The sequence below is a fragment of the Calonectris borealis genome, unplaced genomic scaffold, assembly GCF_964195595.1.
Source record: "Calonectris borealis unplaced genomic scaffold, bCalBor7.hap1.2 HAP1_SCAFFOLD_106, whole genome shotgun sequence".
NCBI classification, from domain to species: Eukaryota; Metazoa; Chordata; class Aves; order Procellariiformes; family Procellariidae; genus Calonectris; species Calonectris borealis.
In genome coordinates this window covers 8953-80547 of record NW_027441494.1, presented here as the reverse complement: position 1 = coordinate 80547, position 71595 = coordinate 8953, and positions in this window count along the sequence as shown.

The window sequence follows — 71595 nt, the reverse complement described above, 5'->3', positions numbered from 1 at the left end:
TTTGCAGCCCCTTCTCAGCCCCACCAATACCGGGGCTCTGTATCTGTTCTCCCACTTAGCCTCAACAGATCCCTTACCCTCATCAGGGCAAAGAGCCGCAGCGGCCACACTCCACATGGGGCTTGGCACTGAGATAGCCAGGAATCAAGGGTGGTGCTGGCCCTCACCTTCCATTTGCAGTCCCTAGGCAAGCCCACCAACACCGGGGCTCTGTGCCTATTCTCCCTCCTAACCTCAACCAAGCCGAGACCCTCATCAGGGCCAAGCTCCGAAGTGGCCACCGGCCACATGGAGCTAGGCACTGAAGTAGCCAGGAACCAAGGCTGATGCTGGCCCTCACGGTCCCTTGGCAGCCCCTTCTCAGCCCCACCAACACCGGGGCTCTGTGCCTGTTCTCCCACCTAACCTCAACCGAGCCCTGACCCTCATCAGGGCCAAGCTCCGAAGCGGCCACCCTCCACGTGGAGCTTGGCACTAAGGTAAGCAGGAATCCAGCTTGATGCTGGCCCCCACCTTCCCTTGGTAGCCCCACCAACACCGGGGCTCTGTCTCTGTTCTCCACCTTATCCTCGACATATCCCTTACCCTCATCGGAGCCAAGCTCCGAAGAGGCCACCCTCCACATGGGGCTCAGGCACTGAGATAGCCAGGAACCAAGGCTGATGGTGGCCCTCACCTTCCATTTGTAATCCCTAGGCAGCCCCACCAACACCGTGGCTCTGTGCCTGTTCTCCCACCTAACCTCAACCTAGCCCTGACCCTCATCAGGGCCAAGCTCCGAAGTGGCCACCGACCACATGGGGCTTGGCACTGAAGTAGGCAGGAAGCAAGGCTGAGGCTGGCCCTCACGGGCTCTTGGCAGCTCCTTCTCAGGCCCACCAACACCGGGGCTCTGTGTCTCTGCTCGCACCTAACATCGACCTATCCCTGACCCTCATCGGAGCCAAGCTCCGAAGCGACCACTCTCCACGTGGATCCTGGCAATGAGGTAGCCAAGAATCAAGATTGATGCTGGCCCTCACCTTCCTTGGCACCCCACCAATACCGTGGCTCTCTGTCTGTTCTCCTGCCTAACATCAACCTAGCCCTGACCCTCATCAGGGCCACCTCCGAAGCGGCCACCCTCCCCATGGGTCTTGGCACTGAAGTAGCCAGGAACAAAGGTTTATGCTGGACCTCACGGTCTCTTGTCGGCCCCACCAATACCGGGACTCTGTGTCTGTGCTCGCACCTACGAGCGACCTATCCCTTACCCTCATCGGAGCCAAGCTCCGAAGCGACCACTCTTCATGTGGGGCTTAGGCACTGAGGCAGCCAAGAACCAAGGTAGCTGCTTGTCCTCACGATCACTGCGAAGCCCCTTCTCAGCCCCACCAACACCGGGGCTCTGTGCCTGTTCTCCCACCTTACCTCAACCTAGCCCAGACCCTCATCGGAGCCAAGCTCCGAAGAGGCCACCCTCAACATGGGGCTCAGGCACTGAAGGGCAGCCCCGTCTCATCCCCACTAATACCGGGGCTCTGTGTCTCTGCTCGCACCTAACAGCGACCTATCCCTTACCCTCATCGGAGCCAAGCTCCGAAGCGACCACTCCCCACGTGGGGCTTAGGTACTGAAGTAGCCTGGAATCAAGGTTGATGCTGGCCCTCACGATCTCTTTGCAGCCCCTTCTCAGCCCCACCAATACCGGGGCTCTGTAGCTGTTCTCCCACTTAGCCTCGACAGATCCCTTACCCTCATCAGGGCAAAGCGCCGCAGCGGCCACACTCCACATGGGGCTTGGCACTGAGATAGCCAGGAATCAAGGGTGGTGCTGGCGCTCACCTTCCATTTGCAGTCCCTAGGCAAGCCCGCCAACACCGGGGCTCTGTGCCTGTTCTCCCTCCTAACCTCAACCTAGCCGAGACCCTCATCAGGGCCAAGCTCCGAAGTGGCCACCGGCCACATGGAGCTAGGCACTGAAGTAGCCAGGAACCAAGGCTGATGCTGGCCCTCACGGGCTCTTGGCAGCCCCTTCTCAGCCCCACCAACACCGGGGCTCTGTGCCTGTTCTCCCTCCTAACCTCAACCGAGCCCTGACCCTCATCAGGGCCAAGCTCCAAAGCGGCCACCCTCCACGTGGAGCTTGGCACTAAGGTAACCAGAAATCCAGCTTGATGCTAGCCCTCACCTTCCCTTGGTAGCCCCACCAAAACCGGGGCTCTGTCTCTGTTCTCCACCTTATCCTCGACATATCCCTTACCCTCATCGGAGCCAAGCCCGAAGAGACCACTCCCCACGTGGGGCTTAGGTACTGAAGTAGCCTGGAATCAAGGTTGATGCTGGCCCTCACGGTCCCTTGGCAGCCCCTTCTCAGCCCCACCAACACCGGGGCTCTGTGCCTGTTCTCCCTCCTAACCTCAACCTAGCCGAGACCCTCATCAGGGCCAAGCTCCGAAGTGGCCACCGGCCACATGGAGCTAGGCACTGAAGTAGCCAGGAACCAAGGCTGATGCTGGCCCTCACGGTCCCTTGGCAGCCCCTTCTCAGCCCCACCAACACCGGGGCTCTGTGCCTGTTCTCCCACCTAACCTCAACCGAGCCCTGACCCTCATCAGGGCCAAGCTCCGAAGCGGCCACCCTCCACGTGGAGCTTGGAACTAAGGTAACCAGAAATCCAGCTTGATGCTAGCCCTCACCTTCCCTTGGTAGCCCCTTCTCAGCCCCAGCAACACCGGGGCTCTGTGCCTGTTCTCCCTCCTAACCTCAACCTAGCCGAGACCCTCATCAGGGCCAAGCTCCGAAGTGGCCACCGGCCACATGGAGCTAGGCACTGAAGTAGCCAGGAACCAAGGCTGATGCTGGCCCTCACGGTCCCTTGGCAGCCCCTTCTCAGCCCCACCAACACCGGGGCTCTGTGCCTGTTTTCGCTCCTAACCTCAACCGAGCCCTGACCCTCATCAGGGCCAAGCTCCGAAGCGGCCACCCTCCATGTGGAGCTTGGCACTAAGGTAACCAGAAATCCAGCAAGATGCTCGCCCTCACCTTCCCTTGCTAGCCCCACCAACACCGGGGCTCTGTGCCTGTCCTCCCTCCTAACCTCAACCTAGCCGAGACCCTCATCAGGGCCAAGCTCCGAAGTGGCCACCGGCCACATGGAGCTAGGCACTGAAGTAGCCAGGAACCAAGGCTGATGCTGGCCCTCACGGTCCCTTGGCAGCCCCTTCTCAGCCCCACCAACACCGGGGCTCTGTGCCTGTCCTCCCACCTAACCTCAACCTAGCCCTGACCCTCATCAGGGCCAAGCTCCGAAGCGGCCACCCTCCACGTGGAGCTTGGCACTAAGGTAACCAGAAATCCAGCTTGATTTTAGCCCTCACCTTCCCTTGGTAGCCCCTTCTCAGCCCCACCAACACCGGGGCTCTGTGCCTGTTCTCCCTCCTAACCTCAACCTAGCCGAGACCCTCATCAGGGCCAAGCTCCGAAGTGGCCACCGGCCACATGGAGCTAGGCACTGAAGTAGCCAGGAACCAAGGCTGATGCTGGCCCTCACGGTCCCTTGGCAGCCCCTTCTCAGCCCCACCAACACCGGGGCTCTGTGCCTGTTTTCGCTCCTAACCTCAACCGAGCCCTGACCCTCATCAGGGCCAAGCTCCGAAGCGGCCACCCTCCACGTGGAGCTTGGCACTAAGGTAAGCAGAAATCCAGCTTGATGCTGGCCCCCACCTTCCCTTGGTAGCCCCACCAACACCGGGGCTCTGTCTCTGTTCTCCACCTTATCCTCGACATACCCCTTCCCCTCATCGGAGCCAAGCTCCGAAGAGGCCACCCTCAACATGGGGCTCAGGCACTGAAGGGCAGCCCCGTCTCATCCCCACTAATACCGGGGCTCTGTGTCTCTGCTCGCACCTAACAGCGACCTATCCCTTACCCTCATCGGAGCCAAGCTCCGAAGATGCCACCCTCAACATGGGGTTCAGGCACTGAAGGGCAGCCCCGTCTCAGCCCCACCAATACCGGGGCTCTGTGTCTCTGCTCGCACCTAACAGCGACCTATCCCTTACCCTCATCGGAGCCAAGCTCCGAAGAGACCACTCCCCACGTGGGGCTTAGGTACTGAAGTAGCCTGGAATCAAGGTTGATGCTGGCCCTCACGATGTCTTTGCAGCCCCTTCTCAGCCCCACCAATACCGGGGCTCTGTAGCTGTTCTCCCACTTAGCCTCGACAGATCCCTTACCCTCATCAGGGCAAAGCGCCGCAGCGGCCACACTCCACATGGGGCTTGGCACTGAGATAGCCAGGAATCAAGGGTGGTGCTGGCCCTCACCTTCCATTTGCAGTCCCTAGGCAAGCCCACCAACACCGGGGCTCTGTGCCTGTTCTCCCTCCTAACCTCAACCTAGCCGAGACCCTCATCAGGGCCAAGCTCCGAAGTGGCCACCGGCCACATGGAGCTAGGCACTGAAGTAGCCAGGAACCAAGGCTGATGCTGGCCCTCACGATCCCTTGGCAGCCCCTTCTCAGCCCCACCAACACCGGGGCTCTGTGCCTGTTCTCCCACCTAACCTCAACCTGGCCCTGACCCTCATCAGGGCCAAGCTCCGAAGCGGCCACCCTCCACGTGGAGCTTGGCACTACGGTAAGCAGGAATCCAGCTTGATGCTAGCCCTCACCTTCCCTTGGTAGCCCCACGAAAACCGGGGCTCTGTCTCTGTTCTCCACCTTATCCTCGACATATCCCTTACCCTCATCGGGGCCAAGCTCCGAAGTGGCCACCGGCCACATGGAGCTAGGCACTGAAATAGCCAGGAACCAGGGCTGATGCTGGCCCTCACGGCCACGCTCCGAAGAGGCCACCCTCGACATGGGGCTCAGGCACTGAAGTAGCCAGGAACCAAGGTTGATGGTGGCCCTCACCTTCCATTTGCAGTCCCTAGGCAGCCCCACCAACACCGTGGCTCTGTGCCTGTTCTCCCACCTAACCTCAACCTAGCCCTGACCCTCATCAGGGCCAAGCTCCGAAGTGGCCACCGACCACATGGGGCTTGGCACTGAAGTAGGCAGGAAGCAAGGCTGAGGCTGGCCCTCACGGGCTCTTGGCAGCTCCTTCTCAGGCCCACCAACACCGGGGCTCTGTGTCTCTGCTCGCACCTAACATCGACCTATCCCTGACCCTCATCGGAGCCAAGCTCCGAAGCGACCACTCTCCACGTGGATCCTGGCAATGAGGTAGCCAAGAATCAAGATTGATGCTGGCCCTCACCTTCCTTGGCACCCCACCAATACCGTGGCTCTCTGTCTGTTCTCCTGCCTAACATCAACCTAGCCCTGACCCTCATCAGGGCCACCTCCGAAGCGGCCACCCTCCCCATGGGTCTTGGCACTGAAGTAGCCAGGAACAAAGGTTTATGCTGGACCTCACGGTCTCTTGTCGGCCCCACCAATACCGGGACTCTGTGTCTGTGCTCGCACCTACGAGCGACCTATCCCTTACCCTCATCGGAGCCAAGCTCCGAAGCGACCACTCTTCATGTGGGGCTTAGGCACTGAGGCAGCCAAGAACCAAGGTAGCTGCTTGTCCTCACGATCACTGCGAAGCCCCTTCTCAGCCCCACCAACACCGGGGCTCTGTGCCTGTTCTCCCACCTTACCTCAACCTAGCCCAGACCCTCATCGGAGCCAAGCTCCGAAGAGGCCACCCTCAACATGGGGCTCAGGCACTGAAGGGCAGCCCCGTCTCATCCCCACTAATACCGGGGCTCTGTGTCTCTGCTCGCACCTAACAGCGACCTATCCCTTACCCTCATCGGAGCCAAGCTCCGAAGCGACCACTCCCCACGTGGGGCTTAGGTACTGAAGTAGCCTGGAATCAAGGTTGATGCTGGCCCTCACGATCTCTTTGCAGCCCCTTCTCAGCCCCACCAATACCGGGGCTCTGTAGCTGTTCTCCCACTTAGCCTCGACAGATCCCTTACCCTCATCAGGGCAAAGCGCCGCAGCGGCCACACTCCACATGGGGCTTGGCACTGAGATAGCCAGGAATCAAGGGTGGTGCTGGCGCTCACCTTCCATTTGCAGTCCCTAGGCAAGCCCGCCAACACCGGGGCTCTGTGCCTGTTCTCCCTCCTAACCTCAACCTAGCCGAGACCCTCATCAGGGCCAAGCTCCGAAGTGGCCACCGGCCACATGGAGCTAGGCACTGAAGTAGCCAGGAACCAAGGCTGATGCTGGCCCTCACGGGCTCTTGGCAGCCCCTTCTCAGCCCCACCAACACCGGGGCTCTGTGCCTGTTCTCCCTCCTAACCTCAACCGAGCCCTGACCCTCATCAGGGCCAAGCTCCAAAGCGGCCACCCTCCACGTGGAGCTTGGCACTAAGGTAACCAGAAATCCAGCTTGATGCTAGCCCTCACCTTCCCTTGGTAGCCCCACCAAAACCGGGGCTCTGTCTCTGTTCTCCACCTTATCCTCGACATATCCCTTACCCTCATCGGAGCCAAGCCCGAAGAGACCACTCCCCACGTGGGGCTTAGGTACTGAAGTAGCCTGGAATCAAGGTTGATGCTGGCCCTCACGGTCCCTTGGCAGCCCCTTCTCAGCCCCACCAACACCGGGGCTCTGTGCCTGTTCTCCCTCCTAACCTCAACCTAGCCGAGACCCTCATCAGGGCCAAGCTCCGAAGTGGCCACCGGCCACATGGAGCTAGGCACTGAAGTAGCCAGGAACCAAGGCTGATGCTGGCCCTCACGGTCCCTTGGCAGCCCCTTCTCAGCCCCACCAACACCGGGGCTCTGTGCCTGTTCTCCCACCTAACCTCAACCGAGCCCTGACCCTCATCAGGGCCAAGCTCCGAAGCGGCCACCCTCCACGTGGAGCTTGGAACTAAGGTAACCAGAAATCCAGCTTGATGCTAGCCCTCACCTTCCCTTGGTAGCCCCTTCTCAGCCCCAGCAACACCGGGGCTCTGTGCCTGTTCTCCCTCCTAACCTCAACCTAGCCGAGACCCTCATCAGGGCCAAGCTCCGAAGTGGCCACCGGCCACATGGAGCTAGGCACTGAAGTAGCCAGGAACCAAGGCTGATGCTGGCCCTCACGGTCCCTTGGCAGCCCCTTCTCAGCCCCACCAACACCGGGGCTCTGTGCCTGTTTTCGCTCCTAACCTCAACCGAGCCCTGACCCTCATCAGGGCCAAGCTCCGAAGCGGCCACCCTCCATGTGGAGCTTGGCACTAAGGTAACCAGAAATCCAGCAAGATGCTCGCCCTCACCTTCCCTTGCTAGCCCCACCAACACCGGGGCTCTGTGCCTGTCCTCCCTCCTAACCTCAACCTAGCCGAGACCCTCATCAGGGCCAAGCTCCGAAGTGGCCACCGGCCACATGGAGCTAGGCACTGAAGTAGCCAGGAACCAAGGCTGATGCTGGCCCTCACGGTCCCTTGGCAGCCCCTTCTCAGCCCCACCAACACCGGGGCTCTGTGCCTGTCCTCCCACCTAACCTCAACCTAGCCCTGACCCTCATCAGGGCCAAGCTCCGAAGCGGCCACCCTCCACGTGGAGCTTGGCACTAAGGTAACCAGAAATCCAGCTTGATTTTAGCCCTCACCTTCCCTTGGTAGCCCCTTCTCAGCCCCACCAACACCGGGGCTCTGTGCCTGTTCTCCCTCCTAACCTCAACCTAGCCGAGACCCTCATCAGGGCCAAGCTCCGAAGTGGCCACCGGCCACATGGAGCTAGGCACTGAAGTAGCCAGGAACCAAGGCTGATGCTGGCCCTCACGGTCCCTTGGCAGCCCCTTCTCAGCCCCACCAACACCGGGGCTCTGTGCCTGTTTTCGCTCCTAACCTCAACCGAGCCCTGACCCTCATCAGGGCCAAGCTCCGAAGCGGCCACCCTCCACGTGGAGCTTGGCACTAAGGTAAGCAGAAATCCAGCTTGATGCTGGCCCCCACCTTCCCTTGGTAGCCCCACCAACACCGGGGCTCTGTCTCTGTTCTCCACCTTATCCTCGACATACCCCTTCCCCTCATCGGAGCCAAGCTCCGAAGAGGCCACCCTCAACATGGGGCTCAGGCACTGAAGGGCAGCCCCGTCTCATCCCCACTAATACCGGGGCTCTGTGTCTCTGCTCGCACCTAACAGCGACCTATCCCTTACCCTCATCGGAGCCAAGCTCCGAAGATGCCACCCTCAACATGGGGTTCAGGCACTGAAGGGCAGCCCCGTCTCAGCCCCACCAATACCGGGGCTCTGTGTCTCTGCTCGCACCTAACAGCGACCTATCCCTTACCCTCATCGGAGCCAAGCTCCGAAGAGACCACTCCCCACGTGGGGCTTAGGTACTGAAGTAGCCTGGAATCAAGGTTGATGCTGGCCCTCACGATGTCTTTGCAGCCCCTTCTCAGCCCCACCAATACCGGGGCTCTGTAGCTGTTCTCCCACTTAGCCTCGACAGATCCCTTACCCTCATCAGGGCAAAGCGCCGCAGCGGCCACACTCCACATGGGGCTTGGCACTGAGATAGCCAGGAATCAAGGGTGGTGCTGGCCCTCACCTTCCATTTGCAGTCCCTAGGCAAGCCCACCAACACCGGGGCTCTGTGCCTGTTCTCCCTCCTAACCTCAACCTAGCCGAGACCCTCATCAGGGCCAAGCTCCGAAGTGGCCACCGGCCACATGGAGCTAGGCACTGAAGTAGCCAGGAACCAAGGCTGATGCTGGCCCTCACGATCCCTTGGCAGCCCCTTCTCAGCCCCACCAACACCGGGGCTCTGTGCCTGTTCTCCCACCTAACCTCAACCTGGCCCTGACCCTCATCAGGGCCAAGCTCCGAAGCGGCCACCCTCCACGTGGAGCTTGGCACTACGGTAAGCAGGAATCCAGCTTGATGCTAGCCCTCACCTTCCCTTGGTAGCCCCACGAAAACCGGGGCTCTGTCTCTGTTCTCCACCTTATCCTCGACATATCCCTTACCCTCATCGGGGCCAAGCTCCGAAGTGGCCACCGGCCACATGGAGCTAGGCACTGAAATAGCCAGGAACCAGGGCTGATGCTGGCCCTCACGGCCACGCTCCGAAGAGGCCACCCTCGACATGGGGCTCAGGCACTGAAGTAGCCAGGAACCAAGGTTGATGGTGGCCCTCACCTTCCATTTGCAGTCCCTAGGCAGCCCCACCAACACCGGGGCTCTGTGCCTGTTCTCCCACTTAACGTCAACCTAGCCCTGACCCTCATCAGGGCCAAGCTCCGAAGTGACCACCGTCCACATGGGGCTTGGCACTGAAGTAGCCAGGAACCAAGGCTGATGCTGGCCCTCACGGGCTCTTGGCAGCTCCTTCTCAGGCCCACCAACACCGGGGCTCTGTGTCTCTGCTTCACGTAACATCGACCTATCCCTGACCCTCATCGGAGCCAAGCTCCGAAGCGACCACTCCCCATGTGGGGCTTAGGTACTGAAGTAGCCTAGAACCAAGGTTGATGCTGGCCCTCACGATCTCTTGGCAGCTCCTTCTCACCCCCACCAACACCGTGTTTCTGTGCCTGTTCTCCCACCTAACCTCAACCTAGCCCTGACCCTCATCAGGGCAAAGCTTCGAAGCGGCCACACTCCACATGGGGCTTGGCATTGAGATAGCCAGGAATCAAGGCTGATGCCGGACCTCGCCTTCCGTTTGCAGTCCCTAGGCAGCCCCACCAATACCGGCGCTCTGTGTCTGTTCCCCCAGTTATCCTCGACATATCCCTTCTCCTCATCAGGGCCAAGCTCCGAAGCGGCCACCCACCACGTGGGGCTCTGGGGCAGACGTGGCCAGGAATGAAGGCTGATGCTGGCCCTCACGATCTCTTGTCAGCCCCTCCTCAGCCCCACCAACCCCTGCCCCCTTCTCTTTGGTCTCCCACCTAAACATCAACCTACATCTTACCTTCAGCAGAGCCAGGCTCTGAAACGTCTACCCACCAGATGGCGCTCCAACACAGAGGGAACCAAGATGACTGGCGTTCGTTGCACTCGCCTGCCCCGGCAGCCCTTTGAGGTCCCCACCACCACCGGGGCTAGGCGCTTGCCGTAGCACTCAACCGTCAACCTTGCCGCAGCCCAACTGCAAAGCAGACAAGCGCCCCGTCGAGCTCCCACACACGTTTTGCCAGGACTGAAATATGTTCGCAGCGCTCACCTTCCCTTTACAGCCCCTTCTCAGCTGCCCAGCACCCAGCCATCTCCAGCACCGCAAATGCGCAACATCCAGCACACCTAGCACCCCTTGGGATCTTTGGCAGTGCTTGGTGCTGGGCATGTGTCGGTGCTGGGTCGTGGGGGTACTGTGTGCTAGGCCCTGAGTGGAGTGGGTTCTGGACAGGTCTGGGTGCTGCAGTTGCTGGGTGTTGGGCATATCTGGGTGCTCGCCATGTCCCTGTGCTGGGCACTGGGAGGATTTGGTGCTGGGAATGGGCAGGCGATGATCGTGCCTGGGTGGTGGATGCGGGCTACAGGCAGTGCTGGGCGCTGGGTGCTGGTCATTGGGGGTACTGGGTTCTAGGCACTGGGCATGCGGGGTGCTGGACATCTCTGGGTGCTGAGCATGTCCAAGTGATGGGTCCGGGGCACTGGGACTGCTGGGCAGTGGGGGTGCTGGGGACTATGCATATCAGGGTGCTGGGCATGCCTGTGTACTGAGTGCTTGGCGCTGGGTTCTGGATGCTGGCTGGTGGGCATTGTCTGTGTGCTGGTTATTGGGCACTGGCGGTGGTAGGCATGGGAGTGCTTGTTGCTGGGCATTTTCTGATCCTGGCTGTTGGGGGCGCTGAGCACTGGGCATGTCTGGGTGATGGATGGAGGGAGTTTTGGGTGCTGGGCACTAGGGGTGCTGGCTAGTGGGTATGTCCGTGTGCTGGGTATGTCCATATGCCGGATGCTGTGCGCTGGGGATGCTGGGCACTGGGGTTAGTGGGTGCTGTGCACTGGGGTTGCTGGGTGCTGGGCAGCGCGACTGCTGGGGGCTGGGAGTGCTGGGTACTATGCATAAGCGGGTGCAGGGTATGTCTTGCTGCTGGATGGTGGGTTCTGGGGCTACTGGGAGCTGGGGGTATTGGGTGCTGGGCACTGGGGTTGCTGGGTGCTAAGTCCTGTGGGTGCTGGTTGCTGGGCCCTGGGAGTGCTGGGTACTATGCATAAGCGGGTGCAGGGTATGTCTTGCTGCTGGGTGCTGGGGGTATTGGGTGTTGGCCACTGGGGTGTTGGGTGCTGGGCATGTCGTCGTCCTTGGCATGACTGATGCTGGGCACTGGGGGTACTGGCTGCTGGGAGCTAGGGGTGCTGGCTTTGGGCATTTCAGTTGCTGGACATGACCAGGTGCTGGGCGTCTCCAGGTGCTGGGCATGTGCGGATGCTGTGTGCTCGGCACTTGGGGTTCTGGGTGGTCGGCGGTGAGGGTGCTGGACGCTGGGGATGCTGGCTGTTGCGGTGCTGGGTGCTGGGCACTGGGGCTGCTGAGTGGTGGGCATGTCCAGGTGCTGTTTGTTGGCGGTTGGGGTGCTGGGTTGTGCGCCTGTCCAGGAGTTAGTGCTGGGCCCTGGGGGTGCTGTATATGTCCGAGTGCTGGGCATGTCCGGATGCTGGGTAAACGGGTTTTTGGGCTGTGGGGGTGTTGGGTATGCTGGTTTCTGGGCACTGGGGAGGTGCTGGCTGCGAGACCTGTATGGTGGTGGGTGTTTGGTGTACTGGGTGCAGGGCGCTGGGCGTGCTGGGTGCTGGGCATGTCTGGGTGCTACGTGCTGATCACTGGGGATGTTGGGGGCTGGTTTGCTGTGTTCTGGTGTGTAGCGTGCTGGGCATGTTTGGGTGCTGGGCATGTCCAGGTGCTGGGTACTGGGCGCTGGGGGTGGTGGTCCCTGGGGGTGCTGTGTGCTGGGCATGTCCGGGGGGTGGGTTGGGCAGTGGGGTTGCTGGGTGCTGGGAATGTGCGGGTGCTGGGGGCTGGGCCCTGAGGTTGATGGGGGCTGGGCACTCGGGTTGCTGGGTGCTGGCTGGTGCGGTTGCGGGGCCCTGGTGTTGCTGGGTACTATGCATAACTGAGTGCAGGGTATCTCTTGGTGCTGGAGGTACTGGGTGCTGGGCATATCCGGTGCTGGGCCTGTGCTCTGGAGTTGCTGGGTTCTGTGCTCTGGGGGTGCTTGTTTCTTGGCACGTGCGTGTGCTGTGTGCTCTTCCCTGGTTGTGCTGGGTATGTGTGGGTGTTGGGCAGTGTGGGTGCTGTGTGGTGGGCGCTGGGCATGTCTGGGTGCTGGGTGATGGGCACTGGAGGTTCTGGGCGATGGGGAGCAGGGAAGCTGCCTGCTAGGCATGTCTGAGTGCTGGGCATGTCCGGGTGCTGGGTACTGTGCGCTGGCAGTGGTGGGCGGTGGTGGTGCTGGGTGCTGGGCATGTCCGGGTGCTAGGCAATGGCGGTGCTGGGTGCTTGGCGCTGGGGGTGATGGTCTTTGGGTGTGCTGGGTGCTGGGCATGTCCCTGTGCTGGGTGGTGGGGGTGCTGGGCATGTGCGGGTGTTGGTTGCCGGGCCCTGGGTGTACTGGGTGCTGGACGCTGGGGTGGTTGGTTTCTGGGCGCTGGGGCTGCTGGGTTCTGTGCCCCTGTGTTGCTGGGTGCTGAGCATGTCCGGGTGCTGGCCATGTCTAAGTGCAGCGTGCTGGGCACTGGGTGCTGGGGGGTGGGGGTGCTGGATGCTGAGTGTTGGGTATGCTGGTTTCCGGGCACTGGGCGGAAGTGTGTGAGACCTGTGGGGGTGTTGTATGGTGGGTGTTTGGGGTGCTGAGTGCTGCAGGTGCTGGGCATGTCCAGGTGCTATGTGCTGATCACTGGGGTTCTTGGGGGCTGGTTTGCTGTGTTCTGGTGTGTTGGGCGCTGGGCATGTTTGTCTGGGTGCTGGGCATGTCTGGGTGCTGGGTACTGGGAACTGGCAGTGCGGGGCGGTGCGGGTGCTGTGTGCTGGGCATGTCGGGGTGCTGGGTGCTGGGCAGTGGGAGTGCTGGGTGCTAGGTACTGGGGGTGCTGGGCCTTGGCATTGCTGGCTACTATACATAACTGAGTGCAGGGTATGTCTTGGTGCTGGATGCTTGGTGCTGGAGGTCCCGGGTGCTGGGCATATGCAGTGCTGGGTGTTGGGCATATGCGGTGCTGGGTGGCTGTGCTGGGGTTGCTGGGTGCTGTGCTGTGAGGGTGCTGGATTCCTGGCATGTGCGTGTACTGTGTGCTGGGCCCTGGTTGTGCTGGGTATGTGTGGGTGCTGGGTGTTGGGCACTGGGGGAGGGTGGTGCTAGGTGCTGGGCATGTCCAGGTGCTGAGCAATGGTGGTGCTGGGTGCTTGGCGCTGGGGGTGGTGGTACCTGGGGCTGCTGTGTGCTGGGCACGTCGGGGTGCTGGGTTTTGGGCGGTGGGGGTGCTGGGTGCTGGGCGTGTGCGTGTGTTGGTTGCTGGACCCTGGCGTGCTGGGCGCTGGGGCTATCGGTTACCGGGTGCTGGGGGTGCTGGGTTCAATGCAGCGTATGCAGGTCCTGGGCAGTGGGTGTGCTGGAAGCTGGGTGTTGGGTATGCTGGTTCCTGCCACTGCGGGTGCTGGGTGTGAGACTTGTGGGCGTGCTGGATGGTGGGTGTTTGGTGTGCACCCTCACTGCCCACCACCCAGAACCCCAAGTGCCGAGCACACAGCATCCGGACGTGCCCAGCACCTGCACACGCCCAGCACCCACAAGACCCAACAACCAGCACTGGTCATGACCAGTACCTGGAAATGCCCACAGCCAGCACCCCTAGCTCCCCACACCCAGCACTCCCAGGGCCCAGCATGAATTCCCGGACATGTGCACAACCCAGCACACCCACCGCCAACACACAGCATCGAGACATGCCCAGCAGCCCCAGTGCCCAGCATCCACCAGCAAGACATACCCTGCACCCAATTATGCATGGTATCCAGCACTCCCAGGGCCCAGCAACCAGTAGCCCCAGTACCTCGGCTCGCTTCTGTAATTCTACACAATGAAGACTTGTGGCTTAGAAGTTAGGGAACTAGCAGGTGTGGTGTTTGCAGGTGTGTAGAATTGTAGTCTAAATCGTGTCTCCTGGAAGCAGTGTTAGACTCTAGTGAAGAGTAACCTTGGAAACGAGAACCGTAAACAAAGGTAGTCCAGACGTGGCTCGGAGACAAACCTCGACCTTATAAGGAAAGAAAGGAACAGGTTCACAAAGAGTTCACGACCCCGCCGACCACCACAGACCACCCGAGACCCTCAAGGAGACCCTAAAGGTTTTAGTGCGCATGTGTCTAGGATGATGTAATATTATAATCGGTTCTCGGAAATTTAAGGAATATGTAAAAGAGAAACTGAAAATATGTATGAGAAGCATGGATACAAACAGAAAGGTGATTAGACCTGGTGTGCTTCATTTGTGGCAAGTCCACCGAGCACCCAGGCCTGAATAAAACAATCTCTCTCCTGAGCGTGTGGAATTGGTTCCTTCCACGCCGGGCACGAATCCGCTTTTCGGACAACACCTAGCCCCCAGCACCCGCACCAGCAGCACCAGCAAGCCCAGTGCCCAGCACGCAGCAACCTCAGGGCCCAGCACCCAGCCGTGCCCGCCACCCGGACATGCCCAGCACCCAGCAACCCCAGTGCACAACACCCAGCACCCCCAGCGCCCAGAAACCAACACACGCACACACCCAGCACGCCCACCGCCCAAAACCCAGCAGCCCAACATGCCCAGCACACAGCACCACCACCGCCACCACCCCCACTGCCCAGTACCCAGCACCCACACATGCCCAGCACTCAGACATGCCCAGCAGGCAGCTTCTCTGCTGCCCACCGCCCAGCATCCCGACCGCCCAGCGCCCAGACATGCCCAGGCCCCGCCACACAGCACCCACACTGCCCAACACCCAGCACCCACACATACCCGGCACAACCAGGGCCCAGCACACAGCATACGCACATGTCAGGAATCCAGCACCCTCACAGCACAGCACCCAGCAACCCCAGCACAGCCACCCAGCACCGCATATGCCCAGCACCTAGCACCGCATATGCCCAACACCCAGCACCCGGTACCTCCAGTACCCAGCATCCAGCACCAAGACATACCCTGCACTCAGTTATGCAGAGTACCTAGCAATACCGGGCCCAGCACCCCAGTACCTAGCACCCAACACTCCCACTGCCCAACACCCACCTCCCGGACGTGCCCAGCACACAGCACCCCCACTGCCCCACACAGCCAGCGCCCAGTACCCAGCACCCAGACATGGCCAGCACCCAAACATGCCCAGCACTCAACACACCACTGCCCAGATCCCAGCAAACCAGCCCCCAACATCTCCAGTGATCAGCACATAGCACCCGGACATGCCCAGCACCCAGCACCCGCAGCGCTCAGCATCCACCACCCCCAGTGCTCTGTACTCAGCACACCAAACACCTACCATCCAGCACGCCCACACGTCTCACACCCAGCATCCCCAGTGCCCAGCAACCAGCATACCCAACACCCACCATCCATCACCCCCACACGTCTCACACCCATGACCCCCAGTGCTCTGTACTCAGCACACCAAACACCCACCATCCAGCACCCCCACACGTCTCACACCCAGCACCCCCAGTGCGCAGTACCCCACACCCAGACATGCCCAGCACCCGGACATACACAGCACTCAGCACTGTCCTGCTTCCGGCTGGGACAGAGTTAACTTTCTTCCCAGTAGCTTGGGGGGTGTGCTGGCTTTTGGGTTTGGTGTGAGAGGAGCGTTGATGGCCCCTTAATGCTTTGGCTGTTGCTGGGCGGTGCTTGCACCGGGAGACTTTTGTTCTCTCTTTTCGGCCTCCCACAGGAAGCTCGGGGGGGGGTGGGGGGTGGCGGGGGGGTGGGGAGTACAGCCGGGGTAGTTGACCTAGCTGGCCAATGGGGTATTCTATAGCATGTGACATCCTGCTCAGTATAAAACATGGGAGGGGGCGGGGGAGGGAAACGACTCTCCCCCCCCCCCCCCCGCCCCAGTCCATGACACGCGGTCGGCAGCGGTGAGCAGTTGCATTGTGCATTGCCTGCTTTGTATCGTCTGTTGTTGTTGTTGTTCTCATTGTTATTATTACTGTTCTACTTCATTTTATTTCAACCATTAAACTGTTTTTATCTCAACCCGGGAGTTTTCCTACTTGTGCCCTCCCGATTCTCTCCCCCATCCCACGGGGTGGGGGGGGGGGAGAGCCAGCGGCTGCGTGGGGTTTTTTTGCAGGCTGGGGTTAAACCACGACATGCACCCATCGTACCCTCCACCCAGCACCCCCAGGGCCCAGCACTCATTCTCGGACATGCGCACAACCTAGCACACCCACCGCCAACACACAGCCCCTGGACATGCCCAGCACCCAGCAGCCCCACTGCCCAGCACCGCATTGCCCAGCATCCCCAGCGCCCAGCACCCTCACTGCCCACCACCCAGAACAACAAGTGCCGAGCACACAGCATCCGGACATGCCCAGCACCGGGCACACCCAGCACCCACAAGACCCAGCACCCGGTCATGACCAGCAACTGGAAATGCCCACAGCCAGCACCTCTAGCTCCCAGCAGCCATCAACCCCAGTGCCTAGCACTCAGCACCCAGTCCTGCCAAGCACCCAACACCCCGGTGCTCAGCACCCTGCACCCGGTCGTGTCCAGGGCCCACCACACAGCACCCACACTGCCCAACACCCAGCACCCACACATACCCGGCACAACCAGGGCCCAGCACACAGCCCACGCACATGCCAGGAATCCAGCATCCCCAGAGCACAGCAGCCAGCAACCCCAGCACAGCCACCCAGCACCGCATATGCCCAGCATGAAGCACCGCATATGCCCACAACCCAGCACCCAGTACCTCCAGCACCAGGCATCCAGCACCAAGACATACCCTGCACTCAGTTATGCAGAGTACCTAGCAATACCGGGCCCAGCACCCCAGTACCTAGCACCCAACACTCCCACTGCCCAACACCCACCTCCCGGACATGCCCAGCACACAGCACCCCCACCACCCCACACCGCCAGCGCCCACTATGCAGCACCCAGAAATGCCCAGCACCCAAACATGCCCAGCACTCAACACACCGCTGCCCAGATCCCAGCAAACCAGCCCCCAACATCGCCAGTGATCAGCACATAGCACCCGGAATGCCCAGCACCCGCAGCGCTCAGCACCCAGCACCCCCAGTGCCCAGCAGCCAGCACCGCAGCAACCAGCATCCCCAGCGCCCAGCACCCGGTCATGCCAAGCACCTGGACATGCCCAGCACCAAGCACGCCTGTGCCCAGCACACAATATCCCCAGCACCCAGTAGCCCCAGCACCCAGCAGCAAGAGATACCCTGCACCCGCTTACCCATAGTACCCACAGCGCTCAGCAGCCACCATCCCCAGTGCTCTGTACTCAGCACACCAAACACCCACCATCCAGCACCCCCACACGTCTCACACCCAGCACCCCCAGTGCGCAGTACCCCGCACCCAGACATGCCCAGGCACCCGGACATACACAGCACTCAGCACTGTCCTGCTTCCGGCTGGGACAGAGTTAACTTTCTTCCCAGTAGCTTGGGGGGTGTGCTGGCTTTTGGGTTTGGTGTGAGAGGAGCGTTGATGGCCCCTTAATGCTTTGGCTGTTGCTGGGCGGTGCTTGCACCGGGAGACTTTTGTTCTCTCTTTTCGGCCTCCCACAGGAAGCTCGGGGGGGGGTGGGGGGTGGCGGGGGGGTGGGGAGCACAGCCGGGGTAGTTGACCTAGCTGGCCAATGGGGTATTCTATAGCATGTGACATCCTGCTCAGTATAAAAAATGGGAGGGGGCGGGGGAGGGAAACGACTCTCCCCCCCCCCCCCCGCCCCAGTTCATGACACGCGGTCGGCAGCGGTGAACAGTTGCATTGTGCATTGCCTGCTTTGTATCGTCTGTTGTTGTTGTTGTTCTCATTGTTATTATTACTGTTCTACTTCATTTTATTTCAACCATTAAACTGTTTTTATCTCAACCCGGGAGTTTTCCTACTTGTGCCCTCCCGATTCTCTCCCCCATCCCACGGGGTGGGGGGGAGGAGGAGAGCCAGCGGCTGCGTGGGGTTTTTTTGCAGGCTGGGGTTAAACCACGACATGCACCCATCATACCCTCCACCCAGCACCCCCAGGGCCCAGCACTCATTCTCGGACATGCGCACAACCTAGCACACCCACCACCAACACACAGCCCCTGGACATGCCCAGCACCCAGCAGCCCCACTGCCCAGCACCCCCAGCACCCAGCATCCCCAGCACCCAGCAGCAAGAGATACCCTGCACCCGCTTATGCATGGTACCCAGCACTCCCAGGGCCCAGCAACCAGCACCCCGAGTACTTAGCCTCCAGCACCCACACCAGCCAGCACCCAGCAAGGCCGGTACCCAGCAACCTCAGGGCCCAGAACCCAGCAGCCAGCCATTGCCCAGCACACAGACATGCCCAGCACCCAGCAACCCCAGTGCACACAACCCAGAAGCCCCAGCGCCCAGAAACCAACAGCCCCAGTGCCCAGCACTCCCAGGGCTCAGAAACCAACATTCGCATGCACCCAACACTCCAACCACCCAGCACCCGGACATGCCCAGCATGCAGCACCACCAGGGACCACCACCCCCAGCACCACGCACCCAGCACTACCACTGCCCAGCACCTGGACATGCCCAGCACCCAGATGTGCCCAGCAGGCAGCTTCCCTGCTGCCCACCGCCCAGCATCGCGACCGCCCAGCACCCCGACCGCCCAGCACCTGGACATGCCCAGGCCCCGCCACACAGCACCCACACTGCCCAATACCCAGCACCCACACATACCCAGCACAACCAGGGCCCAGCACACACACATGCCAGGTTAAACCATGACATGCACCCATCATACCCTCCACCCAGCACCCCCAGGGCCCAGCGCTCATTCCCAGACATGCGCACAACCTAGCACACCCACCGCCAACACACAGCCCCTGGACATGCCCAGCACCCAGCAGTCCCAGTGCCCAGCACCCAGCAGCCCCAGCATCCAGCAGCAAGAGATACCCTGCACCTGCTTATGCATAATACCCAGCAGTCCCAGGGCCCAGCAACCAGCACTTAGCCCCCAGCACCCACACCAGCCAGCACCCAGCAAGGCCGGTGCCCAGCACCCAGCAACCTCAGGGCCCAGAACCCAGCAGCCAGCCATTGCCCAGCACCCAGACATGCCCAGCACCCAGCAACCCCAGTCCACAGAACCCAGAAGCCCCAGTGCCCAGAAACCAACCACCTCAGTGTCCAGCACCCAGTACACCCAGGGCCCGGCAACCAACACCCGCACATGCCCAGCACCCCCACCACCCAGCACACCCAAAGACTATCACGCCCAGCGCCAAGCACCCAGCACCGCCATTGCCTAGCACCGGGACATGCCCAGCACCCAGTACCACCACCACCAGTGCACAGTACCAAGCACCCGGATATGCCCAGCACGGAGACATTCCTACCAGGCAGCTTCCCTGCTCCCCATCGCCCAGGACCTCCAGTGCCCATCACCCAGCACCGGGACATGCCCAGCGCCCACCACACAGCACCCATACTGCCCAACACCCAGCACCCACACATACCCAGCACAACCAGGGCACAGCACACGCACATGCCAGGAATCCAGCACCCTCACAGCACAGCACCCAGCAAACCCAGAGCACACACCTAGCACCGGATATGGCCAGCACCGGATATGGCCAGCACCAAGACATACCCTGCACTCAGTTATGCATAGTACCAAGCAATGCCAGGGCCCAGCATCCCCAGTACTTAGCACCCAGCACTCCCACCGCCCAATACCCACCACCCGGACGTACCCAGCACCCCCACTGCCCGTGCCCAGCACCCAGACATGCCCAGCACCCAAACATGCCCAGCGCCCAACACACCAGAAAGCAGCAAACCAGCCCCCAGCATCCCCAGTGATCTGCACATAGCACCCAGCACACGCTGCGCTCAGCACCCACCACCCACAGTGCCCAGAAACCAGCATACCCAATGCCCAGCATCCAGTACCACCACCACCCCAACTGCCCAGTACCCGCACGCGGATATGCCCAGCACCCGAACATACACAGTACCCCTAGGACCCAGCACTCAGAACTCCAGTGCACTGCACTGTCCTGCTTCTGGCTGGGACAGAGTTAACTTTCTTCCCAGTAGCTTGGGAGGGTGTGCTGGCTTTTGGGTTTGGTGTGAGAGGAGCGTTGATGGCCCCTTAATGCTTTGGCTGTTGCTGGGCGGTGCTTGCACCGGGAGACTTTTGTTCTCTCTTTTCGGCCTCCCACAGGAAGCTCGGGGGGGGGGGTGGGGGGGCGGGGGGATGGGGAGCACAGCCGGCGTAGTTGATCCAGCTGGCCAATGGGGTATTCTATAGCATGTGACATCCTGCTCAGTATAAAACATGGGAGGGGGCGGGGGAGGGGGCTCTCCCCCCCCCCCCGTTCACGACACACGGTCGGCAGCGGTGAGCAGTTGCATTGTGCATTGCCTGCTTTGTATCGTCTGTTGTTGTTGTTCTCATTGTTATTATTACTGTTCTACTTCATTTTATTTCAATCATTAAACTGTTTTTATCTCAACCCGGGAGCTTTCCTACTTGTGCCCTCCCGATTCTCTCCCCAATCCCACGGGGTGGGGGGGGGGAGGTGAGCCAGTGGCTGCGTGGGGTTTATTTGCTGGCTGGGGTTAAACCAACACATGCACCCATCATACCCTCCACCCAGCACTGCCAGGGCCCAGCACTCCCATGGCCCAGCACTGATTCCCACACATGCACACAACCCAGCACACGCACCACCAATGCACAGCACCTCGACATGCCCAGCAGCCCTGGAGCCCAGCACACAGCACCCAGCAGCCCCAGCACCAGGACATGACAAGAAGCCAGTCCCCGCAGTGCCCAACAACCCACGACTCAGCAACGGAACATGCCTAGCACCAGGCACCACCAATGTGTAGCAAGGAGTGCTAGGTGTGGTGGATATGGCACATTTGGGGTGCTGGAGCTGGCTGGGTGTTGGGCAGCTGAGAAGGGTCTCTCAAGGGAAGGTGAGAGCCACCAACATCTTTCAGTCCTGCCTGTTAGTTTATGGGAGCCCGAAGAGGGGATCGACTGCTTTGCAGTTGGGCTGTGGTAAGGTTGCTGGTTGGGTGGTAGAGCGAGAGCAGCTCCCTCGGAAAGGGCTGCCACGAAAGGCAAGAGCCAGAAACAGCTTTCAATCCTGGTTCTTTCTGTGTTGGAGCGCCCTCTGGTGGGAAGGCGTTTACGAAATGGGCTCGAGAGATGGTAAGGCAAAGGTTGATATTTAGGTTTGAGAATAAGGGAGAGGGGTGGTGGGACCGGGAAGGGTCCCGTGGTGGGTCCATGTGGTGGGTGGCGTTAACTAATGCAGAAGGATCTCGTTATCTACGCAGAACCTCAAACTATCCCTTATCCTCCTCAGAGGCAAGCTCCGAAACGGCCACCCACCTCCTCCGGCTCAGGCACAGAAATAGCCAGGAATCAAGGACGATGCTGGCCCTCACGATCTCTTGGCAGCCACTTCTCAGCCCCATCAACACCGTGGCGCTGTACCTCTGCTCGCACCTAACAGCGACATATCCCTTACCCTCATCAGGGCCAAGCTCCGAAGTGGCCAACCACCACATGGAGCTAGGCACTGAAGTAGCCAGGAACCAAGGCGGATGCTGGCCCTCACGGTCCCTTGGCAGCCCCTTCTCAGCCCCACCAACACCGGGGCTCTGTCGCTGTTCTCCCACTTATCCTCGACATATCTCTGACCCTCACCAGGGCCACCTCCGAAGCGGCCACCCTCCACATGGAGCTTGGCACTAAAGTAGCCAGGAAACAAGGTTGATGCTGGCTCTCACGATCACTTCGCAGCCCCTTCTCAGCCGCACCAATGCCGGGGCTCTGTCTCTGTTCTTCCACCTTACCTCAGCCTAGCCCAGACCCTCATCAGGGCCAAGCTCCGAAGCGGCCACCCTCCACGTGGAGCTTGGCACTAAGGTAACCAGAAATGCATCTTGATGCTGGCCCCCACCTTCCCTTGGTAGCCCCACCAAAACCGGAGCTCTGTCTCTGTTCTCCACCTTATCCTCGACATATCCCTTACCCTCATTGGAGCCAAGCTCCGAAGAGGCCACCCTCCACATGGGGCTCAGGCACTGAGATAGCCAGGAACCAAGGCTGATGGTGGCCCTCACCTTCCATTTGTAATCCCTAGGCAGCCCCACCAACACCGTGGCTCTGTGCCTGTTCTCCCACCTAACCTCAACCTAGCCCTGACCCTCATCAGGGCCAAGCTCCGAAGTGGCCACCGACCACATGGGGCTTGGCACTGAAGTAGGCAGGAAGCAAGGCTGAGGCTGGCCCTCACGGGCTCTTGGCAGCTCCTTCTCAGGCCCACCAACACCGGGGCTCTGTGTCTCTGCTCGCACCTAACATCGACCTATCCCTGACCCTCATCGGAGCCAAGCTCCGAAGCGACCACTCTCCACGTGGATCCTGGCAATGAGGTAGCCAAGAATCAAGATTGATGCTGGCCCTCACCTTCCTTGGCACCCCACCAATACCGTGGCTCTCTGTCTGTTCTCCTGCCTAACATCAACCTAGCCCTGACCCTCATCAGGTCCACCTCCGAAGCGGCCACCCTCCCCATGGGTCTTGGCACTGAAGTAGCCAGGAACAAAGGTTTATGCTGGACCTCACGGTCTCTTGTCGGCCCCACCAATACCAGGACTCTGTGTCTGTGCTCGCACCTACGAGCGACCTATCCCTTACCCTCATCGGAGCCAAGCTCCGAAGCGACCACTCTTCATGTGGGGCTTAGGCACTGAGACAGCCAAGAACCAAGGTAGCTGCTTGTCCTCACGATCACTGCGAAGCCCCTTCTCAGCCCCACCAACACCGGGGCTCTGTGCCTGTTCTCCCACCTTACCTCAACCTAGCCGAGACCCTCATCAGGGCCAAGCTCCGAAGTGGCCACCGGCCACATGGAGCTAGGCACTGAAGTAGCCAGGAACCAAGGCTGATGCTGGCCCTCACGGTCCCTTGGCAGCCCCTTCTCAGCCCCACCAACACCGGGGCTCTGTGCCTGTCCTCCCACCTAACCTCAACCTAGCCCTGACCCTCATCAGGGCCAAGCTCCGAAGCGGCCACCCTCCACGTGGAGCTTGGCACTAAGGTAACCAGAAATCCAGCTTGATTTTAGCCCTCACCTTCCCTTGGTAGCCCCACGAAAACCGGGGCTCTGTCTCTGTTCTCCACCTTATCCTCGACATATCCCTTACCCTCATCGGGGCCAAGCTCCGAAGTGGCCACCGGCCACATGGAGCTAGGCACTGAAATAGCCAGGAACCAGGGCTGATGCTGGCCCTCACGGCCACGCTCCGAAGAGGCCACCCTCGACATGGGGCTCAGGCACTGAAGTAGCCAGGAACCAAGGTTGATGGTGGCCCTCACCTTCCATTTGCAGTCCCTAGGCAGCCCCACCAACACCGGGGCTCTGTGCCTGTTCTCCCACTTAACGTCAACCTAGCCCTGACCCTCATCAGGGCCAAGCTCCGAAGTGACCACCGTCCACATGGGGCTTGGCACTGAAGTAGCCAGGAACCAAGGCTGATGCTGGCCCTCACGGGCTCTTGGCAGCTCCTTCTCAGGCCCACCAACACCGGGGCTCTGTGTCTCTGCTTCACGTAACATCGACCTATCCCTGACCCTCATCGGAGCCAAGCTCCGAAGCGACCACTCCCCATGTGGGGCTTAGGTACTGAAGTAGCCTAGAACCAAGGTTGATGCTGGCCCTCACGATCTCTTGGCAGCTCCTTCTCACCCCCACCAACACCGTGTTTCTGTGCCTGTTCTCCCACCTAACCTCAACCTAGCCCTGACCCTCATCAGGGCAAAGCTTCGAAGCGGCCACACTCCACATGGGGCTTGGCATTGAGATAGCCAGGAATCAAGGCTGATGCCGGACCTCGCCTTCCGTTTGCAGTCCCTAGGCAGCCCCACCAATACCGGCGCTCTGTGTCTGTTCCCCCAGTTATCCTCGACATATCCCTTCTCCTCATCAGGGCCAAGCTCCGAAGCGGCCACCCACCACGTGGGGCTCTGGGGCAGACGTGGCCAGGAATGAAGGCTGATGCTGGCCCTCACGATCTCTTGTCAGCCCCTCCTCAGCCCCACCAACCCCTGCCCCCTTCTCTTTGGTCTCCCACCTAAACATCGACCTACATCTTACCTTCAGCAGAGCCAGGCTCTGAAACGTCTACCCACCAGATGGCGCTCCAACACAGAGGGAACCAAGATGACTGGCGTTCGTTGCACTCGCCTGCCCCGGCAGCCCTTTGAGGTCCCCACCACCACCGGGGCTAGGCGCTTGCCGTAGCACTCAACCGTCAACCTTGCCGCAGCCCAACTGCAAAGCAGACAAGCGCCCCGTCGAGCTCCCACACACGTTTTGCCAGGACTGAAATATGTCCGCAGCGCTCACCTTCCCTTTACAGCCCCTTCTCAGCTGCCCAGCACCCAGCCATCTCCAGCACCGCAAATGCGCAACATCCAGCACACCTAGCACCCCTTGGGATCTTTGGCAGTGCTTGGTGCTGGGCATGTGTTGGTGCTGGGTCGTGGGGGTACTGTGTGCTAGGCCCTGAGTGGAGTGGGTTCTGGACAGGTCTGGGTGCTGCGGTTGCTGGGTGTTGGGCATATCTGGGTGCTCGCCATGTCCCTGTGCTGGGCACTGGGAGGATTTGGTGCTGGGAATGGGCAGGCGATGATCATGCCTGGGTGGTGGATGCGGGCTACAGGCAGTGCTGGGCGCTGGCTGCGCTGGGTGCTGGTCATTGGGGGTACTGGGTTCTAGGCACTGGGCATGCGGGGTGCTGGACATCTCTGGGTGCTGAGCATGTCCAAGTGATGGGTCCGGGGCACTGGGACTGCTGGGCAGTGGGGGTGCTGGGGACTATGCATATCAGGGTGCTGGGCATGCCTGTGTACTGAGTGCTTGGCGCTGGGTTCTGGATGCTGGCTGGTGGGCATTGTCTGTGTGCTGGTTATTGGGCACTGGCGGTGGTAGGCATGGGAGTGCTTGTTGCTGGGCATTTTCTGATCCTGGCTGTTGGGGGCGCTGAGCACTGGGCATGTCTGGGTGATGGATGGAGGGAGTTTTGGGTGCTGGGCACTAGGGGTGCTGGCTAGTGGGTATGTCCGTGTGCTGGGTATGTCCATATGCCGGATGCTGTGCGCTGGGGATGCTGGGCACTGGGGTTAGTGGGTGCTGTGCACTGGGGTTGCTGGGTGCTGGGCGGCGCGACTGCTGGGGGCTGGGAGTGCTGGGTACTATGCATAAGCGGGTGCAGGGTATGTGGGTTGGTGGATGGTGGGTTCTGGGGCTACTGGGAGCTGGGGGTATTGGGTGCTGGGCACTGGGGTTGCTGGGTGCTAAGTCCTGTGGGTGCTGGTTGCTGGGCCCTGGGAGTGCTGGGTACTATGCATAAGCGGGTGCAGGGTATGTCTTGCTGCTGGGTGCTGGGGGTATTGGGTGTTGGCCACTGGGGTGTTGGGTGCTGGGCACGTCGTCGTCCTTGGCATGACTGATGCTGGGCACTGGGGGTACTGGCTGCTGGGAGCTAGGGGTGCTGGCTTTGGGCATTTCAGTTGCTGGACATGACCAGGTGCTGGGCGTCTCCAGGTGCTGGGCATGTGCGGATGCTGTGTGCTCGGCACTTGGGGTTCTGGGTGGTCGGCGGTGAGGGTGCTGGACGCTGGGGATGCTGGCTGTTGCGGTGCTGGGTGCTGGGCACTGGGGCTGCTGAGTGGTGGGCATGTCCAGGTGCTGTTTGTTGGCGGTTGGGGTGCTGGGTTGTGCGCCTGTCCAGGAGTTAGTGCTGGGCCCTGGGGGTGCTGTGTATGTCCGAGTGCTGGGCATGTCCGGATGCTGGGTAAACGGGTTCTTGGGCTGTGGGGGTGTTGGGTATGCTGGTTTCTGGGCACTGGGGAGGTGCTGGCTGCGAGACCTGTATGGTGGTGGGTGTTTGGTGTACTGGGTGCAGGGCGCTGGGCGTGCTGGGTGCTGGGCATGTCCGGGTGCTACGTGCTGATCACTGGGGATGTTGGGGGCTGGTTTGCTGTGTTCTGGTGTGTAGCGTGCTGGGCATGTTTGGGTGCTGGGCATGTCCAGGTGCTGGGTACTGGGCGCTGGGGGTGGTGGTCCCTGGGGGTGCTGTGTGCTGGGCATGTCCGGGGGGTGGGTTGGGCAGTGGGGTTGCTGGGTGCTGGGAATGTGCGGGTGCTGGGGGCTGGGCCCTGAGGTTGATGGGGGCTGGGCACTCGGGTTGCTGGGTGCTGGCTGGTGCGGTTGCGGGGCCCTGGTGTTGCTGGGTACTATGCATAACTGAGTGCAGGGTATCTCTTGGTGCTGGAGGTACTGGGTGCTGGGCATATCCGGTGCTGGGCCTGTGCTCTGGAGTTGCTGGGTTCTGTGCTCTGGGGGTGCTTGTTTCTTGGCACGTGCGTGTGCTGTGTGCTCTTCCCTGGTTGTGCTGGGTATGTGTGGGTGTTGGGCAGTGTGGGTGCTGTGTGGTGGGCGCTGGGCATGTCTGGGTGCTGGGTGATGGGCACTGGAGGTTCTGGGCGATGGGGAGCAGGGAAGCTGCCTGCTAGGCATGTCTGAGTGCTGGGCATGTCCGGGTGCTGGGTACTGTGCGCTGGCAGTGGTGGGCGGTGGTGGTGCTGGGTGCTGGGCATGTCCGGGTGCTAGGCAATGGCGGTGCTGGGTGCTTGGCGCTGGGGGTGATGGTCTTTGGGTGTGCTGGGTGCTGGGCATGTCCCTGTGCTGGGTGGTGGGGGTGCTGGGCATGTGCGGGTGTTGGTTGCCGGGCCCTGGGTGTACTGGGTGCTGGACGCTGGGGTGGTTGGTTTCTGGGCGCTGGGGCTGCTGGGTTCTGTGCCCCTGTGTTGCTGGGTGCTGAGCATGTCCGGGTGCTGGCCATGTCTAAGTGCAGCGTGCTGGGCACTGGGTGCTGGGGGGTGGGGGTGCTGGATGCTGAGTGTTGGGTATGCTGGTTTCCGGGCACTGGGCGGAAGTGTGTGAGACCTGTGGGGGTGTTGTATGGTGGGTGTTTGGGGTGCTGAGTGCTGCAGGTGCTGGGCATGTCCAGGTGCTATGTGCTGATCACTGGGGTTCTTGGGGGCTGGTTTGCTGTGTTCTGGTGTGTTGGGCGCTGGGCATGTTTGTCTGGGTGCTGGGCATGTCTGGGTGCTGGGTACTGGGAACTGGCAGTGCGGGGCGGTGCGGGTGCTGTGTGCTGGGCATGTCGGGGTGCTGGGTGCTGGGCAGTGGGAGTGCTGGGTGCTAGGTACTGGGGGTGCTGGGCCTTGGCATTGCTGGCTACTATACATAACTGAGTGCAGGGTATGTCTTGGTGCTGGATGCTTGGTGCTGGAGGTCCCGGGTGCTGGGCATATGCAGTGCTGGGTGTTGGGCATATGCGGTGCTGGGTGGCTGTGCTGGGGTTGCTGGGTGCTGTGCTGTGAGGGTGCTGGATTCCTGGCATGTGCGTGTACTGTGTGCTGGGCCCTGGTTGTGCTGGGTATGTGTGGGTGCTGGGTGTTGGGCACTGGGGGAGGGTGGTGCTAGGTGCTGGGCATGTCCAGGTGCTGAGCAATGGTGGTGCTGGGTGCTTGGCGCTGGGGGTGGTGGTACCTGGGGCTGCTGTGTGCTGGGCACGTCGGGGTGCTGGGTTTTGGGCGGTGGGGGTGCTGGGTGCTGGGCGTGTGCGTGTGTTGGTTGCTGGACCCTGGCGTGCTGGGCGCTGGGGCTATCGGTTACTGGGTGCTGGGGGTGCTGGGTTCAATGCAGCGTATGCAGGTCCTGGGCAGTCGGTGTGCTGGAAGCTGGGTGTTGGGTATGCTGGTTCCTGCCACTGCGGGTGCTGGGTGTGAGACTTGTGGGCATGCTGGATGGTGGGTGTTTGGTGTGCACCCTCACTGCCCACCACCCAGAACCCCAAGTGCCGAGCACACAGCATCCGGACGTGCCCAGCACCTGCACACGCCCAGCACCCACAACACCCAACAACCAGCACTGGTCATGACCAGTACCTGGAAATGCCCACAGCCAGCACCCCTAGCTCCCCACACCCAGCACTCCCAGGGCCCAGCACGAATTCCCGGACATGCGCACAACCCAGCACACCCACCGCCAACACACAGCATCGAGACATGCCCAGCAGCCCCAGTGCCCAGCATCCACCAGCAAGACATACCCTGCACCCAATTATGCATGGTATCCAGCACTCCCAGGGCCCAGCAACCAGTAGCCCCAGTACCTCGGCTCGCTTCTGTAATTCTACACAATGAAGACTTGTGGCTTAGAAGTTAGGGAACTAGCAGGTGTGGTGTTTGCAAGTGTGTAGAATTGTAGTCTAAATCGTGTCTCCTGGAAGCAGTGTTAGACTCTAGTGAAGAGTAACCTTGGAAACGAGAACCGTAAACAAAGGTAGTCCAGACGTGGCTCGGAGACAAACCTCGACCTTATAAGGAAAGAAAGGAACAGGTTCACAAAGAGTTCACGACCCCGCCGACCACCACAGACCACCCGAGACCCTCAAGGAGACCCTAAAGGTTTTAGTGCGCATGTGTCTAGGATGATGTAATATTATAATCGGTTCTCGGAAATTTAAGGAATATGTAAAAGAGAAACTGAAAATATGTATGAGAAGCATGGATACAAACAGAAAGGTGATTAGACCTGGTGTGCTTCATTTGTGGCGAGTCCACCGAGCACCCAGGCCTGAATAAAACAATCTCTCTCCTGAGCATGTGGAATTGGTTCCTTGTGGAGGGATTTTTATTAAATAACGGTCATCCTATGAACATTCCAAGCACTGAGGATTTGTTAGTAATAGTAGAAGGCTGCTAAAGAGCAATTGTAGTTTTAGAGTCTCTGAAGTGATAGTAGAGCAGGAAAAACAGGCTGAGGAATGTAAATATCAGTAGATTATGTAACGGAATGCAGGCGCAGGAAGCGTTCGCGTGGACACCTGCTTTTGACCAATCTGTGTATGTTAAGATTCGTGTGCTTGCTGACTGTAAACCAATAGAGGATTCGGAGGTGCGCGTGTTACTGTGGCTAGCTTATAAAAGTAGCACAATATCTTGAAATAAAGGAGAATGACCATACCCACATTGGGACTCCTCATTACTCCGGGAACGCGCTCCTATTCCGACCCATGGTCACTCCAACAGTTCCTTCCACGCCGGGCACGAATCCGCTTTTCGGACAACACCTAGCCCCCAGCACCCGCACCAGCAGCACCAGCAAGCCCAGTGCCCAGCACGCAGCAACCTCAGGGCCCAGCACCCAGCCGTGCCCACCACCCAGACATGCCCAGCACCCAGCAACCCCAGTGCACAACACCCAGCACCCCCAGCGCCCAGAAACCAACACACGCACACACCCAGCACGCCCACCGCCCAAAACCCAGCAGCCCAACATGCCCAGCACACAGCACCACCACCGCCACCACCCCCACTGCCCAGTACCCAGCACCCACACATGCCCAGCACTCAGACATGCCCAGCAGGCAGCTTCTCTGCTGCCCACCGCCCAGCATCCCGACCGCCCAGCGCCCAGACATGCCCAGGCCCCGCCACACAGCACCCACACTGCCCAACACCCAGCACTCACACATACCCGGCACAACCAGGGCCCAGCACACAGCATACGCACATGTCAGGAATCCAGCACCCTCACAGCACAGCACCCAGCAACCCCAGCACAGCCACCCAGCACCGCATATGCCCAGCACCTAGCACCGCATATGCCCAACACCCAGCACCCAGTACCTCCAGTACCCAGCATCCAGCACCAAGACATACCCTGCACTCAGTTATGTATAGTAGCCAGCAATACCAGGGCCCAGCACCCCAGTACCTAGAACCCAACACTGCCACTGCCCAACACCCACCACCCGGACGTGCCCAGCACACAGCACCCCCACTGCCCCACACAGCCAGCGCCCAGTACCCAGCACCCAGACATGGCCAGCACCCAAACATGCCCAGCACTCAACACACCACTGCCCAGATCCCAGCAAACCAGCCCCCAACATCTCCAGTGATCAGCACATAGCACCTGGACATGCCCAGCACCCAGCACCCGCAGCGCTCAGCATCCACCACCCCCAGTGCTTTGTACTCAGCACACCAAACACCTACCATCCAGCACGCCCACACGTCTCACACCCAGCATCCCCAGTGCCCAGCAACCAGCATACCCAACACCCACCATCCATCACCCCCACACGTCTCACACCCATGACCCCCAGTGCTCTGTACTCAGCACACCAAACACCCACCATCCAGCACCCCCACACATCTCACACCCAGCACCCCCAGTGCGCAGTACCCCGCACCCAGACATGCCCAGCACCCGGACATACACAGCACTCAGCACTGTCCTGCTTCCGGCTGGGACAGAGTTAACTTTCTTCCCAGTAGCTTGGGGGGTGTGCTGGCTTTTGGGTTTGGTGTGAGAGGAGCGTTGATGGCCCCTTAATGCTTTGGCTGTTGCTGGGCAGTGCTTGCACCGGGAGACTTTTGTTCTCTCTTTTCGGCCTCCCACAGGAAGCTCGGGGGGGGTGGGGGTGGCGGGGGGGGGGGGGAGCACAGCCAGGGTAGTTGACCTAGCTGGCCAATGGGGTATTCTATAGCATGTGACATCCTGCTCAGTATAAAAAATGGGAGGGGGCGGGGGAGGGAAACGACTCTCCCCCCCCCCCCCCGCCCCAGTTCATGACACGCGGTCGGCAGCGGTGAACAGTTGCATTGTGCATTGCCTGCTTTGTATCGTCTGTTGTTGTTGTTGTTCTCGTTATTATTACTGTTCTACTTCGTTTTATTTCAACCATTAAACTGTTTTTATCTCAACCCGGGAGTTTTCCTACTTGTGCCCTCCCGATTCTCTCCCCCATCCCACGGGGTGGGGGGGGGAGGAGAGCCAGCGGCTGCGTGGGGTTTTTTTGCAGGCTGGGGTTAAACCACGACATGCACCCATCATACCCTCCACCCAGCACCCCCAGGGCCCAGCACTCATTCTCGGACATGCGCACAACCTAGCACACCCACCACCAACACACAGCCCCTGGATATGCCCAGCACCCAGCAGCCCCACTGCCCAGCACCCCCAGCACCCAGCATCCCCAGCACCCAGCAGCAAGAGATACCCTGCACCCGCTTATGCATGGTACCCAGCACTCCCAGGGCCCAGCAACCAGCACCCCGAGTACTTAGCCTCCAGCACCCACACCAGTCAGCACCCAGCAAGGCCGGTACCCAGCAACCTCAGGGCCCAGAACCCAGCAGCCAGCCATTGCCCAGCACACAGACATGCCCAGCACCCAGCAACCCCAGTGCACACAACCCAGAAGCCCCAGCGCCCAGAAACCAACAGCCCCAGTGCCCAGCACTCCCAGGGCTCAGAAACCAACATTCGCATGCAACCAACACTCCAACCACCCAGCACCCGGACATGCCCAGCATGCAGCACCACCAGGGACCACCACCCCCAGCACCACGCACCCAGCACTACCACTGCCCAGCACCTGGACATGCCCAGCACCCAGATGTGCCCAGCAGGCAGCTTCCCTGCTGCCCACCGCCCAGCATCGCGACCGCCCAGCACCCCGACCGCCCAGCACCTGGACATGCCCAGGCCCCGCCACACAGCACCCACACTGCCCAATACCCAGCACCCACACATACCCAGCACAACCAGGGCCCAGCACACACACATGCCAGGTTAAACCATGACATGCACCCATCATACCCTCCACCCAGCACCCCCATGGCCCAGCGCTCATTCCCAGACATGCGCACAACCTAGCACACCCACCGCCAACACACAGCCCCTGGACATGCCCAGCACCCAGCAGTCCCAGTGCCCAGCACCCAGCAGCCCCAGCATCCAGCAGCAAGAGATACCCTGCACCTGCTTATGCATAATACCCAGCAGTCCCAGGGCCCAGCAACCAGCACTTAGCCCCCAGCACCCACACCAGCCAGCACCCAGCAAGGCCGGTGCCCAGCACCCAGCAACCTCAGGGCCCAGAACCCAGCAGCCAGCCATTGCCCAGCACCCAGACATGCCCAGCACCCAGCAACCCCAGTCCACAGAACCCAGAAGCCCCAGTGCCCAGAAACCAACAGCCCCAGTGTCCAGCACCCAGTACACCCAGGGCCCAACAACCAACACCCGCACATGCCCAGCACCCCCACCACCCAGCACACCCAAAGACTATCACGCCCAGCGCCAAGCACCCAGCACCGCCATTGCCTAGCACCGGGACATGCCCAGCACCCAGTACCACCACCACCAGTGCACAGTACCAAGCACCCGGATATGCCCAGCACGGAGACATTCCTACCAGGCAGCTTCCCTGCTCCCCATCGCCCAGGACCTCCAGTGCCCATCACCCAGCACCGGGACATGCCCAGCGCCCACCACACAGCACCCATACTGCCCAACACCCAGCACCCACACATACCCAGCACAACCAGGGCACAGCACACGCACATGCCAGGAATCCAGCACCCTCGCAGCACAGCACCCAGCAAACCCAGAGCACACACCTAGCACCGGATATGGCCAGCACCGGATATGGCCAGCACCAAGACATACCCTGCACTCAGTTATGCATAGTACCAAGCAATGCCAGGGCCCAGCATCCCCAGTACTTAGCACCCAGCACTCCCACCGCCCAATACCCACCACTCGGATGTACCCAGCACCCCCACTGCCCGTGCCCAGCACCCAGACATGCCCAGCACCCAAACATGCCCAGCGCCCAACACACCAGAAAGCAGCAAACCAGCCCCCACCATCCCCAGTGATCTGCACATAGCACCCAGCACACGCTGCGCTCAGCACCCACCACCCACAGTGCCCAGAAACCAGCATACCCAATGCCCAGCATCCAGTACCACCACCACCCCAACTGCCCAGTACCCGCACGCGGATATGCCCAGCACCCGAACATACACAGTACTCCTAGGACCCAGCACTCAGAACTCCAGTGCACTGCACTGTCCTGCTTCTGGCTGGGACAGAGTTAACTTTCTTCCCAGTAGCTTGGGAGGGTGTGCTGGCTTTTGGGTTTGGTGTGAGAGGAGCGTTGATGGCCCCTTAATGCTTTGACTGTTGCTGGGCGGTGCTTGCACCGGGAGACTTTTGTTCTCTCTTTTCGGCCTCCCACAGGAAGCTCGGGGGGGGGTGGGGGGGCGGGGGGATGGGGAGCACAGCCGGCGTAGTTGACCCAGCTGGCCAATGGGGTATTCTATAGCATGTGACATCCTGCTCAGTATAAAAAATGGGAGGGGGCGGGGGAGGGGGCTCTCCCCCCCCCCCGTTCACGACACACGGTCGGCAGCGGTGAGCAGTTGCATTGTGCATTGCCTGCTTTGTATCGTCTGTTGTTGTTCTCATTGTTATTATTACTGTTCTACTTCATTTTATTTCAATCATTAAACTGTTTTTATCTCAACCCGGGAGCTTTCCTACTTGTGCCCTCCCGATTCTCTCCCCAATCCCACGGGGTGGGGGGGGGGAGGTGAGCTAGTGGCTGCGTGGGGTTTATTTGCTGGCTGGGGTTAAACCAACACATGCACCCATCATACCCTCCACCCAGCACTGCCAGGGCCCAGCACTCCTATGGCCCAGCACTGATTCCCACACATGCACACAACCCAGCACACGCACCACCAATGCACAGCACCTCGACATGCCCAGCAGCCCAGCACACAGCACCCAGCAGCCCCAGCACCAGGACATGACAAGAAGCCAGTCCCCGCAGTGCCCAACAACCCACGACTCAGCAACGGAACATGCCTAGCACCAGGCACCACCAATGTGTAGCAAGGAGTGCTAGGTGTGGTGGATATGGCACATTTGGGGTGCTGGAGCTGGCTGGGTGTTGGGCAGCTGAGAAGGGTCTCTCAAGGGAAGGTGAGAGCCACCAACATCTTTCAGTCCTGCCTGTTAGTTTATGGGAGCCCGAAGAGGGGATCGACTGCTTTGCAGTTGGGCTGTGGTAAGGTTGCTGGTTGGGTGGTAGAGCGAGAGCAGCTCCCTCGGAAAGGGCTGCCACGAAAGGCAAGAGCCAGAAACAGCTTTCAATCCTGGTTCTTTCTGTGTTGGAGCGCCCTCTGGTGGGAAGCCGTTTACGAAATGGGCTCGAGAGATGGTAAGGCAAAGGTTGATATTTAGGTTTGAGAATAAGGGAGAGGGGTGGTGGGACCGGGAAGGGTCCCGTGGTGGGTCCATGTGGTGGGTGGCGTTAACTAATGCAGAAGGATCTCGTTATCTACGCAGAACCTCAAACTATCCCTTATCCTCCTCAGAGGCAAGCTCCGAAACGGCCACCCACCTCCTCCGGCTCAGGCACAGAAATAGCCAGGAATCAAGGACGATGCTGGCCCTCACGATCTCTTGGCAGCCACTTCTCAGCCCCATCAACACCGTGGCGCTGTACCTCTGCTCGCACCTAACAGCGACATATCCCTTACCCTCATCAGGGCCAAGCTCCGAAGTGGCCAACCACCACATGGAGCTAGGCACTGAAGTAGCCAGGAACCAAGGCGGATGCTGGCCCTCACGGTCCCTTGGCAGCCCCTTCTCAGCCCCACCAACACCGGGGCTCTGTCGCTGTTCTCCCACTTATCCTCGACATATCTCTGACCCTCACCAGGGCCACCTCCGAAGCGGCCACCCTCCACATGGAGCTTGGCACTAAAGTAGCCAGGAAACAAGGTTGATGCTGGCTCTCACGATCACTTCGCAGCCCCTTCTCAGCCGCACCAATGCCGGGGCTCTGTCTCTGTTCTTCCACCTTACCTCAACCTAGCCCAGACCCTCATCAGGGCCAAGCTCCGAAGCGGCCACCCTCCACGTGGAGCTTGGCACTAAGGTAACCAGAAATGCATCTTGATGCTGGCCCCCACCTTCCCTTGGTAGCCCCACCAAAACCGGAGCTCTGTCTCTGTTCTCCACCTTATCCTCGACATATCCCTTACCCTCATTGGAGCCAAGCTCCGAAGAGGCCACCCTCCACATGGGGCTCAGGCACTGAGATAGCCAGGAACCAAGGCTGATGGTGGCCCTCACCTTCCATTTGTAATCCCTAGGCAGCCCCACCAACACCGTGGCTCTGTGCCTGTTCTCCCACCTAACCTCAACCTAGCCCTGACCCTCATCAGGGCCAAGCTCCGAAGTGGCCACCGACCACATGGGGCTTGGCACTGAAGTAGGCAGGAAGCAAGGCTGAGGCTGGCCCTCACGGGCTCTTGGCAGCTCCTTCTCAGGCCCACCAACACAGGGGCTCTGTGTCTCTGCTCGCACCTAACATCGACCTATCCCTGACCCTCATCGGAGCCAAGCTCCGAAGCGACCACTCTCCACGTGGATCCTGGCAATGAGGTAGCCAAGAATCAAGATTGATGCTGGCCCTCACCTTCCTTGGCACCCCACCAATACCGTGGCTCTCTGTCTGTTCTCCTGCCTAACATCAACCTAGCCCTGACCCTCATCAGGGCCACCTCCGAAGCGGCCACCCTCCCCATGGGTCTTGGCACTGAAGTAGCCAGGAACAAAGGTTTATGATGGACCTCACGGTCTCTTGTCGGCCCCACCAATACCGGGACTCTGTGTCTGTGCTCGCACCTACGAGCGACCTATCCCTTACCCTCATCGGAGCCAAGCTCCGAAGCGACCACTCTTCATGTGGGGCTTAGGCACTGAGACAGCCAAGAACCAAGGTAGCTGCTTGTCCTCACGATCACTGCGAAGCCCCTTCTCAGCCCCACCAACACCGGGGCTCTGTGCCTGTTCTCCCACCTTACCTCAACCTAGCCGAGACCCTCATCAGGGCCAAGCTCCGAAGTGGCCACCGGCCACATGGAGCTAGGCACTGAAGTAGCCAGGAACCAAGGCTGATGCTGGCCCTCACGGTCCCTTGGCAGCCCCTTCTCAGCCCCACCAACACCGGGGGTCTGTGCCTGTCCTCCCACCTAACCTCAACCTAGCCCTGACCCTCATCAGGGCCAAGCTCCGAAGCGGCCACCCTCCACGTGGAGCTTGGCACTAAGGTAACCAGAAATCCAGCTTGATTTTAGCCCTCACCTTCCCTTGGTAGCCCCTTCTCAGCCCCACCAACACCGGGGCTCTGTGCCTGTTCTCCCTCCTAACCTCAACCTAGCCGAGACCCTCATCAGGGCCAAGCTCCGAAGTGGCCACCGGCCACATGGAGCTAGGCACTGAAGTAGCCAGGAACCAAGGCTGATGCTGGCCCTCACGGTCCCTTGGCAGCCCCTTCTCAGCCCCACCAACACCGGGGCTCTGTGCCTGTTCTCCCACCTAACCTCAACCTGGCCCTGACCCTCATCAGGGCCAAGCTCCGAAGCGGCCACCCTCCACGTGGAGCTTGGCACTAAGGTAAGCAGAAATCCAGCTTGATTTTAGCCCTCACCTTCCCTTGGTAGCCCCACGAAAACCGGGGCTCTGTCTCTGTTCTCCACCTTATCCTCGACATATCCCTTACCCTCATCGGGGCCAAGCTCCGAAGTGGCCACCGGCCACATGGAGCTAGGCACTGAAATAGCCAGGAACCAGGGCTGATGCTGGCCCTCACGGCCACGCTCCGAAGAGGCCACCCTCGACATGGGGCTCAGGCACTGAAGTAGCCAGGAACCAAGGTTGATGGTGGCCCTCACCTTCCATTTGCAGTCCCTAGGCAGCCCCACCAACACCGGGGCTCTGTGCCTGTTCTCCCACTTAACGTCAACCTAGCCCTGACCCTCATCAGGGCCAAGCTCCGAAGTGACCACCGTCCACATGGGGCTTGGCACTGAAGTAGCCAGGAACCAAGGCTGATGCTGGCCCTCACGGGCTCTTGGCAGCTCCTTCTCAGGCCCACCAACACCGGGGCTCTGTGTCTCTGCTTCACGTAACATCGACCTATCCCTGACCCTCATCGGAGCCAAGCTCCGAAGCGACCACTCCCCATGTGGGGCTTAGGTACTGAAGTAGCCTAGAACCAAGGTTGATGCTGGCCCTCACGATCTCTTGGCAGCTCCTTCTCACCCCCACCAACACCGTGTTTCTGTGCCTGTTCTCCCACCTAACCTCAACCTAGCCCTGACCCTCATCAGGGCAAAGCTTCGAAGCGGCCACACTCCACATGGGGCTTGGCATTGAGATAGCCAGGAATCAAGGCTGATGCCGGACCTCGCCTTCCGTTTGCAGTCCCTAGGCAGCCCCACCAATACCGGCGCTCTGTGTCTGTTCCCCCAGTTATCCTCGACATATCCCTTCTCCTCATCAGGGCCAAGCTCCGAAGCGGCCACCCACCACGTGGGGCTCTGGGGCAGACGTGGCCAGGAATGAAGGCTGATGCTGGCCCTCACGATCTCTTGTCAGCCCCTCCTCAGCCCCACCAACCCCTGCCCCCTTCTCTTTGGTCTCCCACCTAAACATCAACCTACATCTTACCTTCAGCAGAGCCAGGCTCTGAAACGTCTACCCACCAGATGGCGCTCCAACACAGAGGGAACCAAGATGACTGGCGTTCGTTGCACTCGCCTGCCCCGGCAGCCCTTTGAGGTCCCCACCACCACCGGGGCTAGGCGCTTGCCGTAGCACTCAACCGTCAACCTTGCCGCAGCCCAACTGCAAAGCAGACAAGCGCCCCGTCGAGCTCCCACACACGTTTTGCCAGGACTGAAATATGTCCGCAGCGCTCACCTTCCCTTTACAGCCCCTTCTCAGCTGCCCAGCACCCAGCCATCTCCAGCACCGCAAATGCGCAACATCCAGCACACCTAGCACCCCTTGGGATCTTTGGCAGTGCTTGGTGCTGGGCATGTGTTGGTGCTGGGTCGTGGGGGTACTGTGTGCTAGGCCCTGAGTGGAGTGGGTTCTGGACAGGTCTGGGTGCTGCGGTTGCTGGGTGTTGGGCATATCTGGGTGCTCGCCATGTCCCTGTGCTGGGCACTGGGAGGATTTGGTGCTGGGAATGGGCAGGCGATGATCATGCCTGGGTGGTGGATGCGGGCTACAGGCAGTGCTGGGCGCTGGCTGCGCTGGGTGCTGGTCATTGGGGGTACTGGGTTCTAGGCACTGGGCATGCGGGGTGCTGGACATCTCTGGGTGCTGAGCATGTCCAAGTGATGGGTCCGGGGCACTGGGACTGCTGGGCAGTGGGGGTGCTGGGGACTATGCATATCAGGGTGCTGGGCATGCCTGTGTACTGAGTGCTTGGCGCTGGGTTCTGGATGCTGGCTGGTGGGCATTGTCTGTGTGCTGGTTATTGGGCACTGGCGGTGGTAGGCATGGGAGTGCTTGTTGCTGGGCATTTTCTGATCCTGGCTGTTGGGGGCGCTGAGCACTGGGCATGTCTGGGTGATGGATGGAGGGAGTTTTGGGTGCTGGGCACTAGGGGTGCTGGCTAGTGGGTATGTCCGTGTGCTGGGTATGTCCATATGCCGGATGCTGTGCGCTGGGGATGCTGGGCACTGGGGTTAGTGGGTGCTGTGCACTGGGGTTGCTGGGTGCTGGGCGGCGCGACTGCTGGGGGCTGGGAGTGCTGGGTACTATGCATAAGCGGGTGCAGGGTATGTGGGTTGGTGGATGGTGGGTTCTGGGGCTACTGGGAGCTGGGGGTATTGGGTGCTGGGCACTGGGGTTGCTGGGTGCTAAGTCCTGTGGGTGCTGGTTGCTGGGCCCTGGGAGTGCTGGGTACTATGCATAAGCGGGTGCAGGGTATGTCTTGCTGCTGGGTGCTGGGGGTATTGGGTGTTGGCCACTGGGGTGTTGGGTGCTGGGCACGTCGTCGTCCTTGGCATGACTGATGCTGGGCACTGGGGGTACTGGCTGCTGGGAGCTAGGGGTGCTGGCTTTGGGCATTTCAGTTGCTGGACATGACCAGGTGCTGGGCGTCTCCAGGTGCTGGGCATGTGCGGATGCTGTGTGCTCGGCACTTGGGGTTCTGGGTGGTCGGCGGTGAGGGTGCTGGACGCTGGGGATGCTGGCTGTTGCGGTGCTGGGTGCTGGGCACTGGGGCTGCTGAGTGGTGGGCATGTCCAGGTGCTGTTTGTTGGCAGTTGGGGTGCTGGGTTGTGCGCCTGTCCAGGAGTTAGTGCTGGGCCCTGGGGGTGCTGTGTATGTCCGAGTGCTGGGCATGTCTGGATGCTGGGTAAACGGGTTCTTGGGCTGTGGGGGTGTTGGGTATGCTGGTTTCTGGGCACTGGGGAGGTGCTGGCTGCGAGACCTGTATGGTGGTGGGTGTTTGGTGTACTGGGTGCAGGGCGCTGGGCGTGCTGGGTGCTGGGCATGTCCGGGTGCTACGTGCTGATCACTGGGGATGTTGGGGGCTGGTTTGCTGTGTTCTGGTGTGTAGCGTGCTGGGCATGTTTGGGTGCTGGGCATGTCCAGGTGCTGGGTACTGGGCGCTGGGGGTGGTGGTCCCTGGGGGTGCTGTGTGCTGGGCATGTCCGGGGGGTGGGTTGGGCAGTGGGGTTGCTGGGTGCTGGGAATGTGCGGGTGCTGGGGGCTGGGCCCTGAGGTTGATGGGGGCTGGGCACTCGGGTTGCTGGGTGCTGGCTGGTGCGGTTGCGGGGCCCTAGTGTTGCTGGGTACTATGCATAACTGAGTGCAGGGTATCTCTTGGTGCTGGAGGTACTGGGTGCTGGGCATATCCGGTGCTGGGCCTGTGCTCTGGAGTTGCTGGGTTCTGTGCTCTGGGGGTGCTTGTTTCTTGGCACGTGCGTGTGCTGTGTGCTCTTCCCTGGTTGTGCTGGGTATGTGTGGGTGTTGGGCAGTGTGGGTGCTGTGTGGTGGGCGCTGGGCATGTCTGGGTGCTGGGTGATGGGCACTGGAGGTTCTGGGCGATGGGGAGCAGGGAAGCTGCCTGCTAGGCATGTCTGAGTGCTGGGCATGTCCGGGTGCTGGGTACTGTGCGCTGGCAGTGGTGGGCGGTGGTGGTGCTGGGTGCTGGGCATGTCCGGGTGCTAGGCAATGGCGGTGCTGGGTGCTTGGCGCTGGGGGTGATGGTCTTTGGGTGTGCTGGGTGCTGGGCATGTCCCTGTGCTGGGTGGTGGGGGTGCTGGGCATGTGCGGGTGTTGGTTGCCGGGCCCTGGGTGTACTGGGTGCTGGACGCTGGGGTGGTTGGTTTCTGGGCGCTGGGGCTGCTGGGTTCTGTGCCCCTGTGTTGCTGGGTGCTGAGCATGTCCGGGTGCTGGCCATGTGTAAGTGCAGCGTGCTGGGCACTGGGTGCTGGGGGGTGGGGGTGCTGGATGCTGAGTGTTGGGTATGCTGGTTTCCGGGCACTGGGCGGAAGTGTGTGAGACCTGTGGGGGTGTTGTATGGTGGGTGTTTGGGGTGCTGAGTGCTGCAGGTGCTGGGCATGTCCAGGTGCTATGTGCTGATCACTGGGGTTCTTGGGGGCTGGTTTGCTGTGTTCTGGTGTGTTGGGCGCTGGGCATGTTTGTCTGGGTGCTGGGCATGTCTGGGTGCTGGGTACTGGGAACTGGCAGTGCGGGGCAGTGCGGGTGCTGTGTGCTGGGCATGTCGGGGTGCTGGGTGCTGGGCAGTGGGAGTGCTGGGTGCTAGGTACTGGGGGTGCTGGGCCTTGGCATTGCTGGCTACTATACATAACTGAGTGCAGGGTATGTCTTGGTGCTGGATGCTTGGTGCTGGAGGTCCCGGGTGCTGGGCATATGCAGTGCTGGGTGTTGGGCATATGCGGTGCTGGGTGGCTGTGCTGGGGTTGCTGGGTGCTGTGCTGTGAGGGTGCTGGATTCCTGGCATGTGCGTGTACTGTGTGCTGGGCCCTGGTTGTGCTGGGTATGTGTGGGTGCTGGGTGTTGGGCACTGGGGGAGGGTGGTGCTAGGTGCTGGGCATGTCCAGGTGCTGAGCAATGGTGGTGCTGGGTGCTTGGCGCTGGGGGTGGTGGTACCTGGGGCTGCTGTGTGCTGGGCACGTCGGGGTGCTGGGTTTTGGGCGGTGGGGGTGCTGAGTGCTGGGCGTGTGCGTGTGTTGGTTGCTGGACCCTGGCGTGCTGGGCGCTGGGGCTATCGGTTACTGGGTGCTGGGGGTGCTGGGTTCAATGCAGCGTATGCAGGTCCTGGGCAGTCGGTGTGCTGGAAGCTGGGTGTTGGGTATGCTGGTTCCTGCCACTGCGGGTGCTGGGTGTGAGACTTGTGGGCATGCTGGATGGTGGGTGTTTGGTGTGCACCCTCACTGCCCACCACCCAGAACCCCAAGTGCCGAGCACACAGCATCCGGACGTGCCCAGCACCTGCACACGCCCAGCACCCACAAGACCCAACAACCAGCACTGGTCATGACCAGTACCTGGAAATGCCCACAGCCAGCACCCCTAGCTCCCCACACCCAGCACTCCCAGGGCCCAGCACGAATTCCCGGACATGCGCACAACCCAGCACACCCACCGCCAACACACAGCATCGAGACATGCCCAGCAGCCCCAGTGCCCAGCATCCACCAGCAAGACATACCCTGCACCCAATTATGCATGGTATCCAGCACTCCCAGGGCCCAGCAACCAGTAGCCCCAGTACCTCGGCTCGCTTCTGTAATTCTACACAATGAAGACTTGTGGCTTAGAAGTTAGGGAACTAGCAGGTGTGGTGTTTGCAAGTGTGTAGAATTGTAGTCTAAATCGTGTCTCCTGGAAGCAGTGTTAGACTCTAGTGAAGAGTAACCTTGGAAACGAGAACCGTAAACAAAGGTAGTCCAGACGTGGCTCGGAGACAAACCTCGACCTTATAAGGAAAGAAAGGAACAGGTTCACAAAGAGTTCACGACCCCGCCGACCACCACAGACCACCCGAGACCCTCAAGGAGACCCTAAAGGTTTTAGTGCGCATGTGTCTAGGATGATGTAATATTATAATCGGTTCTCGGAAATTTAAGGAATATGTAAAAGAGAAACTGAAAATATGTATGAGAAGCATGGATACAAACAGAAAGGTGATTAGACCTGGTGTGCTTCATTTGTGGCGAGTCCACCGAGCACCCAGGCCTGAATAAAACAATCTCTCTCCTGAGCATGTGGAATTGGTTCCTTGTGGAGGGATTTTTATTAAATAACGGTCATCCTATGAACATTCCAAGCACTGAGGATTTGTTAGTAATAGTAGAAGGCTGCTAAAGAGCAATTGTAGTTTTAGAGTCTCTGAAGTGATAGTAGAGCAGGAAAAACAGGCTGAGGAATGTAAATATCAGTAGATTATGTAACGGAATGCAGGCGCAGGAAGCGTTCGCGTGGACACCTGCTTTTGACCAATCTGTGTATGTTAAGATTCGTGTGCTTGCTGACTGTAAACCAATAGAGGATTCGGAGGTGCGCGTGTTACTGTGGCTAGCTTATAAAAGTAGCACAATATCTTGAAATAAAGGAGAATGACCATACCCACATTGGGACTCCTCATTACTCCGGGAACGCGCTCCTATTCCGACCCATGGTCACTCCAACAGTTCCTTCCACGCCGGGCACGAATCCGCTTTTCGGACAACACCTAGCCCCCAGCACCCGCACCAGCAGCACCAGCAAGCCCAGTGCCCAGCACGCAGCAACCTCAGGGCCCAGCACCCAGCCGTGCCCACCACCCGGACATGCCCAGCACCCAGCAACCCCAGTGCACAACACCCAGCACCCCCAGCGCCCAGAAACCAACACACGCACACACCCAGCACGCCCACCGCCCAAAACCCAGCAGCCCAACATGCCCAGCACACAGCACCACCACCGCCACCACCCCCACTGCCCAGTACCCAGCACCCACACATGCCCAGCACTCAGACATGCCCAGCAGGCAGCTTCTCTGCTGCCCACCGCCCAGCATCCCGACCGCCCAGCGCCCAGACATGCCCAGGCCCCGCCACACAGCACCCACACTGCCCAACACCCAGCACTCACACATACCCGGCACAACCAGGGCCCAGCACACAGCATACGCACATGTCAGGAATCCAGCACCCTCACAGCACAGCACCCAGCAACCCCAGCACAGCCACCCAGCACCGCATATGCCCAGCACCTAGCACCGCATATGCCCAACACCCAGCACCCAGTACCTCCAGTACCCAGCATCCAGCACCAAGACATACCCTGCACTCAGTTATGTATAGTAGCCAGCAATACCAGGGCCCAGCACCCCAGTACCTAGAACCCAACACTGCCACTGCCCAACACCCACCACCCGGACGTGCCCAGCACACAGCACCCCCACTGCCCCACACAGCCAGCGCCCAGTACCCAGCACCCAGACATGGCCAGCACCCAAACATGCCCAGCACTCAACACACCACTGCCCAGATCCCAGCAAACCAGCCCCCAACATCTCCAGTGATCAGCACATAGCACCCGGACATGCCCAGCACCCAGCACCCGCAGCGCTCAGCATCCACCACCCCCAGTGCTCTGTACTCAGCACACCAAACACCTACCATCCAGCACGCCCACACGTCTCACACCCAGCATCCCCAGTGCCCAGCAACCAGCATACCCAACACCCACCATCCATCACCCCCACACGTCTCACACCCATGACCCCCAGTGCTCTGTACTCAGCACACCAAACACCCACCATCCAGCACCCCCACACATCTCACACCCAGCACCCCCAGTGCGCAGTACCCCGCACCCAGACATGCCCAGCACCCGGACATACACAGCACTCAGCACTGTCCTGCTTCCGGCTGGGACAGAGTTAACTTTCTTCCCAGTAGCTTGGGGGGTGTGCTGGCTTTTGGGTTTGGTGTGAGAGGAGCGTTGATGGCCCCTTAATGCTTTGGCTGTTGCTGGGCAGTGCTTGCACCGGGAGACTTTTGTTCTCTCTTTTCGGCCTCCCACAGGAAGCTCGGGGGGGGTGGGGGGTGGCGGGGGGGGGGGGAGCACAGCCAGGGTAGTTGACCTAGCTGGCCAATGGGGTATTCTATAGCATGTGACATCCTGCTCAGTATAAAAAATGGGAGGGGGCGGGGGAGGGAAACGACTCTCCCCCCCCCCCCCCGCCCCAGTTCATGACACGCGGTCGGCAGCGGTGAACAGTTGCATTGTGCATTGCCTGCTTTGTATCGTCTGTTGTTGTTGTTGTTCTCATTGTTATTATTACTGTTCTACTTCGTTTTATTTCAACCATTAAACTGTTTTTATCTCAACCCGGGAGTTTTCCTACTTGTGCCCTCCCGATTCTCTCCCCCATCCCACGGGGTGGGGGGGGGAGGAGAGCCAGCGGCTGCGTGGGGTTTTTTTGCAGGCTGGGGTTAAACCACGACATGCACCCATCATACCCTCCACCCAGCACCCCCAGGGCCCAGCACTCATTCTCGGACATGCGCACAACCTAGCACACCCACCACCAACACACAGCCCCTGGATATGCCCAGCACCCAGCAGCCCCACTGCCCAGCACCCCCAGCACCCAGCATCCCCAGCACCCAGCAGCAAGAGATACCCTGCACCCGCTTATGCATGGTACCCAGCACTCCCAGGGCCCAGCAACCAGCACCCCGAGTACTTAGCCTCCAGCACCCACACCAGTCAGCACCCAGCAAGGCCGGTACCCAGCAACCTCAGGGCCCAGAACCCAGCAGCCAGCCATTGCCCAGCACACAGACATGCCCAGCACCCAGCAACCCCAGTGCACACAACCCAGAAGCCCCAGCGCCCAGAAACCAACAGCCCCAGTGCCCAGCACTCCCAGGGCTCAGAAACCAACATTCGCATGCAACCAACACTCCAACCACCCAGCACCCGGACATGCCCAGCATGCAGCACCACCAGGGACCACCACCCCCAGCACCACGCACCCAGCACTACCACTGCCCAGCACCTGGACATGCCCAGCACCCAGATGTGCCCAGCAGGCAGCTTCCCTGCTGCCCACCGCCCAGCATCGCGACCGCCCAGCACCCCGACCGCCCAGCACCTGGACATGCCCAGGCCCCGCCACACAGCACCCACACTGCCCAATACCCAGCACCCACACATACCCAGCACAACCAGGGCCCAGCACACACACATGCCAGGTTAAACCATGACATGCACCCATCATACCCTCCACCCAGCACCCCCATGGCCCAGCGCTCATTCCCAGACATGCGCACAACCTAGCACACCCACCGCCAACACACAGCCCCTGGACATGCCCAGCACCCAGCAGTCCCAGTGCCCAGCACCCAGCAGCCCCAGCATCCAGCAGCAAGAGATACCCTGCACCTGCTTATGCATAATACCCAGCAGTCCCAGGGCCCAGCAACCAGCACTTAGCCCCCAGCACCCACACCAGCCAGCACCCAGCAAGGCCGGTGCCCAGCACCCAGCAACCTCAGGGCCCAGAACCCAGCAGCCAGCCATTGCCCAGCACCCAGACATGCCCAGCACCCAGCAACCCCAGTCCACACAACCCAGAAGCCCCAGTGCCCAGAAACCAACAGCCCCAGTGTCCAGCACCCAGTACACCCAGGGCCCAACAACCAACACCCGCACATGCCCAGCACCCCCACCACCCAGCACACCCAAAGACTATCACGCCCAGCGCCAAGCACCCAGCACCGCCATTGCCTAGCACCGGGACATGCCCAGCACCCAGTACCACCACCACCAGTGCACAGTACCAAGCACCCGGATATGCCCAGCACGGAGACATTCCTACCAGGCAGCTTCCCTGCTCCCCATCGCCCAGGACCTCCAGTGCCCATCACCCAGCACCGGGACATGCCCAGCGCCCACCACACAGCACCCATACTGCCCAACACCCAGCACCCACACATACCCAGCACAACCAGGGCACAGCACACGCACATGCCAGGAATCCAGCACCCTCGCAGCACAGCACCCAGCAAACCCAGAGCACACACCTAGCACCGGATATGGCCAGCACCGGATATGGCCAGCACCAAGACATACCCTGCACTCAGTTATGCATAGTACCAAGCAATGCCAGGGCCCAGCATCCCCAGTACTTAGCACCCAGCACTCCCACCGCCCAATACCCACCACTCGGATGTACCCAGCACCCCCACTGCCCGTGCCCAGCACCCAGACATGCCCAGCACCCAAACATGCCCAGCGCCCAACACACCAGAAAGCAGCAAACCAGCCCCCACCATCCCCAGTGATCTGCACATAGCACCCAGCACACGCTGCGCTCAGCACCCACCACCCACAGTGCCCAGAAACCAGCATACCCAATGCCCAGCATCCAGTACCACCACCACCCCAACTGCCCAGTACCCGCACGCGGATATGCCCAGCACCCGAACATACACAGTACTCCTAGGACCCAGCACTCAGAACTCCAGTGCACTGCACTGTCCTGCTTCTGGCTGGGACAGAGTTAACTTTCTTCCCAGTAGCTTGGGAGGGTGTGCTGGCTTTTGGGTTTGGTGTGAGAGGAGCGTTGATGGCCCCTTAATGCTTTGACTGTTGCTGGGCGGTGCTTGCACCGGGAGACTTTTGTTCTCTCTTTTCGGCCTCCCACAGGAAGCTCGGGGGGGGGTGGGGGGGCGGGGGGATGGGGAGCACAGCCGGCGTAGTTGACCCAGCTGGCCAATGGGGTATTCTATAGCATGTGACATCCTGCTCAGTATAAAAAATGGGAGGGGGCGGGGGAGGGGGCTCTCCCCCCCCCCCGTTCACGACACACGGTCGGCAGCGGTGAGCAGTTGCATTGTGCATTGCCTGCTTTGTATCGTCTGTTGTTGTTCTCATTGTTATTATTACTGTTCTACTTCATTTTATTTCAATCATTAAACTGTTTTTATCTCAACCCGGGAGCTTTCCTACTTGTGCCCTCCCGATTCTCTCCCCAATCCCACGGGGTGGGGGGGGGGAGGTGAGCTAGTGGCTGCGTGGGGTTTATTTGCTGGCTGGGGTTAAACCAACACATGCACCCATCATACCCTCCACCCAGCACTGCCAGGGCCCAGCACTCCTATGGCCCAGCACTGATTCCCACACATGCACACAACCCAGCACACGCACCACCAATGCACAGCACCTCGACATGCCCAGCAGCCCAGCACACAGCACCCAGCAGCCCCAGCACCAGGACATGACAAGAAGCCAGTCCCCGCAGTGCCCAACAACCCACGACTCAGCAACGGAACATGCCTAGCACCAGGCACCACCAATGTGTAGCAAGGAGTGCTAGGTGTGGTGGATATGGCACATTTGGGGTGCTGGAGCTGGCTGGGTGTTGGGCAGCTGAGAAGGGTCTCTCAAGGGAAGGTGAGAGCCACCAACATCTTTCAGTCCTGCCTGTTAGTTTATGGGAGCCCGAAGAGGGGATCGACTGCTTTGCAGTTGGGCTGTGGTAAGGTTGCTGGTTGGGTGGTAGAGCGAGAGCAGCTCCCTCGGAAAGGGCTGCCACGAAAGGCAAGAGCCAGAAACAGCTTTCAATCCTGGTTCTTTCTGTGTTGGAGCGCCCTCTGGTGGGAAGCCGTTTACGAAATGGGCTCGAGAGATGGTAAGGCAAAGGTTGATATTTAGGTTTGAGAATAAGGGAGAGGGGTGGTGGGACCGGGAAGGGTCCCGTGGTGGGTCCATGTGGTGGGTGGCGTTAACTAATGCAGAAGGATCTCGTTATCTACGCAGAACCTCAAACTATCCCTTATCCTCCTCAGAGGCAAGCTCCGAAACGGCCACGCACCTCCTCCGGCTCAGGCACAGAAATAGCCAGGAATCAAGGACGATGCTGGCCCTCACGATCTCTTGGCAGCCACTTCTCAGCCCCATCAACACCGTGGCGCTGTACCTCTGCTCGCACCTAACAGCGACCTATCCCTTACCCTCATCAGGGCCAAGCTCCGAAGTGGCCAACCACCACATGGAGCTAGGCACTGAAGTAGCCAGGAACCAAGGTGGATGCTGGCCCTCACGGTCCCTTGGCAGCCCCTTCTCAGCCCCACCAACACCGGGGCTCTGTCGCTGTTCTCCCACTTATCCTCGACATATCTCTGACCCTCACCAGGGCCACCTCCGAAGCGGCCACCCTCCACATGGAGCTTGGCACTAAAGTAGCCAGGAAACAAGGTTGATGCTGGCTCTCACGATCACTTCGCAGCCCCTTCTCAGCCGCACCAATGCCGGGGCTCTGTCTCTGTTCTTCCACCTTACCTCAACCTAGCCCAGACCCTCATCAGGGCCAAGCTCCGAAGCGGCCACCCTCCACGTGGAGCTTGGCACTAAGGTAACCAGAAATGCATCTTGATGCTGGCCCCCACCTTCCCTTGGTAGCCCCACCAAAACCGGAGCTCTGTCTCTGTTCTCCACCATATCCTCGACATATCCCTTACCCTCATTGGAGCCAAGCTCCGAAGAGGCCACCCTCCACATGGGGCTCAGGCACTGAGATAGCCAGGAACCAAGGCTGATGGTGGCCCTCACCTTCCATTTGTAATCCCTAGGCAGCCCCACCAACACCGTGGCTCTGTGCCTGTTCTCCCACCTAACCTCAACCTAGCCCTGACCCTCATCAGGGCCAAGCTCCGAAGTGGCCACCGACCACATGGGGCTTGGCACTGAAGTAGGCAGGAAGCAAGGCTGATGCTGGCCCTCACGAGCTCTTGGCAGCTCCTTCTCAGGCCCACCAACACCGGGGCTCTGTGTCTCTGCTCGCACCTAACATCGACCTATCCCTGACCCTCATCGGAGCCAAGCTCCGAAGCGACCACTCTCCACGTGGATCTTGGCAATGAGGTAGCCAAGAATCAAGGTTGATGCTGGCCCTCACCTTCCTTGGCACCCCACCAATACCGTGGCTCTCTGTCTGTTCTCCTGCCTAACATCAACCTAGCCCTGACCCTCATCAGGGCCACCTCCGAAGAGGCCACCCTCCCCATGGGTCTTGGCACTGAAGTAGCCAGGAACAAAGGTTTATGCTGGACCTCACGGTCTCTTGTCGGCCCCACCAATACCGGGACTCTGTGTCTGTGCTCGCACCTACGAGCGACCTATCCCTTACCCTCATCGGAGCCAAGCTCCGAAGCGACCACTCTTCATGTGGGGCTTAGGCACTGAGGCAGCCAAGAACCAAGGTAGCTGCTTGTCCTCACGATCACTGCGCAGCCCCTTCTCAGCCCCACCAACACCGGGGCTCTGTGCCTGTTCTCCCACCTTACCTCAACCGAGCCCAGACCCTCATCGGAGCCAAGCTCCGAAGAGGCCACCCTCAACATGGGGCTCAGGCACTGAAGGGCAGCCCCGTCTCAGCCCCACCAATACCGGGGCTCTGTGTCTCTGCTCGCACCTAATAGCGACCTATCCCTTACCCTTATCGGAGCCAAGCTCCGAAGCGACCACTCCCCACGTGGGGCTTAGGTACTGAAGTAGCCTGGAATCAAGGTTGATGCTGGCCCTCACGATCTCTGCAGCCCCTTCTCAGCCCCACCAATACCAGGGCTCTGTATCTGTTCTCCCACTTAGCCTCGACATATCCCTTACCCTCAATAGGGCCAAGCTCCGAAGAGGCCACCCTCGACATGGGGTTCAGGCACTGAAGTAGCCAGGAACAAAGGTTGATGGTGGCCCTCACCCTCCATTTGCAGTCCCGAGGTAGACCCACCAACATCGGGGATCTGTGCCTGTTCTCCGTCCTAAACTCAACCTAGCCGAGACGCTCATCAGGGCCAACCTCTGAAGTGGCCACCCTCCACGTGGAGCTTGGCACTAAGGTAAGCAGGAATACAGCTTGATGCTAGCCCTCACCTTCCCTTGGTAGCCCCAGCAAAACCGGGGCTCTGTCTCTGTTCTCCACCTTATCCTCGACATATCCCTTCCCCTCATCGGAGCCAAGCTCCGAAGAGGCCACCCTCAACATGGGGCTCAGGCACTGAAGGGCAGCCCCGTCTCAGCCCCACCAATACCGGGGCTCTGTGTCTCTGCTCGCACCTAACAGCGACCTATCCCTTACCCTCATCGGAGCCAAGCTCCGAAGAGACCACTCCCCACGTGGGGCTTAGGTACTGAAGTAGCCTGGAATCAAGGTTGATGCTGGCCCTCACGATCTCTTTGCAGCCCCTTCTCAGCCCCACCAATACCGGGGCTCTGTATCTGTTCTCCCACTTCGCCTCGACAGATCCCTTACCCTCATCAGGGCAAAGCGCCGCAGCGGCCACACTCCACATGGGGCTTGGCACTGAGATAGCCAGGAATCAAGGGTGGTGCTGGCCCTCACCTTCCATTTGCAGTCCCTAGGCAAGCCCACCAACACCGGGGCTCTGTGCCTGTTCTCCCTCCTAACCTCAACCTAGCCGAGACCCTCATCAGGGCCAAGCTCCAAAGTGGCCACCGTCCACATGGAGCTAGGCACTGAAGTAGCCAGGAACCAAGGCTGATGCTGGCCCTCACGGTCCCTTGGCAGCCCCTTCTCAGCCCCACCAACACCGGGGCTCTGTGCCTGTTCTCCCACCTAACCTCAACCGAGCCCTGACCCTCATCAGGGCCAAGCTCCGAAGCGGCCACCCTCCACGTGGAGCTTGGCACTAAGGTAACCAGAAATCCAGCTTGATTTTAGCCCTCACCTTCCCTTGGTAGCCCCTTCTCAGCCCCACCAACACCGGGGCTCTGTGACTGTTCTCCCTCCTAACCTCAACCGAGCCCTGACCCTCATCAGGGCCAAGCTCCGAAGTGGCCACCCTCCACGTGGAGCTTGGCACTAAGGTAACCAGAAATCCAGCTTGATGCTAGCCCTCACCTTCCCTTGGTAGCCCCACGAAAACCGGGGCTCTGTCTCTGTTCTCCACCTTATCCTCGACATATCCCTTACCCTCATCAGGGCCAAGCTCCGAAGTGGCCACCGGCCACATGGAGCTAGGCACTGAAGTAGCCAGGAACCAAGGCTGATGCTGGCCCTCATGGTCCCTTGGCAGCCCCTTCTCAGCCCCACCAACACCGGGGCTCTGTGCCTGTTCTCCCACCTAACCTCAACCGAGCCCTGACCCTCATCAGGGCCAAGCTCCGAAGCGGCCACCCTCCACGTGGAGCTTGGCACTAAGGTAAGCAGGAATCCAGCTTGATGCTGGCCCCCACCTTCCCTTGGTAGCCCCACCAAAACCGGGGCTCTGTCTCTGTTCTCCACCTTATCCTCGAAATATCCCTTACCCTCATCGGAGCCAAGCTCCGAAGAGGCCACCCTCAACATGGGGCTCAGGCACTGAAGGGCAGCCCCGTCTCAGCCCCACCAATACCGGGGCTCTGTGTCTCTGCTCGCACCTAACAGCGACCTATCCCTTACCCTCATCGGAGCCAAGCTCCGAAGAGACCACTCCCCACGTGGGGCTTAGGTACTGAAGTAGCCTGGAATCAAGGTTGATGCTGGCCCTCACGATCTCTTTGCAGCCCCTTCTCAGCCCCACCAATACCGGGGCTCTGTATCTGTTCTCCCACTTCGCCTCGACAGATCCCTTACCCTCATCAGGGCAAAGCGCCGCAGCGGCCACCCTCCACGTGGAGCTTGGCACTAAGGTAACCAGAAATCCAGCTTGATGCTAGCCCTCACCTCTCCTTGGTAGCCCCATGAAAACCGGGGCTCTGTCTCTGTTCTCCACCTTATCCTCGACATATCCCTTACCCTCATCGGGGCCAAGCTCCGAAGTGGCCACCGGCCACATGGAGCTAGGCACTGAAATAGCCAGGAACCAAGGCTGATGCTGGCCCTCACGGCCACGCTCCGAAGAGGCCACCCTCGACATGGGGCTCAGGCACTGAAGTAGCCAGGAACCAAGGTTGATGGTGGCCCTCACCTTCCATTTGCAGTCCCTAGGCAGCCCCACCAACACCGGGGCTCTGTGCCTGTTCTCCCACTTAACGTCAACCTAGCCCTGACCCTCATCAGGGCCAAGCTCCGAAGTGACCACCGTCCACATGGGGCTTGGCACTGAAGTAGCCAGGAACCAAGGCTGATGCTGGCCCTCACGGGCTCTTGGCAGCTCCTTCTCAGGCCCACCAACACCGGGGCTCTGTGTCTCTGCTTCACGTAACATCGACCTATCCCTGACCCTCATCGGAGCCAAGCTCCGAAGCGACCACTCCCCATGTGGGGCTTAGGTACTGAAGTAGCCTAGAACCAAGGTTGATGCTGGCCCTCACGATCTCTTGGCAGCTCCTTCTCACCCCCACCAACACCGTGTTTCTGTGCCTGTTCTCCCACCTAACCTCAACCTAGCCCTGACCCTCATCAGGGCAAAGCTTCGAAGCGGCCACACTCCACATGGGGCTTGGCATTGAGATAGCCAGGAATCAAGGCTGATGCCGGACCTCGCCTTCCGTTTGCAGTCCCTAGGCAGCCCCACCAATACCGGCGCTCTGTGTCTGTTCCCCCAGTTATCCTCGACATATCCCTTCTCCTCATCAGGGCCAAGCTCCGAAGCGGCCACCCACCACGTGGGGCTCTGGGGCAGACGTGGCCAGGAATGAAGGCTGATGCTGGCCCTCACGATCTCTTGTCAGCCCCTCCTCAGCCCCACCAACCCCTGCCCCCTTCTCTTTGGTCTCCCACCTAAACATCAACCTACATCTTACCTTCAGCAGAGCCAGGCTCTGAAACGTCTACCCACCAGATGGCGCTCCAACACAGAGGGAACCAAGATGACTGGCGTTCGTTGCACTCGCCTGCCCCGGCAGCCCTTTGAGGTCCCCACCACCACCGGGGCTAGGCGCTTGCCGTAGCACTCAACCGTCAACCTTGCCGCAGCCCAACTGCAAAGCAGACAAGCGCCCCGTCGAGCTCCCACACACGTTTTGCCAGGACTGAAATATGTTCGCAGCGCTCACCTTCCCTTTACAGCCCCTTCTCAGCTGCCCAGCACCCAGCCATCTCCAGCACCGCAAATGCGCAACATCCAGCACACCTAGCACCCCTTGGGATCTTTGGCAGTGCTTGGTGCTGGGCATGTGTCGGTGCTGGGTCGTGGGGGTACTGTGTGCTAGGCCCTGAGTGGAGTGGGTTCTGGACAGGTCTGGGTGCTGCAGTTGCTGGGTGTTGGGCATATCTGGGTGCTCGCCATGTCCCTGTGCTGGGCACTGGGAGGATTTGGTGCTGGGAATGGGCAGGCGATGATCGTGCCTGGGTGGTGGATGCGGGCTACAGGCAGTGCTGGGCGCTGGCTGCGCTGGGTGCTGGTCATTGGGGGTACTGGGTTCTAGGCACTGGGCATGCGGGGTGCTGGACATCTCTGGGTGCTGAGCATGTCCAAGTGATGGGTCCGGGGCACTGGGACTGCTGGGCAGTGGGGGTGCTGGGGACTATGCATATCAGGGTGCTGGGCATGCCTGTGTACTGAGTGCTTGGCGCTGGGTTCTGGATGCTGGCTGGTGGGCATTGTCTGTGTGCTGGTTATTGGGCACTGGCGGTGGTAGGCATGGGAGTGCTTGTTGCTGGGCATTTTCTGATCCTGGCTGTTGGGGGCGCTGAGCACTGGGCATGTCTGGGTGATGGATGGAGGGAGTTTTGGGTGCTGGGCACTAGGGGTGCTGGCTAGTGGGTATGTCCGTGTGCTGGGTATGTCCATATGCCGGATGCTGTGCGCTGGGGACGCTGGGCACTGGGGTTAGTGGGTGCTGGGCACTGGGGTTGCTGGGTGCTGGGCGGCGCGACTGCTGGGGGCTGGGAGTGCTGGGTACTATGCATAAGCGGGTGCAGGGTATGTCTTGCTGCTGGATGGTGGGTTCTGGGGCTACTGGGAGCTGGGGGTATTGGGTGCTGGGCACTGGGGTTGCTGGGTGCTAAGTCCTGTGGGTGCTGGTTGCTGGGCCCTGGGAGTGCTGGGTACTATGCATAAGCGGGTGCAGGGTATGTCTTGCTGCTGGGTGCTGGGGGTATTGGGTGTTGGCCACTGGGGTGTTGGGTGCTGGGCACGTCGTCGTCCTTGGCATGACTGATGCTGGGCACTGGGGGTACTGGCTGCTGGGAGCTAGGGGTGCTGGCTTTGGGCATTTCAGTTGCTGGACATGACCAGGTGCTGGGCGTCTCCAGGTGCTGGGCATGTGCGGATGCTGTGTGCTCGGCACTTGGGGTTCTGGGTGGTCGGCGGTGAGGGTGCTGGACGCTGGGGATGCTGGCTGTTGCGGTGCTGGGTGCTGGGCACTGGGGCTGCTGAGTGGTGGGCATGTCCAGGTGCTGTTTGTTGGCGGTTGGGGTGCTGGGTTGTGCGCCTGTCCAGGAGTTAGTGCTGGGCCCTGGGGGTGCTGTGTATGTCCGAGTGCTGGGCATGTCTGGATGCTGGGTAAACGGGTTCTTGGGCTGTGGGGGTGTTGGGTATGCTGGTTTCTGGGCACTGGGGAGGTGCTGGCTGCGAGACCTGTATGGTGGTGGGTGTTTGGTGTACTGGGTGCAGGGCGCTGGGCATGTCCGGGTACTACGTGCTGATAACTGGGGATGTTGGGGGCTGGTTTGCTGTGTTCTGGTGTGTAGCGTGCTGGGCATGTTTGGGTGCTGGGCATGTCCAGGTGCTGGGTACTGGGCGCTGGGGGTGGTGGTCCCTGGGGGTGCTGTGTGCTGGGCATGTCCGGAGGGTGGGTGTTGGGCAGTGGGGTTGCTGGGTGCTGGGAATGTGCCCTGAGGTTGCTGGAGGCTGGGCACTCGGTTTGCTGGGTGCTGGCCGGTGCGGTTGCTGGGGTCTAGGTCCTGGGGTTGCTGGTTGCTGGGCCCTGGGACTGCTGGGTACGATGCATAAGCGGGTGCAGGGTATCTCTTGGTGCTGGAGGTACTGGGTGCTGGGTGCTGGGCATATCCGGTGCTGGGCCTGTGCTCTGCGGTTGCTGGGTGCTGTGCTCTGGGGGTGCTTGTTTCTAGGCATGTGCGTGTGCTGTGTGCCGGCCCCTGGTTGTGCTGGGTATGTGTGGGTGCTGTGTGTTGGGCAGTGTGGGTGCTGGGCATGTCCGGGTGCTGGGTGATGGGCACTGGAGGTTCTGGGCGATGGGGAGCAGGGAAGCTGCCTGCTAGGCATGTCTGAGTGCTGGGAATTTCCGGGTGCTAGGCAATGGCGGTGCTGGGTGCATGGCGCTGGGGGTGATGGTCTTTGGGTGTGCTGGGTGCTGGGCATGTCCCTGTGCTGGGTGGTGGGGGTGCTGGACGCTGGGATGGAAGGTTTCTGGGCGCTGGGGGTGCTGGGTTCTTTGCCACTGTGTTGCTGGGTGCTGAGCATATCTGGGTGCTGGCCAGGTGCAGGGCACTGGGTGCTGGGGGGTGGGGGGTGCTGGATGCTGAGTGTTGGGTATGCTGATTTCCGAGCACTGGGGGTGCTGGGTGTGAGACCTGTGGGGGTGCTGTATGGTGGGTGTTTGGTGTGCTGGGTGCTGAGTGCTGCAGGTGCTGGGAATGTCCAGGTGCTATGTGCTGATCATTGGGTTTATTGGGGGCTGGTTTGCTGTGTTCTGGTGCGTTGGGCACTGGGCATGTCTGGGTGCTGGGCATGTCGGGATGCTGGGTGTGGAGGAATCAATGTCTGAGAGTACAAGCAGTATCATAGCGTTGCTAAAGAAGCCATGGGAAGATGGGAAGTGAAAGAAGCCGTGGGAAAAAGGCAGATAAGAGGTGGCAGTTAACGGTTCTGAGGGTGTGACAAAGATAAGGAAATTAGCGGAAGAGTGTCGAGATGACCTTTGGTTAGGGGATGTACTAGGGAATTCTTTGAAGTGTATATGTGGCATAATGTGAGGTATAAAAAGGCGCTTGTGCTGTATAATAAAGGTTTTTTTTTTTGTCTTCGTCTTCGTGCCCTCTCAGACGGAGTCCGTGTCCTTGTTTGCCACAAATGGCGCCTGAACAGGGACTGGGACATTCTGTCTGAAGGGCCATAAAGTCGACAATTGCCAATCCATTGGCGAGCCCTGCTGAACTGCCAAAGCCGTTGAAAAAGAACAGGAAAAAAGCCATTGGAAGGAAACGGGATAGAAGCTGTTGAAAAGAAACAGGAAAAAAAGCCGTTGAAAAGAGACAGGAAGAAAGCCTTTGAAAGGAAACGGGAGAAAAGCTGTTGAAAGGAAACAGGATAGTGACATCGAATCGTCTCTGCAGAACAGAGGTGAGCAGCGGGGGGCGGTAGTCATGGGTTTAAACATGACAAAGAAGGAAAAAACTGTTTGCAGGACCATGGAATTGATCCTGAAAAAATATCAAGTAACCATGGATAATGGGGACTTGAGACGACTCCTGAAGTGGATGACAACCACCGTTAAGGGATTCGATTCTACTAACATTTATGATCCAAAAATTTGGAATGAAGCAGGCACCCAGCTTTGGGATGCTGCCACTTGTTTGGACTCGGTGGCTGCAGGACTGCTAGCGCCTTGGAGGACTCTGAATGAGACCCTAAGAAAGCATGTCAGTACTAAAGACAAGCTGAGAGGTGAAAACTCAGGAGGGGGTGCATCTGTCGCCAAAGGGCCTTCTGCGCCCCCGGCCACTGAGGCTGGAGCGGTGGCTGCCTGCGGGGAGCAGGGTAGCGGCAGTGATGATCCCAATCCATTTGATCCGGCACTGGTCGACCCAGAGAAAGAGCCGGATTTATATCCCCCGCATGTGCATGATGTGTGGAAGGGGATTCAAAGGGAGGCAGAGAAAGAAGGGGACTCTGACCTCGCGGCTAAGTTCCGTGAGGTCTGGGTGTTCCTGGTGATTTATGAAGCTCATCAAAGGCCCCGGTGGGAAGCTCTGAGTTTCCAAGTAGTGAAGGAGTTGAGAAGGGGAGTGATTGAATTTGGCCTCAATGCCCCTTACGCTGCGAACATGCTAGGGTCGGTCATGAGGAGTTATACGTTATGCCCGCTTGATTGCAAAATGCTGGTGCAATTGTTGCTCTCCTCTGCTCAGTTTATGCTCTGGAATGGGGAGTGGCGGCGACTCTGTGAGGCAAAAGCACTGGAATATTTGGAGCATCTCGCGACAGATCCAGTGAGATTCTTGGGAGTTGACGCATTGGTAGGAGAGGGTTGATATGCCACTGCCCATGTCCAGGCACAACTCCCAATGGAAGCCCTAAATGATTCAAAGAATCTTGCCTACCTAGCATTTATGAAGGTCCCCGATGTAGGGAAGCCCCAACGCTCGTTTACTAATATTAGGCAGGGACCGCAGGAACCGTATATGAAATTTATTGAGACATTAAAAGATGCTTTGGACAAACAAGTAGAGAATGAGGAAGTGCGGAAAATATTATTACAAAAATTGGTGATTGAAAATGCTAATGCAGGTTGCCAGAAGGTGCTCCGTCCGTTAAAAAACCCTACGGTAGTTGAAATGATAGAGGAATGCAACTGTGTGGGGACCACAGAGCACCTGGCTGTGGGGATGGCTACTGCTTTTGCAAACTTTAAGTTTAGCCAACAGACGTGCTTCACCTGTGGCCATCCCGGTCACTTTAAGAGACAGTGCCCGCAGGCAGGCAGGCGGAGGCGGGAACTGGCTGACTCACAACTGGGAACGTGTCCAAAATGTAGGAAGGGCTGGTACGTTGCGAATCAATGCCGGTCGCGGTATGATAAAGATGGTCAGCCTATCCAGGGAAACGGTTGCAGGAGCGCGGGGAGGGGCCGCGCGATGATACAAGTAGCCCCCCATGCGATGATGGAAACTGCCCCCAGCCCCCTGCTGGCATCCGTGCCTCCGAATTATCCGCCCGAACATGGGGAAGTGCCGGCGTGGACTTGGCCCCCTCCCACCCAGTGAACCTGACTTCTACGGCTGTTCAAGCGGTGCCCGCCGGAGCGCGGGGGCTGCTAGGTGGCGGTTACAGCGCACTCTTACTGCGACGTTCATCCGCCACGTTACAGGGCTTGTTTGTTCTCCCTGGGGTTATTGATGCAGACTATACAGAAGAAATTAAAATCATGTTGTGGACGCCTACTCCTCCCTGTTACGTGCCGGCAGGAGCACGAATAGCACAGCTCGTCTACTTTCGAGCTGTCCCTCCTGCGGCGGAGCCTCAGGAACGGAGGGGTGAAGGTTTTGGTTCCACCGGCACGCCACAACTGTGGTGGGCGCAGCCTGTCGCTGCAGGGCGACCGCAGCTGACTTGCTGCCTGTCAGGCGGTGGCCCTCAGCAGTCTGTGCGCATCAGCGGCCTTATTGATACCGGAGCTGACGTGACAGTCATTGCGCAGTTACACTGGCCAGCTCAATGGCCGACGAAACAGGTCCCGATTGCCCTTACAGGTATCAGAGGGCAAACAGCACCACTGCAGAGTGTTCAATTAATTCAAATCGAGGGACCGGAGGGTCGGCAGGCCAATGTCTGACCGTTCGTTCTTCCGGCCCCTCTCACGCTGTGGGGACGAGACTGTTTGTCACAATGGGGAATCATGCTGGGGACAAATTTATCCTAGGGGCTACTGATCGGCAGCACACCCTGAAGTTGCAATGGTCCTGTGAAAAGCCTATATGGGTGGATCAGTGGCCCCTCCCCACGGATAAGCTGCATCACTTGCAGGACCTTGTTGCTGAGCAGCTGTGCGCTGGGCACATTGTGCCATCCACGAGCCCATGGAACTCACCAGTTTTTGTCATCCAGAAGAAATCAGGAAAGTGGAGGCTCCTTCACGATCTAAGACGTATAAATGAGGCTATAGAGGACATGGGAGCTCTATAGCCAGGCCTCCCTTCACCAACCATGATATCTATGAACTGGCACATGACTATAATAGACCTTAAGGACTGTTTTTTTCCATTCCGCTACACCCAGATGACGCGCCGAGGTTTGTTTTTACTGTACCCGCGACCAATGTAGCCCAACTGAGTCAACGGTACCACTGGACGGTGCTCCCGCAAGGCATGAAAAATAGTCCCACCATATGTCAATGGTTCGTGGCTCGGGCCCTTAGTCCAGCCCGTGCCCAATTGCCTGAAGTCGTAATTTATCATTATATGGATGATATCCTTGTAGCAACCCCCTCTGAGGCCATGATACGAGGGGCCATGGAGGTTGTCATAACGAGCGTCCAGCGTAACGGCTTGATAGTTGCCCCAGAAAAGGTGCAGCAGACCGCTCCCTGGTCTGGGGACTCTTCATTCCCCTCGGTGCCGGGGAAGATCATGGAGCGGTTGGTTTTGAGGGTGCTCACGAGCCATGTCCGGGACAACCAGGGGATCAGGCCCAGCCAGCACGGGTTCATGGAAGGCAGGTCCTGCTTGACTAACCTGATCTCCTTCTATGACCAGGTGACCCGCCTAGTGGATGAGGGAAAGGCAGTGGATGTGGTCTACTTGGACTTCAGTAAGGCCTTTGACACTGTCTCCCACAGCATTCTCCTAGAGAAGCTGGCGGCTCACGGCCTAGACAGGTACACTCTTCGCTGGGTAAAAAACTGGCTGGACGGCCGAGCCCAGAGAGTTGTGGTGAACGGAGTTAAATCCAGTTGGCGGCCGGTCACGAGCGGTGTTCCCCAGGGCTCAGTTTTGGGGCCGGTCCTGTTCAATATCTTCATCAATGATCTGGACGAGGGGATCGAGTGCTCCCTCAGTAAGTTTGCAGACGACACCAAGTTGGGCGGGAGTGTTGATCTGCTGGAGGGTAGGAAGGCTCTGCAGAGGGACCTGGACAGGCTGGATCGATGGGCCGAGGCCAACTGTATGAGATTCAACAAGGCCAAGTGCCGGGTCCTGCACTTCGGCCACAACAACCCCAGGCAACGCTACAGGCTTGGGGAAGAGTGGCTGGAAAGCTGCCCAGAGGAAAAGGACCTGGGGGTACTGGTTGACAGCCGGCTGAACATGAGCCGGCAGTGTGCTCAGGTGGCCAAGAAGGCCAACGGCATCCTGGCCTGTATCAGAAATAGTGTGGCCAGCAGGAATAGGGAGGTGATCGTGCCCCTGTACTCGGCACTGGTGAGGCCGCACCCGGAATACTGTGTTCAGTTTTGGGCCCCTCACTACAAGAAGGACATGGAGGTGCTGGAGCGCGTCCAGAGGAGGGCAACGAAGCTGGTGAAGGGCCTGGAGCACAAGTCTTATGAGGAGCGGCTGAGGGAACTGGGGTTGTTTAGCCTGGAGAAGAGGAGGCTGAGGGGAGACCTCATCGCGCTCTACAACTACCTGAAAGGAGGGTGTAGCGAGGTGGGTGTTGGTCTCTTCTCCCAAGTAACTAGCGATAGGACAAGAGGAAATGGCCTCAAGTTGCGCCAAGGAAGGTTTAGATTGAACATTAGGAAAAATTTCTTTACTGAAAGAGTGGTCAGGCCTTGGAACAGGCTGCCCAGGGAAGTGGTGGAGTCACCATCCCTGGAGGTATTTAAAAGACGTGTAGATGAGGCCCTTAGGGACATGGTGTAGTGGGCATGGTGGTGTTGGGTTGACGGTTGGACACGATGATCTTAGAGGTCTTTTCCAACCTGTATGATTCTATGATTCTATGATTCTATGACTTTGGTCGACTCAAATGTGTCCACGTCTCAGTGGATACATTTTCGGGAGCAATTGCAGCCACAGCCCACACTGGGGAAAAGTCCCGGGATGTCCGAAAATGTTTTCTTCTTGCTTTTTCCATTCTCGGAGTACCGAGCAAAATAAAAACAGATAACGGCCCCGGGTACGTTGCCCAAGCCACACGGACGTTCCTGCAAATGTGGGGAATCACTCATATCATGGGAATTCCACACAGTCCCACAGGGCAAGCCATTGTTGAGCGCGCGCACCGTTCGCTCAAAGACATGTTAACAAAACAAAAAGGGGGAGTAGGTGATTTGACCCCACAGGAAAGATTGGCAAAAGCCGTTTATGTTCTTAATTTTCTCAGTCGGTGGGCTGAGGAAGGTGGACCCCCGATTTGCAGACATTTTGATTCTGTTGAAGGTCATGAGGCAATCATAAGGGACAAGGCGTGGGTAAAGGTGAAAAACCTGGAATCTCATGAGTGGGAAGGCCCGTTTTCATTGATAACCTGGGGTCGAGGGTATGCTTGTGTCTCCACAGATCGAGGACCAAGATGGGTACCAGCACGGTTTGTCAAGCCGTCTTTTTCGCCATTGTCGCAGGCGTAAGCGCGTTTTGGGCCCCACCGTAGCCCAAAGAGAAACTCTGGATCGCCCTTGTGAATCAGATAGGCCAGGAGACCATTTGCCTTTCGCTCTCGTCACCTGGAGATTATTTTTCCACCTGCTTAGTGGGACTCCCGTGGAACAATTGGACCCTAGGTCTCACGGAGCCGCATGCAACACTTTGTAGTGGCGGCCGCAATCGGGATGGATGTTTGGTGTACCGTCCACCCCTGAGCGTAGAGCCACAAGAGATAGAATTATTGGGGCTTGGCAAAATGCGTAATGAGTTTGATTGAACTGGGAATTATACGTTTGATAGTATTTGTATGTATTCTTGTGTGTGTACTATGTTTATTGCAATGTGTGAAATGAATAATAGAAAAGTCAGTTAGCTTAGTGTTTGTTGTAAAAGAAAAAGGGGGAGATGTGGAGGAATCAATGTCTGAGAGTACAAGCAGTATCATAGCGTTGCTAAACAAGAAGCCATGGGAAGATGGGAAGTGAAAGAAGCCGTGGGAAAAAGGCAGATAAGAGGTGGCAGTTAACGGTTCTGAGGGTGTGACAAAGATAAGGAAATTAGCGGAAGAGTGTCGAGATGACCTTTGGTTAGGGGATGTACTAGGGAATTCTTTGAAGTGTATATGTGGCATAATGTGAGGTATAAAAAGGCACTTGTACTGTATAACAAGGGTCTTTTCATCTTCGTCTTCGTGCCCTCTCAGACGGAGTCCGTGTCCTTATTCGCCACACTGGTTTGGTTCCTCGGGCCCTGGTTTTGTTCCTCGGGATCTGGTTTGGTTCCTCGGGCCCTGGTTTTGTTCCTCGGGCTCTGGTTTTGTTCCTCCAGCCCTGGTTTTGTTCCTCGGGCTCTGGTTTTGTTCCTTGAGCTCTGGTTGTCTTCCTCGGGCTCTGGCTTGGCTCCTCAGGCTGTGGTATTGTTCCTCGTGCTCTGGTTTAGTTCCTCGGGCTCTCGTTTTCTTCCTCTGGCTCTGGTTGTGTTCATCAAGGGCTGGTTTTGTTCCTCGGGCTCTGGTTTTATTCCTCGGGCTCTGCTTTTTTTCCTCGAGGGCTCGTTTTGTTTCTCGGGCTCTGGTTTTCTTCCTCAGACCCTGCTTTTTTTCTTTGAGGGCTGGTTTTGTTTCTCGGGCTCTGGTTTTTTCCTTCGGGTTCTCGTTTTCTTCCTCGGGCTCTGGTTTGGTTCCTAGAGGACTGGTTTAGTTCCTCGGGCCCTACTTTTTCTCCTCGGGCTCTGGTTTTGTTCCTCAGGTTCTGGTATGGTTCCTCGAGGGCTGGTTTTCTTCCTCGGGTTTGGTTTTGTTCCTCGGGCTCTGGTTTTTTTCCTCGGGCTCTGGTTTATTTCCACGGACTCTGGTTTTGTTCCTCAAGCTCTGGTTTTGTTCCTCGGGCTCTGGTTTTGTTCCTCGGGGTCTGGTTTTGGTCTTTGGACTCTGATTTTGGTCCTCGAGTTCTGGTTTTAATCCTCGGGCCCTCCTTTTTTTCCTCGAGCTCTGGTTTCGTTCCTCGGGCTCTGGTTTCATTCCTCGGGCTCTGGTTTGGTTTCAAGGGCTCTGGTTTTGTTCCTCGGGCTCTGGTTTTGCTTCTATGGCCCTGGTTTTCTTCCGCCGGCCTTGGTTTTGTTCCTCGGGTTCTGGTTTTGTTCCTCGGGCCCTGGTTTACTTCCTCGAACTCTGGTTTTGTTCCTTGGGGTATGGTTTTGTTCCTCGAGCTCTGGCTTGGTTCCTCAGGCCGTGGTTTTGTTCCTCGTGCTGTGGTTTTGTTCCTCGGGCTCGGGTTTAGCTCCTCGGCCTCTGGATTTTTTCCTCGGGTCCTCCTTTTGTTCCTCGGGCTCTTGCTTTGGTTCTCGGGCTCTGGTTTTGTTCCTCGGGCTCTCATTTTCTTCCTCTGGCTCTGGTTTTGTTCATCGTGGGCTGGTTTTGTTCCTCGGGCTCTGGTTTTGTTCCTCGGGCTCTGGTTTTGTTCCTCGTGGGCTGGTTTTGTTCCTCGGGCTCTGGTTTTGTTCCTCATGCTCTGTTTTTTTCCTCGAACTATGGTTTTGTTCACCGGGCTCTGGTTTAGTTCCACGGGCTCTCGTTTTCTTCCTCGGGCTCTTGTTTTGTTCCTCGGGCACTGGTTTTCTTCCTCGGATTCTGCTTTTGTTCCTCGGGCTCTGGTTTGGTTCCACGGGCTCTGGTTTTCTTCCTCAGATGCTGCTTTTTTTCCTCGAGGGCTTGTTTTGTTTCTCGGGTTCTGTTTTTTTCCTTCGGGCTCTGTTTTTTTCCTCGGCCTCTGGTTTTGTTTCTGGACAGCTGGTTTTGTTATTCGGGCTCTGGGTTAGTTCCTCCAGCTCTGGTTTTGTTCCTTGGGCTCTGTTTTTTTCCTCGAACTATGGTTTTGTTCGTTGGGCTCTGGTTTAGTTCCACGGGCTCTCGTTTTCTTCCTCCGGCTCTGCGTTTGTTCCTCGGGCTGTGGTTTTATTCCTCGAGCTCTGGTTTTGTTCCTCGGGCCCTCCTTTTGTTCCTCGGGCTCTCGTTTTGTTCCTCAGGCTCTGGTTTTGTTCCTCGGACCCTGGTTTTGTTCCTCGGACCCTGGTTTTCTTCCTCGGGCTCTGGTTTGGTTCCTTGGGCTCTGGTTTGGTTCCTCGGCCTGTGGTTTTGTTCCTCCAACTCTGGTTTAGTTCCTCGGGCTCTGCTTTTGCTCCTCGGGGACTGATTTTGTTCCTCGGGCACTAGCTGTGTTCCTTGGGCTCTGGTTTGGTTCCTCCGGCTCTGGTTTGGTTCCTCAGGCTCTGGTTTTGTTCCTTGGGTGTGGAGGGATTTTTATTAAATAAAAATCATCCTATGAACATTCCAAGCACTGAGGATTTGTTAGTAATAGTATAAGGCTGCTAAAGAGCAATTGTAGTTTTAGAGTCTCTGAAGTGATAGTAGAGTAGGAAAAACAGGCTGAGGAATGTAAATATCAGTAGATTATGTAACGGAATGCAGGCGCAGGAAGCGTTCGCGTGGACACCTGCTCTTGACCAATCTGTGTATGTTAAGATTCGTGTGCTTACTGACTGTAAACCAATAGAGGATTCATAGATGCGCGTGTTAGAGTGGCTAGCTTATAAAAGTGGCACAATATCTTGAAATAAAGGAGAATGACCATACCCACATTGGGACTCCTCATTACTCCGGGAACGCGCTCCCACTCCGACCCATGGTCACTCCAACATCTGGTAGCAGAGGATGCGGAAACATGCTGGGCTCGTAACCCAGAGGTCTGGTAGCAGAGACTACAATTCTTCGAGACTGCGGTAAGCGCAGCGAGAGAAGGGGAGTGGGAAACCAGCGACTGGGAGTTGTACTATTCTATTGCTCAAACAGATAGAATAGATATCGGTGCAGAGTGGCCAACTGCCTCCCAGAGGGTGCGCTGCTATTATGGAGAATGAGGCAGCAGCTGCGTTGCTCGCAGGACTACTCTCTAAGAGAGGGATCGAGACAACAGTGAAACAGCTTATTAAGCTAATTAAGTTAGGACAACGTTTGGGACATTTTAAAGACACTCACACGTTGTTTTCTGTGCTTGAATGGCGGGAGCTGGGAGAACTAATGTGGCAGAAGCTTACTGGAGGTGATAAAAAATTTGAGAAGGACATTAAGTCTGTGTCAGACTTGTGGGGAGACGTACTAGACACTTTAAGAGCTATGAAAGCTGAACGGGAGGTGGCGTGTGCGGCTGTTCAGATGCTGGCTCCGGACCCCATGCCGGAACAGTCTAAGAGCATGGAATCCAAGGCGGGACCTTTTGCGCGATTTTTTGGGCTGCCTGCTGTGAAGGGTATGACGGGGTCCACCTGTAAGACTGTTGCCGAATTGCGCGATAGAGTTGAGCGGGACTTAGAAACGCCCGACAGCCTATGTTCGCCATCTTGCCCGACAATATCATCTGCGCCACAGCAGCCGGAAGTTGCCGGAGCTAAAGCACAGCAGCGGTATGAGGCGAAAGCGGAAGAGCAACCGCTGGGCATGAAGGGGGAGGAGTGGCCAGCTCCACCCACCCCCCCGATTCCAGGCGGGGAAACGTGCCGCCCTCCTCCCACCGCCCCTCCTCTCCACCCCCCCTTGCCACTCTCCGGTGATTCCTCCGGTGCTGCCACACCGCCATCCAGCGGAAAAGAGAAAAATTCAACAGACAATATTAATCAGCTGTTAAAAGAGGTTGTGCAACAACTAAAGGACTTGACTTCACAGACTCAGCAAAAAGGAGAACCTTGGTCAACCGCCGGTTCGAGAGACAACTTGCCACCCTGTTTCTCCGGACCTACCGCGCCTACCCATCCCGGCCGATGGAGTGGAGTTGTTCGGGATGCTATTTTGGATGGACAGTGGGGAGTTGCATCTGACATTGGCCCCATGGCTTTTCCGGTGGTACAGTGCAACGGTCAAGGAAAATGGGAACCGCATGATTGGAAGATTCTACAACAAGCCAAAAATACTATATCGCAGTATGGTGTTAAATCGGAAGCCTCGCGACAAATTGTTATTTGGATTTTTTCTGCTGATTTGATGTGTCCTCATGATTGTCAAAGTCTGATGAGACTTCTGTTGACACCTACACAGTTTTTGTTATGGGGATCGTCATGGTCTCACAGGGCAGTAAATGCTGCTGCCCAACATCAGCAGCCAGGGGATCCATTATATGGGATCACAGCAGAAATGCTTATTGGTGGGGGACGTTATGCTGATATAAATGTCCAACTAACTTTTCCTGTCAATATGTTACAGTTATCTTCTAAGCTTGCTTTAGATGCGTTTCTTTCCTTACCAGGATCGGAAGGCCCTTCTTTCAGCTCGGTGACGCAAGGTGCAACTGAGAAGTATAGCAACTTTATCGATAGGCTTTGGGATGCAGTAATGAACCACCCAGATTTGGGAGAGAACAATAAACAACAAATGTTTAGAATTTTAGCCTTTGATAATGCCAATAACACTACCAAGGCCATTCTAGCCAGTCTGCCCAAAGGGGCAGGAGTGGAAGAAATGCTTTCTCGGGTGGAAAGAGCAGGAGTTCAACAACAAAATGAGTCGATGGCAGCTGTGCTGCAAAGTGCTGTCAAAGAAGTAGTACAACCATTGGCAGCTGTTGTTAGGCGAAAGCATTCTCCAGGAATAGTTCAGCCCTTTAAAGGCATCTGCTATCGTTGCGGGGAACAGGGGCATAGCAAGCGAAATTGTCGTGCTCCCGTATGGTGTGATAGGTGTCAAAAAAATACCCATGCTACTAAGGCCTGTTCGGGAAACTTCAAATTGAGCGCGAGGAGAGGCCGCGTGCAGAAACAAATGCCCCCTCAGAACAACAGCAGCAGTCAGGGTTTTTATTAAAACACTCGGCTGCCACCAAAGGAAGTTTGGGAGTCGACTTGGAAACAACAATAGATTTCACTTTAACCAATACAGAAGTGTGCAAAATCCCTAGCAATGCAGTAGGGCCTTTAGTAGCTGATAGTAATAGGATAGGTGGAATCCTTTTAGGTCGATCTTCTGCAGGAATAAAAGGATTAATCATAATTCCTGGAGTCATTGATGCAGACTATACTGGTCAAATTCATATTATGGCCTATACAATTAGTCCTCCTCTCTTCATCCCAAAGGGCAGTCGGATAGCCCAGATATTAGCTTTTAAAAATCCTTTAAATCGGTCAAACCAAGATTGGGAAGAGCGTGGGTGTAAAGGATTTGGTTCTACTGGACCTGCTGTATGTTTCACTACAAAATTAGATCATCGCCCACTCGAAACTGTGACTTTGACTCAGGATAACCTTTCAATAAGAATAAATGCAATGTTGGATACTGGTGCCGACATAACTATTATAAATCGAGCAAATTGGCCGTTGCAGTGGGAAATAGAAACCCCAAAGGCATTAATCGCAGGAGTGGGAGGGAACTCAGCCCCATATATAAGTAGTAAACCGGTTCAAGTGAGTTTCCCAGAAGGCCAGAGGGCAACACTGAAGGTCCATGTTTTGTCACTCCCTGGAAATTTGGAGGCATTAATTGGACGTGATGTTCTCAGTCAGATCGGGGCAATGCTGACTACAAAGCATTTTTAGTTATGGGCACTGGGGAGCAATCGCCCAACCCACCGTTAACATGGATCTCCAATGACCCTGTTTGGGTTGACCAGTGGCCCATGACTAAAGAGCGATTGCAAATAACTAAACAACTAGTATCTGAACAACTTATAGAGGGACATATCAAACCATCTGTCAGTCCATGGAATACTCCTATTTTTGTCATCCCTAAGAAAAGTGGGAAGTGGCGTTTACTACATGATTTGAGGAAAATAAATGACCAAATGTTGCCTATGGGAGCCTTACAACCTGGAATGCCATCACCTAATATGTTACCTGAAAATTGGCACATACTTATAGTTGATTTAAAGGACTGCTTTTTCACAATCCCACTGCACCCTCAGGACACTCAAAGATTTGCCTTTTCCATACCCTCGATAAATAAAGCAGCACCAGCAGAGCGGTATGAGTGGGTGGTACTTCCACAAGGGATGAAAAACTCTCCTACATTGTGTCAATTATATGTCGCCTGGGCACTGCAACCAATAAGAGAAAAATGGCCTGAAACTATCATCTATCATTATATGGATGATATTTTGTGTTGTCAACAAATTCCTTTTGAAGCGCATCATGTACAACAATTAACAACCATGCTAGCAGACAAGGGACTTGTAATTGCACCAGAAAAGATCCAGAGGTCTCCACCTTGGAAATACCTAGGGTGGACCATTGAACAGGCAAAAATTCGTCCTCAAAAAATAGCACTAAAAACTCCTCTTAAGACATTGGCTGATGTGCAGACGGTCTTAGGCGACATCCAATGGGTTCGCAATTGCGCTGGCATTACCAATGCAGACATTAAACCACTAACTGAATTACTGCGTGGCACTCAGCCTGCAGCTGAAATTCATATGACGGACAAACACCACGTAGCCTTACAGCACATTATAAACAAACTTACTATAGCCTGGACCGCAAGAAGAATTCTTGAACTGCCACTTTCTTTGCTTATCTGTAACACCGAAGAATCACCTTTTGCCGTTATATGTCAATGGCAAAACAAGAAGGGGGAGATGAAGGGACAACAGGGAATGAACTCTGTGATTGCCATTGACAACAAGAGTAATGATAACTCGCCAAATTCCTCCTTTTTTCAAATTTTGGAATGGGTTTTTTTACGGGTACAACCACGTTGCAGTATACAAACTCGTCCTGAAGCCGTAGGGGAATTAATCCGAAAAGGGAGAACGCGAATTATAGAGCTGACAGGACAGGAACCAGCAGACATCAGTATTCCTGTTAACGCTGTAGATTTAGAATGGTGGATACGCCACATGCTGGCCATTCAAGAATCTCTGTTGGGATTTAGCGGAAAGGTGCATTCTCAGCAACCTCAAGGGAAATTGTGGCAGATTCTAAAACGAAATCAGTGGCTAGAAAAACCTAAAGTGATTGTTAGCCCGATACTCGAGGGGTTGACGGTATATACAGATGCGGGAAAACGTTCTAGACAAGCTGCATGCGTATGGTGGGAAACAGATCAATGGTGCAAAAAGATTTTGCAAGGGCAAGCTGGAGATACCTTACAGACTTTAGAATTAATGGCGGTGGTATGGGCATTAGGGAACTGGCTTGATCATCCTTTGAATGTGGTGACTGATTCACTATATGTAGCTGGCCTTATACCAAGAATTCAAGATGCGCTGATTAGGGAAACAAATAATCCTCAGCTAGGGAAATTATTTATTCAATTAAGATCAACCATCTCCCAGCGAGTGGCTCCGTGCTGTGTTATTCATATCCGTAGCCATCAATGGGAGTTGGGTTTAGGACAAGGCAATCAGATAGCAGACAATCTTGTCAGTCCAGCGTGTCATGTACCACCTGTAGATAAATTTTTACAAGCTAGGCAGGGTCATGAAATATTTCATCAAAACTCAAAGGGTTTAAGAAGGCAATATGGGTTATCAGAAAACGAAGCTCGCTCTATCATACAGGCCTGTCCCAAGTGTGGAAATCATGGACCTGGAATAGGGCTGGGCGTTAATCCAAAAGGTCTCAAGGCTTTAGAGCTCTGGCAGACTGACGTCACACACATTGCTGAATTTGGGCAGCTCAAATATGTGCATGTCACCATAGATACCTTTTCTAAAGTAATATGGGCCACGGCTTTATCGGGTGAGAAGGCTCATCATGTGTGTAAGCACCTCCTTGCTTGCTTCGCAGTGTTGGGTGTGCCAGAACAACTGAAAACAGACAATGGCCCTGCTTACACCAGTCAGAAGTTGAGAACCTTTCTGATGAGATGGGGGGTCAAGCATATTACTGGCATCCCACACTCACCGACGGGGCAGAGCCTTGTAGAACGCACGCATCAGGTATTGAAGGACTATCTAGCAAAGCAAAAGGAGGGAGAAAAGGACCCGCAGATGAGACTGCATAAAGTCCTATTTACCCTAAATTATTTGTGTCTGATGGGAGACAGAGAAGAGCCATCGATTATAATACATCACCAAAACCTTAAGTTTAACTCTCATACAACGCTTCCGAAACTAAAAGTAATGTATCGAGACCCAATCACTGGCATGTGGCTGGGCCCAGTTTCGGTAATATTTAATGGAAGAGGATACATGTGTGTTTCCACAGATAAGGGACCAATATGGGTGCCTAGCCGAGCGGTGAAGCCTGCACTCTCACAAGAAGAGGTTACCTAGGCAAACAAAACAGATCAATCTGCGTTTTGTTTTGTCTCTTGCTACGGCAGCTGAGCCTTTCAGAACCTGTTTGGTGTGCCTGGTTTCTGGGTAGAAGAGTTTATGTGTTGCATGAACCTATCCGATCATGGTGAGTCTACACATAAACAATTACAATGGTTAAAAAACCATGTAAGCATGATACCACAAAATCATGGCATTTTAGATGAATGGCTCATGAATATTTTTAGAGAGTTGTTGCAATGGCTGATAGCTCTGATAAAAGAAGGCTTGCGTATATTGATTATCATCTTAATATTGTGTGTATGCTTTTGTATTGCTTTTAGTTGTATAAAAAAGGCTGTATCGAAAGTAGTAAATCAGGCTTGGATTGTTCAAAAACAAAAAGGGGAAATTTGTGGAGGGATTTTTATTAAATAAAAATCATCCTATGAACATTCCAAGCACTGAGGATTTGTTAGTAATAGTATAAGGCTGCTAAAGAGCAATTGTAGTTTTAGAGTCTCTGAAGTGATAGTAGAGTAGGAAAAACAGGCTGAGGAATGTAAATATCAGTAGATTATGTAACGGAATGCAGGCGCAGGAAGCGTTCGCGTGGACACCTGCTCTTGACCAATCTGTGTATGTTAAGATTCGTGTGCTTACTGACTGTAAACCAATAGAGGATTCATAGATGCGCGTGTTAGAGTGGCTAGCTTATAAAAGTGGCACAATATCTTGAAATAAAGGAGAATGACCATACCCACATTGGGACTCCTCATTACTCCGGGAACGCGCTCCCACTCCGACCCATGGTCACTCCAACACTTGGGCTCTGTTTTTTTCCTCGAATTATGGTTTTGTTCGTCGGGCTCTGGATTAGTTCCACGGGCTCTCGTTTTCTTCCTCGGGCTCTGGCTTTGTTCCTCAAGGGCTGGTTTTGTTCCTCGGGCTCTGGTTTGATTCCACGGGCTCTGCTTTTGTTCCTCGGTCCCTCCTTTTGTTCCTCAGGCTGTGGTTTTTTCCCTTGGGCTCTGGTTTTATTCCTCGGACTCTGGCTTGGTTCCTCAGGCCGTGGTTTTGTTCCTCGGGCTCTGGTTGTGTTCCTCGGGCCCTGGTTTTGTTCCTTGTGCTGTGGTTTTGTTCTTCGACCTCTGGTTTTGTTCCTTGTGCTCTGGTTTGTTTTCACGGGCTCTGGTTTTGTTCCTCGGGCTCTGGTTTAACTTCTCTGGCCCTGGTTTTCTTCCTCGGGCCTTGGTTTTGTTCCTCGGGTTCTGGTTGTGTTCCTCGGGACCTGGTTTTGTTCCTCGAACTCTGGTTTTTTTCCTCGGGCTCTCGTTTTTTCCTCAGGCTCTCATTTTGTTCCTTGAGCTCTGGTTTTGTTCCTCGGGCACTGGTTTTGTTCCTCGGGCTCCCTTTTTCTTTCTCGGACTCTCCTCTTTATTCCTGGGGTTCTGGTTTTGTTCCTTGAGCTCTGGTTTTCTTACTTGGGCTCTGGTTTTCTTCCCCGGGCTCTGGTTTTGTTCCTCAGGCTCTGGATTTCATCCTCGAGCTCTCCTTTTCTTCTTTGGGCCCTACTTTTTTTCCTTGGGCTCTGTTTTTGTATCCTCGGGCTCTGGTTTTCTTCCTCGGGATCTGGTTTTGTTCCTCGGCCTCTGGTTTTGTTCCTTGAACTCTGTTTTTTTTCCTCGAGCTCTCGTTTTATTCCTTGG